This window comes from Lichenostomus cassidix, chromosome 1 (genome assembly GCF_008360975.1).
Source record: "Lichenostomus cassidix isolate B80296 chromosome 1, HeHo_3.0, whole genome shotgun sequence".
Taxonomy (NCBI): Eukaryota; Metazoa; Chordata; class Aves; order Passeriformes; family Meliphagidae; genus Lichenostomus; species Lichenostomus cassidix.
This window is the reverse complement of record NC_139479.1, coordinates 107,147,929-107,208,023: the sequence shown is the minus strand read 5'-3', so window position 1 is coordinate 107,208,023 and position 60,095 is coordinate 107,147,929. Positions and strand designations below refer to the sequence as shown.

Genomic DNA, 60,095 nt, shown 5'->3' with positions numbered 1-60,095 from the left:
CAAGGAAATGGCTTCTCCCTCTACTGAAATCCCAAAGGAAGGTGGGCACAGAAGAGTAAAAGCTGAGCTTTAGGGAATTAGAGGTCAAACACAGTATTTCTTACTGCTTTTCCACATTCACTTTAATCATTATTTTCCAGTCTGTGGAACGTGCTAAAATCCCAGGATTTTGTTCATTTTAATACAGAGAAGGATTTTTTTTTTTTTTTTTTACACTCCAGGGTGATCCATTAGGTTAAGCTGTATTTTAATGATCTGATTTACTCAGAGAATTTGAAACACCACGAAGACTTGCCATCCATCCTATTAAGCCCAGTATCCACCATTAGCAGCAGAAGCACATGGATAAGCAAATCAAATGAAAGCTGTGAAGGAAGTTGCACAGAATACCTGCATAAATGAGATCTGAGTATCTGAAAGGCTTGTGGGAAGGATAAATTATTTCAAGATTGATTTAATGCAAAGACACAAGCTGAACAAGCTGAAAGATTTTTCTCATTTATGTGTTCTCTAGAACTGGTATGATGTTGACTCATTAATTTTCCTCAAGTGATAGACACACAGAGAAAAGTAAAAAAAAAAATCAGCTAGGATGAATAAAAAACCTGGCCTTTAATTCAATGCACAGGAAGGGTAGATGGATGATGTTCCTCCTGCCAGTAGTAATCAAAGTTAACAGCCTAGTCATAATATTTAAACTAAATAAGAATGTTTTAGCCCTTTGTGTTTCTTTTCCTTTTACAAAAAGCGAGATATAAATTTTATGGAAAGTAAGGGAGAGAAAATTAACTGTAGTAGCTCTGGATCTGAAAACAATAAAAAAATTATACCATGGGACACATTGAACAAATACATCTATCAGCAAGTTTCTCTTACAGATCTGAGTGAGATTTGCAGTGTAGGGAGCTTGTAGGATCCTTCAGAAGGCAGATTTGGGATCTCTCATTGACATAACAGAAAGACCCAAATGCTGTGGCAAACAATTAAAGCTTTGGACTTACTCAGAAACAAAGCCTGAACCTCTATGAATTACTATAAATCTGTTTCTAGTTTAATTTTCACAAAGCTCACAAAAAAGCCTCACATCTCAAATAATGTACAACAATTCAATGATAAAACCATTAACTTTTTCAATTATTTTCCAATACATCTTTAAGTTCACAACACAGGGCTGGAAAAAAAAGAAATACCAACCTCTTGCAGATTCTGTGAGAAGCAACAGAACTTTATGGCAAGAATTTCAAAATCTAACACAGGTACAAATAAAAAGAAACATACTTCCAAGGCAGATTGATTTAGTAATGGTCAATATTTCAGATACTCAATGTTACATAGAGATGTCTTTAGGTTTTTTTTAGTACTTGGTGTCAATAATTTGAGCATTAGCATTCACTTCAAATACCCAGAAAATAGTCCCTAAAGCTAAACATATACATTTCATATGGATTTTTGTATGCTTTTACAATACAATTACTGGTTATTTCTTCACGAGATTTTCTGTGTTATCTTTTGACTTTTTTGGTTTTTTGGAGATACAGTCTTTCCTGACCTTAATTTATCTCAATCTGGGAAAGCATCAGCAAGCAACCACCAAGTAATTTCTTCCGTGAAAATCCATTTTTTGTGTCTACATTTATGCTTCTTCCCACTGATAGACATATAACTTTACTGTGAGTCACCCAGCTTCATTTACTCAACTGAAGGTAAGTTATTGGTACAAATTTACAGTGTTGATTTATGGATTGTAAACTAGCATTTTAGGAATACTAGGAATTTTTGGAAAATATTTGTAGACATAAACTTGAAATTTCCACCAACTGTTTTTTCTTTACTGAATTATAGTCTGTTGCAATTTTATGCCTATTGAACTAAGCAAATTCTGTTTTAAAATTAGGGTGTGTACCATTTTTAAGAAATCAAATGGTTTAAAATATTTTCTTTAAAATTAAAACCATTATTTTCAGTAGCTGGAGAAACAACTAGTATTGCAAATTGTCCTCAGAAATGAAGATCAACAAATCCAAGCTACCAAAACAAGTCAAATCCTAGACCACCTCCCAAACTGGTGGCCAGAGCTCCAGGCTGGTCTGGAATTCCTCATACATGACCAAAGTTTTGAGAACTCTTGGGTGCCAACCCCACCATGGAGATTCCCAGGGGTTAGAAGATGAGCTTCTGAAACCAACCCCAAAATGTGCTTTACCCTGTAAATTATGGGCTGATGGGAGATGCAGTCTTTGTAGCAAGAGTTCTCTCAAAGGTCCTACTTGAAGCTATGGCCTGAAAACCACTAGGTTCCAAAATGGATTAAATAAAAAGCATAAAAGTTTTAAAAAACCTAAAGAAATTAGCACCTTTTTTTCACCCAGTGCCCTTAGGAACAACAGGTTTGTTTCTCCTTTTTAAGGTAAGTACTTAACAAACCACTATTTATCTTAATTGACCAGGCTGACCAGCTAAACCTGATCCAGTAAAACTGTTCAGGACAGAAAATGAAAAATTGTATAAAAATGTCTCGGGCAATGGAGTTTTCTTTCAAATGTTTACAATAACCAAATCAATTAAGTACTGAATATAAAGAGTTGGTCTTTAACTAGGTACTATATCAATGAAGCAAAATCCATTTTATTGGTAGCTTCATTATTTTTAATAAAACTAAAGGTAACAACAAAAAGTACAGCTTTAGGCTCACTTCAATTGATAGACAGTAAGAAAAAGAAAACATCATGAATTTTTTTTTTGGTTTCGGAGGTTTTTTTTGTTTTGGGTTTTTTTTTTTTGTTTGTTTTGTTTTGAGGGGAGAGAGAGTGCAGTCAGCCCATTCCCTATTTGATTTTTTTTTCTTGTTTATCTGGCAACAGATCAGTGCAAGGGCTGGTGGGACTTACTCTGTTACTGCCTAACCTGCCAAAGAAGGAAGCAATGTCACTTCACATCAATAGGTCAGTAACAATTTCTTTATGGAAAACCAGGTTTCCAATCCCACAAAATTAACCCAGGAGAATTCACCGACCAGATGTCATGTCAAGAGTTGCCAAAAATGCTGTGCAACAGTCCTTATTCCAAAGTACTTAGTCAATTTCAAAATCAGTATTGATTTATTAGATTTCTCTTTCCATAACATAGAAATTTTTCCTAAGGTCATTTATACTGCCTAAGTAACTAATGCTGTATTAGGATTTGTATTTTTGGTGACCTGTAGTGTTGTTTTGTTTTTGTTTTTTTTCTCAGGGTTTTATTTCTTTTTGCATTGTGAATGCAGACAAGTGGATACAGGCACAGACAGGCAATAATTATGAAGCATTTCACTGTGCTATTGATCTGTGCTCAAAACTCCTATTGATATGCAGGATCAGGCGCATCTGTGCCAGATAGGATTTCTCCAGACTATCCCCTCAATTTCAGTGTGCTGCCTGATGGCAATGCTTACCACCTTAATTGAAAAGGTAACAGTGAGATTTTATTGTAAGCTCAGAGTTGTTGATCAAATCCTCAACAAGACCAGGAAAGAATGTTGAAAGATTCCTGTGCACCTTTATAAACAATGCCCTCTCCCCATCCTAACTCAGAGAAATTACAGAGCACTGTCTACCCACCTGACATTGGCCTGAGACTCACCAAAACAAAGGAATATTTTATTTTCATGCCTGTTTACTTTGTCTGCCTGTCAGCCTGTCAAACAGCAACCATCTGTGACTGTAGGGAAAACCAATCCCCTGATCAAAGCACTGAAATACAGTGGGCAGAGAAGTAGAAACATCAAAATTATGATTATGAAGGTTCTCATAATCTGACATTAACCACCTGTGAATTTTCTGGATTGAAATGAGAGTGGGAATAGTTCAGCAGGTGCCTTTAGAGTGAGAGACCAGCATAACTGACAAAAAGTAATTGGTCCCTTTAAGTTCACATGACTCAAATCTTCTGTTTGAACAGAGCTGTCTTTTTCAGCATGTAGATACTGAGATGAGCATTTTTCTAGGTTGTTGTGATTCTGGTGTGTTGTGGTGACTGCAGTCCTGCCTCCTCCTCAATATTATTATCTACTAAATCCTAAAGATGCCAGGAAACAGGAACTTGTTCACCTTCCCATATGTTTCTGCTGCATCCAGAACACACTTTGTGCTGAAACAAAAGACATTTGTTCCTTTACCAATGTACCAAATTACCATTCATTGTGTACTGATATTTTTCACTAGTAACACCATGTGAGGTATTCTGTAGATCAGCCCTGTTTGCATTTCCTTCTGTAGCCTTCCTCTTTGTCTTTTGAAAGTGATATCCTCTGCATAATCCCACTAAGAGTCCTTTGCTTCCTATCACCCATGATTGGTAATGAAAAACCCAGTAACTTGTTTCACTGGATTAAGATAAATTTAAGTATGAGCAGTGGTAACAAAGGAAAATGAACATGCAGTAGAATTCTCCAGTCCAGCAAAGAGAGAAAGAGGAATTCCAGAGGCCTATATGAGGCACTATATGGCACCACTACATTAATGCCATTTGTTTATAGGAAAACAATTTCTGTGTCCATCTAAAATAATTGAAATAAAACCACCATCTGTTTAATCAACATTCCTCAGCAGAGGAACTGAGAATTCCTCTTCTATATGATGTTCATACCACTTTTGGCAGACCTAAAGGTATTTAGGATCAGTGCAATGGAGGGAGCACATATAAAGGAGTTATTCACATTGGAGGAGACCTGGGTATGTTAAAAACCCATTGTCCAGTGAAGGCTCAGAAGCACAAAGTTGGAAACACTGATGTATGAAAACATCATGCATGATCCCAGAATTGGCTACAAAACTCCCAGACTCAGACTGCCCCACACAGAAAGTCCTGCACATTCAGTTTGGAGGATCTCTGATTGGTATCTCTGCTTAGACACAAAGTCCCTTTCTCCAGAGTACCATAATTATTCAGTAACACTGCCTTGGTAATTGGGAATCAGCATTTCAAGTCCTATTATTTAGCCTTTTTCTCAGCCATAACCAACTGCTTTCAAGCTCACAGGACTAAGCACAACCTCACTGACTGCAGCACAGTGAGACCCTTTCACAGCCACTAATGATGGTTGGTTCAACAAATAAACAGGAATTGGCTCAATAGACACCATTTTGCCACTTTATACCTCATTTACTTGCAAGTGTAAGCCCAACAATAACACTTCTCTGGTAAAGTACAACCCAACTAATGCTTTTTTCCAGACAAAACAAACCAAACAAAGAAAACTTCTGCACACATTTGTGACCAACACTAAATGTTGGTCTGCAAAGGATAATATGTGGAGAATAAACATACATGGGGATTTCTTATTCCCTGAGGCAAAGAACCTGGAAAATCAACATTGGTATCTTTTTCCTGAATTCTCTAAACTGCAACTTTAGACTCTCCTGTTATAACCCTACTTGCTTTCTAATTTTCAACTGCACACAGTCAAAAACTTTTTCCTGTTTTTCCCTTTTATCCTTTAGCACTGAGAATCTGTGTTGCAGAAATCCCTGAGATCATGACTTTTCAGAGATTGAATTGTCTTCCATATTTTAAAAAGTGTTCATTCTGAAGCCAGGATTAAGGTCTCAGGCAGGATTCAAAGGATTCAGTGGTTGCATATCACTCTGGGGTGGTTTTGTGCTGGTGATCAATTTTTAGTTGCCATTAAGACAGTAGATTTTCGCAGATGGAACTCACAACTGGAAAAGCAGAAAAGTGAATGGGGAGATGGAACTTCTTAAATGGGATTGAGAGGTTAAAAAGAAAATTGGCTTGGCTACACCAAACATGGAATTACAGATAGGGAATTTATAATGAAAATACATTTATTATTCATAACACATTTAAAAAAATCTTTAAGATTTACAGTGAGTTGGATTTTTTTCTTAATTATCGTATAAAATCTCAAAGGCAAACGTACTCACAGATACAAGTAAGTGAGACACTATTTCCCCCTTGCCTAAAAGCCATTTTCTTTCATCTTTCTGAATACCTTTTCAACCAGCATGGATCACATCTGCACTCAGCAGTGACACAGAAACAGAGGCTAAAAGCTCTGGAATAAGAAATACCCTGGCTTAGCAAATGGCACTGAACTTCACATGACTGGAGAGTGCTCAAAAAACCTCCAGCTCTGACACGAAAATTGCGTGCTGTGCTATTAACAGCCCAGGTCACTGCCAGCTCAGCTCCGAGGTGTAAACCTCACACAGCAAGGCAAACAACACCCCAAAGACCCTGCAGCACTCAGGGGCCAACAGGGCAGGGCAGCCAAAAAGGACATCTACTAAGTTGGAAGCTCACTGCAGTGCTTTAGAAACAGCACTGTGCATCTTTTCTTCCAGCCTGTGTTTTAGTGCAGCATGACTGGTTATGGAAAGACAATTAAAGGCTAAAATAATCAAGAGATCACCCTAATACCCTTGAGATAATATCAGCTTCCAACTCCTCTCTTTGAGCAAACACAGGCAGAGGGAGGGGGGTTGCATGTCCAGGCTTTCTTTTCTGTCCATCACAGCCCTCTGGACTAGTACAGCTATGCCAGAAGAAGAGATCAGCACACAAAAACTACACACTGAAAAAGGACCAAGCTGACTTTCCTGATGAACTGTCCTGGATGCTCCTCAGCTGAAAGCTGCAATTACAGCCCTGCAGTCTAAATTCCAGTAGGTAGCAACACAATCTGTGCTGTACGCTACAAATTAAGTTTCTTCAATTTTTTTCTTACTTTTTTTCACTCCACTTTAAAAAAAAAAAACCACACTCAGCGTATTTACCTTTTCTGGGTTTTTGGATGGTTGTGAGACGTGAGCCTGTGTCTCACTGCAATTTCTGCAGCCTTACAAACCCTCAGATGTTCCAATTCTTAAACAGTATTATGCTTCTGTTGCCACATTCTTGCTATCGGGAACCTGCAAGTGCAACACTGTTCATCCTCATCTGCTTCTGCAGAACCTCTGAAAACTAAAAAATTAAAACACAGAAAATTTGCTTTTTAAACAAACAGTATTTAGTTAGTGGACAGCTAAAGTATGCAAGATACTACTAACTGTGTAAAAAAAAGTTTATCTTAATATTTAATGTGTGTCCTCACCCCATTCTAATTTCTAAATGACAAACCTGAAGACTTCTGCTGCTGGTAATTAATTCTTTACGTGTTATTAAGCCAAACACTGATGCCCCATTCCTTAGGTTACACAGGTGCAACTTCAGTAGCAGTTTGTCTGCATAAATAAATAAATTATATGTTTTGACATCACTGTGTGTTTGGCCTTGATACCCAGGGCTGAATGAAAGGCAGGAAAGGCCCTGATCTCTACCTGCCTGGAGAATACAAACAGATTGGGAAGTGCATCACCTGCACATGTTCCTGCAGCAGCCTTGCCTTTGTTGTCAAACTCACTCAGATTCATTTCAAAACATCCGAGCCCAAACCTAATTTCTGGCAGGACCTACAGGATCAAATATGTCTCCTTGGCATTCATTTGCTGCCAGAAAGATTCCAAAGGACAATGAATGACAGCCAAACGGCTGATGAGTTTCAGTGAGTGAAGGTCAGTGAGGGTAACATCTGCCTTGCCTACATATTCATGTGCAACACTCTGCTCAGCCAGAGGTCACCAAAACTCACCCAATGAACAAGATCCCACTGGAGCCCTCTGCTTCCACACACACAGGCACATCATTTTTTACTCATTCACTGAGATTTTCTTTAAAAAAAAAAAAAAAAAAAAAAGACTGACTGAAGGAGCTACATAGGTCAAAAATCACTCTGGCTTTGGTTTTTCTTTTTAGTTTTTCTTTTTCTTTATTTAAAAATGCAAAGATAAAGAAGTGGAGGATGCCAAGCATGGTATAGGAATATTTCTTCCATCTTTTTTAACCCATGCTGGTTCACTGAGACAAGAAAAATTACTATAATTTTTAAAGTGTCTTTCCAATGGGGGAAAAAAAAAAAGAAAGGCTACCTTAAGTTTTTGGATTGTCATGAAATATAAAGTAATGTAGCTCTGTCACAGATTAATGATGAATATACTTGTCCCCTACGTTTAAAAAAACTGAACTTAAAAATGCCAGCTGCAAGTAAAAAAATTAAATAAGTAATTTCCACCAAAAAAGATCTTAAATGCTGTAGGGAAGTGCACTGGTTCCTCTGCCATACTCTAAGAGAATTCCCTAGTCCCACGAGGAAGGAGTTAAAAAAAAAATCAAATTCCAAAAGGATATTGGTATTACACTTACTTGAATGAATCCATACTTAAATTTTACAACTTGAAAAGATATACTTTGAATTCACAGAGACCAAACACAAACAAGACGCGAAACACATTTTACAAAGATCAAACTGTTTGCTCTGGAAATTTGGAAACACAGTAGGCATAAAATCATTTATAACTAGAAGAAACATTAAAAAAACTGAGTATTTCTTCAGCTGACACCCATTATGGTTATGGTTTTGATTATTTTGGTTTCAAAACCAGTTCTCTTAATTTTGGAAAACATTCCTGATGTTATACTCCTATTATACTGTTATCCAGTATTACTATTAATATACATTGATATCACTGTATTAATATTCCTATACATTAATATCCTGAAAGTATATTCCTTCATCATATCCCTCCTTAATAAAAGATATGGAAGTCATTCAGCACATTCAACAGACCTCAAGTAATTTGAATTTCATGATTCAGCACCATGAAAGATGATGCTGTAATAAGACTCCAGAGTTCTTATTACAGGTATTTTTCCTCATAGATTTTCTCAAGTTACCACAACATCCTCATTCATGCTTTCCCAGTATACATCAAAATTAGGGAAAATTTTGTACATTAATAAAGGACATAAAATGCTTTAGGCTCTGAAGGAGGTAAGACAATATCATATGTTAGTTAAACCTGAGTACTTAGCTAGAAATTTCTCAAGCTCAAATTTGACACAGTGAAACAAACAGGAGGAGAACACCTAAGTGCAATTAGAGCATTACAAAAACAGGCTGTGAAAAAGACTAGCAAAAGGAGACAGGAGGAGTTGGGTAAGGTAATTCCAGCAGGTAGGCTGGAGAAATCAGTTTCACAGGGATGGCTGTCACTTAACTCAAGCTGTGCCTGAGGCAACAACAGAAATAGTTAAATTCCATTTCTCAGGCCATTTTATATTCTTGCAAGAAGTTATTTCTATTTTTGTCTTATATTAGCTAAACACAACAGAACCAAGGGACATCAACGTGAGACACAGAGATAAGGTCACAGCTCCATTTGCTGTAGACAAAGCAAAAAAACCATAGCAAGAAATATTCCTTCCATGCAGTCAGTGTGCAAAAGGGAATATATTTTCTTATTTGCCTAATGTAATTTCACACATACACCATACAGCTTCTGAGTGCTCTGACTGAGAATTAAATGAGGAAGTTTGCTCATTAAACAGCTGCAGCTTTCCACCTACAAGGTCCTTAATGCAATATGCAAAGTTTCATGAAAATTTTAATTCCAAGTCAAGATACTTGGTTTTCATTTACAGTAAATAACATGAATGGCTTGTTTCTTTACTCTTTATCCTTCAAATAAATTAACGAGCAGCTTTAATTAATTAGCAAATGCTAAATATTTGTTATTAATGATGATTCTCTTGTCATTGTCCTGGATTATATCAACAGTTTACTAGGGCAGGAAATAATGGAAGACATGATTAATAGTTGTGTTTATTATAGTAAATTCTAATTAGTCTGTAGATAGTGAGCTCCACTGTTGTAACTGCTTATATAAATATAGCATAAGAGAAGGATGTAGAACATAAATAAATTGAAGAAGGCAATTCCAGGAGTCATCCTGGCTCCACAATATTTCAGGAATGCTCTATTTAGCAAGGATTAGCCAGCCAGAAAAACTAAAAAAGGAGAAAGGGTGACTACATCAGGGAAACAGAGAGGTAGGAAGAGAGAAAAATGTTTTCAAGAAGAGTGAAGAACAGTCAGGTGAAGGACAGGAAGGAGAAAGAGCTGTAAGAAACTTTACACAACAGAAGTCCCTTACAACTGGTGATTGCTGACATCTACATCCCTACAGCTGATTAACTCCTCTTCCATCTGATGAATTCTGCTTGTCCTTATGCCAGATACTGTGGGGCTTGGGGCCTCAAAGTGAGTTTTCATTAAAAGTCCCCATGAGAGTTAAGCATGACCCATTTTGTTATTCATTTTTGAGGGAGGAACAATTGGCTTGATTCCCCTTTACCCACATCATCATGTGCAAAAAGCACATTTCAGCTTAGGTTGAGAGCTGACCTGCAAGAGCCTAAAAAAGGCTTCAGCTTAATCACAGGTACAGATAACCCAGCTAGTCAGAGAGGTGGCTGAACATTTTTTATCTAAAATTTATTATACAGATCATGCTTTCTCCACAAATTCTTACAGTGAAAAATATTGCTTTCTAGAAGCTTCTAAAAGGAAAATAATTTTATATCACTGATAATACACTGGAAAAAAGATATTTTTCTCTCTTTTCATATAAATCTCCATTTTTCAATATTGCTGAAAAAGTGTAACTTCTGAGTAACTGGAGTAGAGGTATGGAAGATGTGTTCTCAAGCAATGATCCATTGAAAAATGAAGGAGTAGGTGAGTTCACCACTCTGTTAAATAAGAAAGCCCTCTCCTTCTGCCTGAGAGAAATTTAGGAGTCACAGTCATTTGCCAGCTTTCAAAAAACAGTTCTCTTCCATTACTTGAAGTTACATTATTAAACATTTTTTTCCAGAATCATAACTTCAGGGACCACACTCTACATACTTCAGCTTCAAGACTTTGTGCAAGAGCTACTTTTACTTTAACACAGGCAAGCTAAAAATATGTGTTTGGTCACACATTTCTAGGACTGGAAACTGTATTTCAAAAGGCTTTTATAAAAAAAATTTATATACTTTTTTTTTGTTCCAGCCATTATTTTTTAGCCACTCAAATGCTTTGGGAACAAAACCTCTTGCCTGGTGTAGGCAGCCAGGGAGGAAATCTTTTTGGTCTCTCCCAAGACTTTGGGACTCTAGCTGCTTTTTGCCAAGCAAAACTCCAAGCCTTATTTGAGAGCAGTTTTTATTCCAAAACTCAAACTCTTGCTCACGTGCTTAACCTTAAATATTTCCCAGGAGCTGGGGAGATTACTGGCAGCATGTGCTTACCTGCTAGCTCATGACCAGCATAGGAATGAGGCCATGGATGAGATAAAGATATGCTGTGCACATTCAGGAAATGGGTTTGGATTTCAGTGAGGAACATTTTCAGACATATATGACATTATTCTTAAATTAGCATGTAGCAAAAAACCACACTTTGCTTAGCTTAGAGTAATTTTTCCTTATATATGATCTAGCAGAAAGTCATTCTGTTAAATCTAAAAGTCTTTAGTTGAGTCATTTCTATGCAGTGCATTAGGTCAAACAACTTATTTTTTTATGGTTAATTATAACTTTTGAAGGAAACTGTAAGGCCTTCATATTGTGTGTCTGCTAATAATTACCAGTAATGTGATTAAATTCATGTTTAATGCTTATCTAAATTAGCTCATTAGCTTTATGGATGTTTGAAAACCTCCAAAGACTGAAAAATATTCAGTTTTCATTATAGTCCTGATACTGATCTCACAGACCATGGCTACCATATTCATTACTCTCTGTATACATAGTACTGTATGGAATATCACTTGTTTCAAACCAATTATTATGCAAATCCCAAGACCTTGCTTGACACTCCCTGGTGACAATGAAACCTTGTTTGGCTTAAATAATCATTTGGGAGCCATTTATACTCTGAATGAATATTAGAGATTTTGTATAGCAAGGAACTCTATTTTCTTTCATCAGAGAGCAACAGGAAATAGCAAACATCAATCAGAAGCATAATTTCAGTTTCCTTGCAAATAAATTCTGGTGTCTCAATACCTTCTTCTGGATATACATTGACAGATGAAAATAACAGACTGCTCTAAGTTTGTCTTGTTTATGCTTCCTATTTTTCTTATTCTGAGAAACTTCTTATCATAGACTGATTTCAGAGCCATTAACTTACCTCAACTGTTGCATATTCCATCCTCCTAAAAAGACTGTGAGAAAACAGAGAGAAATATTTTCTGAATCAATAGTCAAAAAATAATTCATTCATAAAGCAACTTACATCTTGTAAAACCATAGAAGATACATCCTTACATAATTACATATTATAAAACTGTTTTTATAAGGATATGCTATTAAACACCCATATAACTAAAATTGTTAGTGACATGCAAAATGTATTGGTTTTGCCTGTTTCTTTTAACCCAAAACAATTTGGGTTTTATTCTGCCTGACTCTTTGAAGAAAGTATGAAATTTTTCTCAACTGATATGTGAACAAAGTTTAATCTGCCTATGAAGCCCAATCTTTAGACCACAAACTCCTCAGAGTTTCTGTGGAGCAGCTATTTAAAGCATAGATTTAGGATCATGCATTATTATTCAACATTCATTTCTTAAAAAAACATTTATTACCACACACATTGTAACTCAATCTTTTCAAAATGCACTGAGCACTGTCTTACAAACAGAAAAAAAAAAAAGGGCAACAACTTCATGACATTCTTTAAAGCTACAAATTAAGATATAATTAAGTAGATTCCTGCTGGCAAAGCTCTGCGACAAGTTGACAGAGGAAAGCTTTTTCCTCCAACTTCTCCCCAGTCAGGAGAACATTAGCTGTATTAATAGTGCTACATTAAAAAATCTAGCTGTGTAAAACTGTCATCATTCAGAACTGCTGACACATGAGTTTGTTATTAGATAAGCCTCTCAACTTTTATTTGCTCATTCTCTCCTCCAGCCAGTTCTACTCATTCAATGAACAAATTTAGTAACCAGTTCTAAAATCCTTATTGAAGTATAAAGAACTGCTAAACCTCTTCCCCTTTATTATCACTGGTTTCCACATTTCAGTATTTTTTCTTCAGAATAAATGCTGTAGGTTGCATTTATTTAATAGCCTGAATCATTTCAGAGCCAAACTACAAAACCAAAAAACGCTGCAGTTAAGCAGAACAGACTCTGTCGTCTAGTAACCATTGTACTTCCAGCCATTATAATTCAAATGTGATCCACATAACCATGGGAGGAGGAAAAAAAACTAATCAAAATTGATGACACTCCTATATCTGATGAAGGCAATTTGTCTTCAACATCTGTAAGTTTCAAATCCACTCCATGAGAACCCTCTTTGCCAAGTGATCATTAAACCCAAGGTTCCTACTGCTGCTGAGTAGGACACCAGCACTTGTAATTGGGGATGCCTCACCTCTGGCAACCAGGAGCAGCTTCTTAATCTTCTTTGAAGCACTTCAATTTACAGGCAGTGATTATTTCAAGAACTAGTGAAATTCACCTCAGTATCTACTTGCCCCTCCCTGAAATGTGGAGTTTTATAAAACGTAAAATATGAAATCTTGTGATGCTTCCCTGGCAAGGATAATTTCTATCTCTAGTAAAACATTCTCAAGCAGTAGAGCATTCATGGGACCCCAAACCTCTCCCCAAGGACAAGAGCCCATCTATTTTATTTCCAGGTTTAATTTTCACTGCAAGTAGCTTGGTTTTTGCTATTTGTACAATGTAATAATTTATAAATTAGAAATCGTGTATGTATGTTATCCTTCAAATAAATTATTCCAAGCCATTCCATTTGTATGGTTATGCAGCCAGGAAAACACATAAATAAAAATAATGTATTCTACACAGGATGTAAAGTATATCGCTCTCACTAAAGCCTGCATTTGTACTTGGATGGAATCAGAGAATCACAGAATAATTTGGGTTGGAAGGAACCTTTAAAGGTCATCTCATCCAACACCCTGCAATGAGCAGGGACATTTCCTCAGAGCTACATCCAGCCTGACCTTGAATTTTTCTGGGAACAGGACATCTATGATCTCCTTGGGTAACCTGTGCCACTTTTCTCACCCTCATGGTAAAAAAAAATTCTTCCTCATATTTAACCAAAATCAACTCTCTATTAGCTTGAAAATATTGTATCTTGTCCCATTGCAACAGGCCCCACTAAAACACCAATTGCCATCTTTAGTATTAAAGTCCGCTTGAAGCATATAAAGGCCACAATGTTTTGCAGGTTGAAGAAGAATTTCAGCCATAACCAGATACCTATTTTTTCACTAATCGACTACAGCATTTTTTCAAAAAGAATGTTTGGCTTCCTCTTGGCTGAAGTACATATATCATGAAAATTCCTTGATCTGTGTGAGGGGAAGAAGTTGGTTGTGACATACATTAGGAAGTCTACTTGGATTGAGCATAGCATATAGAGATGTTCAATATATGTTGTAAAATACCAGGAAAGTACATGGAGACACAAGTTCAATATTGTAATATAGAAAACCAAAGTCTCTCAATTCATTTTATGAAGCTGACATAAAAAAAAAAAATGTATACCTGTTTATTTTAAATGCTCTACCACAAGAACATTAATGAAATATTAATAGCTTTAATAAATCTTTAGATTTTTCTGAGAAATGTGGGTCTTAATTTCTTGTCTTCTCCAAAAACAACTCACTTTTTGAAAAATTAGTTTCTGAATAGATTAAAATTTCATTAGTCAAAAACCCCAACTTTTGCCTTTAAAGATAAATATTTCTTCCAGAAAGATCTTAATAGCATTTTCTGAAAATTATTCATTTTATACACCGGTAATATAAGATTGGATAGCCTGACTTATTTCCTTGTTTGTAAAATGCTATACTTCTATTGCCAAAACAGCATTGTAAGGAGATATGTTTGCAAGGCTGACTCCTCTGGTTAGTTTTCAATTCCATCAGCATTCATGATAGGCCCATTTGTACTGAGCTGCCAGGGAACACATCAAAGAGCATTTCCTGCTGTTACCAGCAAGAATATTTATCTTATCACTGCACTGAAGCCTTGAGTTTACCTAGTGAGTGGAATATCTTGTACTCACTTTTAAAGCTTGGTCACCTGCTACACATCTTCACTACAAAATGAGACCTCAGGGTTACATTTTAATAATGAATATGCAGTAATTAATAGAAATAATTGTTTTCTAGCCAGGTGCAGTAGATATATATACTTTAACAGCAGACAAAGGTTTACATTATTTTCAACTATGCCTGAAAGTAAGAATTTTCATTTACAATTAACTTAAAAAAAATCTGTCAGAACATCAATGTTAAACATCAAGTAACTTCTTATTTGTTTCCCAAGAGATCATTACATGTTCTATGCAAATAAGCAGATTTGGGAAGTAAACATGAATTTTTAATCTAAATCACAGACAAGTAAATGCCAAGAAAAGAGTTGAATCATATATGGGAGAAGATATAGAAGATATACAAACATAAACACCTAGATTTTGGCTCATTATATAGGTGTAATATATACATTTTTCTAAACTTCATGTCAAAATTAGGAAAATCATTTATGCCTAAAACAAAAAGGGTTTCAGTACAGATGATAAAACCGTTAAGAAAAATGAAAAAGCAGTTAACACAGCAAACTTCTGCAAATACGATTGTAGGAGAAAACAAGAGAGATCAGAAATGTCACACTACCTCTATAGCTATTTGGCTACTTGCCTCTGAGCTGCAGAGCAGCAACAGATCCCAAACGTGTGCAGCTATTCATTTGAAATTCAAAACTCCTGCATAACACTATCACTCTGCAAGAAATACAACCTGTTCTAATAAAATCTCATTCACCAATGATTTTGATAGTTTAGGGGTGTTGATTAACGAGTCTTCTGTATTCAAAAAAATCAAATTTTAATATATTATATTTAACAGAAATTACAAGAGACTGTGTGAGTACAATATTTATCCCTTCTTTAGCAGTAACAGGAACCACTGCTTTCATCTATTCATCATCAAGGTAGGGCAAGTACCAGAAATTCTGATACCTCAATATAATTTATTCATGTACTTACATGAATAACACCCTGCACAACAAGCATATCAACAATACATGTGGCAAGCAAAAAAGAATCCAGTCTGCTACAGTAACTTTAGAAGTAGTCATTTCATCTGCTTTGACTCTTAGGATCTCACTATTTCGCCAGTGTGTGTGCACATTTTCTTTTTGATTTTCAAAATAAGTCATGGGATCTTCAGCTGGGAAGGAGCACCTGCTGGATTGCACTGTACACTCGAAAATGTTCAAAATGTATGCATGGATAAAAGACAACAGGCAAGCCCTGTCTAGCTCTGGATGTGAAGTACAGACACAAGTATTTTCTTCTCCATCTGTGGAGGAGAAAATACCACCATCCTACGGTGCACTTTATGTGTTATCCTGCCACTGAGAGACAACCTGCTGGGATTAATTGGAAATGCACAGGAAAGCTGCCTCAGCCTCCTAGCACTGCTGAGCCTGTCATCCTAATGCCAGCAAATGTGGAGCTGCTGCTGGCAATCCTCCACATTTAGCAAAAGGAAAAAAAAAAAAAAATACCCTCTGGATGCTGACACACCATGATATGAAACACAGTAGCAGAAACAAGCCATACACTTACACCAGTTGCTTCAAACTTGTCAAGCTGTTACTTCCTTCACAAGCAATACCACTTTACCTCGCAGAAATAGAATAAATGGGATAGAAAGGAAACAAGGTTATACTTACTGGAGATTTTCTTAAATTATCTACATCTCCAAGGCATTTGAGAAATTACTATCCTAATGCAAGGGAGAGTAAGAGCCTCATTTAGAAAAGCTGAATTTTGCAAAATGTTCCACAGCCCTTTGGGCGATAAGAGGCAAAAGAGGCTGTTGTAAACAAATAAAAAGGGGTTTCAGATGGGAGCTATCACAAGAAAAGTAGGATTGGTGACCCGTGTGACAAAAAATGGGAGCTAACTCTGGAAATATACATGGATATGGTAAATACAGAAAACTGGGGGAAAAAAAAAAACCAAACAGCAATTGAGAAACCAGAAAGTTAGATTCATGTCTGGAGTTTCAAACAATACTTGAACAAGGCCATATGGCAGGGAAAGAAAGGGAAATAAAGAAATGCCTTTCAAGACAAGGAGGCTGGGAAAATCTTGAACAAGCACTGACACAAAGAACCTTAGAGAGAAGAATACAAACTAAAGAGCACAAAAAAGGACCTTCTGATTTGCTCCTTGTGAATACAGAGCTGCAGAAGCCATCAGGGAAGAAGTAGAAACAGAAGGAGGCTGGAATTAGCAGAGACAACTGATTTCATTTGGCATGGACAACAGAAATAGGTGGCACCACAGCACAGTCCATTCAAGTGCTTGGAATGAAACCCTGAACTTCCCACATGCACCAAACTGGGACAGCCAGGATTGGTTTCTAATTCCTGGGATCATGTGTGTGTCATCCAGATACACCCCAGACACTGGACCAAGGTGGCAGGCAGAAGAAAGAAGCATAATGACTGCCCTCAGCTTCTTGGCAAGCCAAGGAATACAGGATCCTGCACAGAATCAGGGCAGAGAACTCAGGAAAGCCAAATTACATAAAAAAGGAGTATAGAAGTTATGAACACACCAATTTTCTATGCAACACATTTTAGCTTTATTACAGGATTTGAGATGTGCAGCCACCAGAACATCCACTTAAAATGCTTCAAAGTGATGCCTACTGCAGCATTTGCCTAAAGCTATCAGCAAATATTTATGAAATGCACCAGCTGAGTAGGTCCAAGAACAGTTTGTACACAAAAAGGATAAGCTGCTACTCTTATTAGTTACCCTGATGGATCTGGGAGCAAACATCAATATGATGGCTAGAGAATGTTCCAGCCAGGCAGGTGACCTGTGAAATGTCACTTCTGGGTTTTCATTTACTTTTTTAATAGACCTGTGAAATTGAACCCTCTCCATAAAATTTAGTTAGGTTTTTGGTTTGTTTATTGTTTTTAAATAGGTGTTGTGGTTTGACCCAGCCAGCAGCCCAGCACCACCCAGATACTCACTCACTGCTTCCACACTGGGATGGGGATAAGGCTTGGAAGAATAAAAGTCACTCACAGGGTGAGGTAAACACAGTTTAACAAGTTAAGCAAAATCCAGGCATACAAGCAAAGCACAATAAAGAATTCATTCCCCACTTCCCATGGGCAGGAAGGTGTTCAGCCATCCACAGGAAAGCAGGGCTCCATCACACATAACTGTGACTTGGGAAGACAAACAACATCACTCCCAGCATCCTTTCCTTCCCCCTACTTTATATATTGAGCATGTCACAAGGTGTGGAACATCCCTTTGGAAAAATATCACCTCCCTTCTACTCACAAATCCTTGTTCACAAGAAGAATTCCAGGCATGTAATTCACTCTAAGCATAGCATTCCAGCAGGACAGGTCTCATGCAGGAATTTATTCCTGTTCATATTTTCAGGATCAGACACTAAAAACGAGGGTGCTTCTGAATAAATTCTCTGTAATAGCAGAGGAGTTAAAGGTGGCAAACTGAGCTGCTGGATGAACAACAGCTTTTCAGCTAAGAAACTTCCCTCCTCTTTTCTCACTACTGCTTGCAACCAAAGTGTTCCAGCCCTGATAATTTCACCAGTACACCTTCCTGTTTCAGCAGTTATTTAAAATATCCAATGTCTATTTTTTTAAAAAATTGTTACACTCTGGTTTGGGGAATTTTTTTACTGGATAGGTTATTCCAGGTAGTTATGATAAGTCATAGGGAAGGTACTTGGTGTCATGTAGACTCATGAAGAAACACATGAACCCACAGAAGCTATCAGAATTATTTAGTGGCAGAAATCTATAATCTGAAGAATTACCAAGTCTAATTTAAGCAAAGCGAATCCCAATAATATAAAGATACAACTGCATTAAACTCAGACAGAGCGATCTTCCTTACATCTATCAACAGGTACAGCCAGATGTAATAAATACCAAAATAACAGAATAAATTTTTTTCAACAATATCCAAGTATCACATTTTTGTTGTTCATCCATTTCTTTTAAATTCTAAAAACCAGGGTTTAAAGATTATTTACATTAGATTTAACATAGAATTATTATATCATAAGTAGCCCAAACATTTTTTCTCACAATAATATCAAGATCAAATAGCTTGATGTTATTGACAAAAGGTATGTCAATATAAAAATAACTTTTTTCCACTTCTCCACTGACACTCATGTTTTCACTCTGTTTTACCTGTTCTAATCCAGATTTAAATCATCCTTCCTCATTTATCACATGTCATGGACACCCAGGGGTAGAAACAAGTACCTGGAGCTCTCTCTGATTTCAAAATCAGAGAGTGACAAAAAATAGTATTTCACACATAAACACCTCAATTGGCTGTTTTTGGTAATTTTAAATTTCAGCTTTCTGACTCCTGCAAATGGCGTACATTAAACCAAAGACTGCATTTAATGTAGGAATGGTCACAGTTATTACTCACATTATAAGGTGGGTAGAATTGAAGGGTGACTATCTAAAAATTACTTTTATTCCAGTCTTGAATTTTAACACAAAATTTTAAAGGAAAATCATGTCAAAATATTCATTTTTTAGCTATTACTTTTTAAAGTAATTTTCCATAGGTTTCTATCCAGATAGCTCCATGCAAAAAAGGATGTGAAGTCTTTAAACTCACCTTTTCATGTGCTTAGTATCAGTGTTTTTAGGGTATAGGTTTCCGGGAACTGAGATTCAGGCAAATGGTATTTCAAAATTATTTCTGTCCTAGGGTACATAGATAAAAACCAAACTGTTTTCCAATGCTAATCAATCTGTCTGTAAATCTTCTCTTCAGTGTAAAATTTTTGGAGGAGAAAAAGTGAATTGTTTCCTGCGTAACAAAACTATTTTGCACAGAGGAGCACTCCAATTCCTTTATCTCCTATACAATACCTTTTTAATACTCAGGAGTACAATCATTTAGATCAGCAAAAGTTGTTTGTATATATAGTTCGCTTTATGTCATAAAAGTTCCTGTTCTTCATAATTTAATAACACGACAAAAAATAGGGAATATTTCACCACAAGCATAATCAAGAAGATTAACTATATTACCCTACTGTGAACACTTGTGACTGAAAGTATTCAGAACTGCTCATTTGAAAAAGAAAGGCCAATAGGTTTGAGGAGGAAATTGTCTAGTACAAGACAATATCACAAGTCTATAGAAACACCTCTGCCCCTGAAAATAGAGGAGATAAGGAAAAGAAAATAATTAAATCTCTTTTAACAATGCAGTTTAATGACTCAGGTTATCTATTCCAGTTTCCTCTGGGTATTCACTATTCAAACCAAGATTTTTTTTTCTACTCAGGAAGTGTTGAAGCATGACAACTTCTGCTTTTTCCTATCATTTCATTTTGATATAAGCAGTCAGAATGGACACTTAAAAATACACACTTCATCAAATTGTTAGTATATAAAAGAAAGAGCAATAAGATCTTAGATTTTGCTGATCAGCGAACTTTCATTGTACATTTTTCCATCTATTTTTATGAAACATTTTTAAAATAGATTTTTCATTAAATAATTCTAACCAAGTAATTTTCTATTATAATGCATTTACTTTAAAAATTATTAGTAAGATTTGAGGCTACTTTTCTCCAGAAACCATACATAAATTAAACAATTTCAGAAGAATATGAAAGTTGATTTTGAGTCTTAATGCCTTGAGTGTACATCTTCAAGAATGTTACTTGACCAAAATAAAAAGAAACCTACATTTAAAACAATTTTTTACACCATATCTCAAAAAAAAAAAAAAAGCAATCAGAACCAGCCTTATTTCTTACCAGTGACTGGCTTTGCTGCTGAATAGACTTCCCATTTCTCTGCTTCATTAAGAGAGAATATTCACTAGGGTAGAGAACTGTTTCTGTGCATAATCTTGTTTGATTCCTTATACAGGTTCTACCTTGTCTTCTAACCACAACATAAACTTTGGTCCATGATGTCCATAGGTATTAAAATTAACAAGCCAAAGACTTGACTTAATTTATCATTCATCTAGGGGAAAAAAAAAAACCCAAAAAAAACCCCAGTCAGTCAAGGACTTGCATATTAAAAAAAAAAAAGGAAACAAAAACACACACAAAAAACCAACAACCAAAAAAAAAAAACCAAAACACACCACCAAAACAAAAAAGAAGAGAAATGTTGGCAGTGATGACAGCTAGTAAAGACGACTATGTTGGAAAGGAGAAGAGACATGTGAAAATTTTAAAAATTATCATAAACCAAACAAATCCAGAAGGACTACCAGAATACATTGTTGGTCAAGTAAGACTAGGTAAAATACCTGTTTTCAGAGTACATAAGCTTTTTAAAAACTCATTTTAATGACAGCAGCAGGTGCATTGAAAGGCAGAGGTTTTTCACAAAGTCCTGCAAAAGTCAGTCTGTACTGGTCAAAAAAGTTTGGTCAGTGTACTTAAAAACAGGAAATCCTTTCAGCAGCCCAAAATATTTGCTTCCCATGTGTTTCCAAAAGTATCTTACCTTTACTGTGAGCAAAAAGTGAGTGCAGAAAGAGTGATACCAGTACAGCAAGAAGGTACAGCTCAGAACACGACACTCTATTAATCACTATTGTTTTCTGACCTAAAAACATTATCTTTAAATAATATCTTCATAAATATGAGTAATTTAAAAGCAGTTATCCAAACTTTTCTTTTTCAAAAGGCCTCTCACTAGCAAAGGTTTCATTCTCTGACATATATAATTATCAGTCTACTTCATTATCCCAAGACAGAGAGACCATATAATTAAATTAACTGTGACTTTGCAACTAATTTTCAGATTTAAAAAAAAACATATGGTACCTTTCATGGGACATTTAATCTACTCATTCATTAAAACTTTGACCCCACAAGTATTTTCCTCAGTTCAATTAAAAATGTATTAGAATATTAGTTCATGCATCACTGTCATGTAATCATCACTACTCAACACAAGACAAACATAATGAGTGAGAGCTGAATAAACCTTAATGTTGATTTCAACACCACAGTGTGGAGTCTGTGAAGTGAATGCTTTACACTTTGGTTTTTTTAAGATTTCAAAAAGTTATCAGTATTTCCATCTTTCTGAGGAGGCACCTGTTCCACACCCTCATTGCTTAGCACCAAAAATTCCCAAGCCTGGAGGACAACACAGGTAAATATCTGGAGTTTGACATTATTCTGGGCTACAGAGAAAACATGGAATACTCCTAGATGTGTTTCCATCACCACTTGGATTTGGTCCCTGTTTTGCTCTTATCTGCCGCTTTCAAGCGGTCCAGAGGCTGAATAAACCAAGTTTGATCTTGTCTCCCATCTCCCGGGGCTCACTCCATGGCCACCACACTAGAAAAACATGTATTTGGTCTCATGGTATAGTAAGAGACTAAGAATGTCAATCTAAAAAAAAAAAAAAAGAATTTTTGCCACTCAGGTGTGTTTTATACCTCACAGTGCCAGAGCTCTGCAAATGCAGCGCAAAGGAGGATGGAGACAGGAAGGATCTGCAGCTGGAGCCTCCAGAGCAGGACAAATAAAGGCTGCACTTCCCAAGGTACCTGCAAGGGACAGAGAAGAGACCAAGGCTTGCAGGAGATGCAGTGTGGGAGAATAGGAATCACTGACCTTTTCCTTCATTCCTCCTTCATCATCACACTTGGAGTTACCTCCTCTCTCTTGTTGGGGCACATCATTATCCATCTTCATTGCTAATTTATGATTAGTTTCTTAATAACCTTGTTTCCTCCTTTTTCTCTTCATTCCTCCTCACTCTTCATTACTATTTTCTGATACCTCCTTGCACAGAGGAGGGTTTTTAAGATCATTACCTCCCTGATTCCCTTCAAAAGAAATCCTATTGCTCTGCACCATGCAAGTTTCAGATTGTTTTTGCCTCTTATTTTCCCTTCAGGGGACAAAAAGGTCAAACAGCCTTGTAGCTTCTCTTTTTGTATGCATAACATCTCAAAACTCATCTAGGGAGTCGTGAATAAGATTTCAGATAATGACAGTTTAAAACTTCTATCTTTAATGTGGATCAGGTTTCATAACCTGCAAATAAAAAAAACTTTTAAATTTTTACAGTCTGTTGTAAAACTACTTCCCAGATTTACATTTAGAAAGTAAGCCATGCTATACCTGCTATCTGTAATTCTAATGTAGATAACATTTGGGGTATGTAACTTACTAGAGCACATGGAAAGGGATTTGAATGCTCTGTGCACTTAACAAAAAACAGTTTTTTTGCTTGTGTTTCAGAAATAATTAACTTACAGAAAAAAAATTAGCAATTTCCAGAACTAATACTTCATCAATTTTATTATTTCTAAGGAGTTATTATGAAAAAAAAAAATTTTTAGACTTCAGTTGTGCTACTGCTAGTTTGCATGAGGCAGTTCTCTACTGCCATTTTCTGTTTGGCTTTTTGTAATATATTTCAGGGTATTCCTCTGAAATAAGATGTTGCTACTGATTTAAAAGGTTACAACAAACATGCTTCAAAGACAAGGTTCAGCACAACACAGTACTTGTCAACTCCCCATAACATCTACAGAAAATGTATATTTTTGAGGGCACTATAACGCAAGAAAGCACAGTAAGTTTTTTTTTTTAGTAGAAAATACAGTGAGATTTTTCATAGTAGCTGTTTTCTATTTCTCTCTTACTTTCAACTGTACACATTTAAGAGTACATAGGAAAGGTAAAGTCCAGCCAAGGGGAAAAAAAAAAAAATCAAGTAAATGCAGGGAGTACCTGTAGAATACATAATTGTATATGAAGCAAATGGATGGCAACAGTTTTCTAGAGAGTCTCTTAATATTTCTTTTATTCCTGCTGTACATAAATATTTATGAAGAGACTGTTATGATAATTGGGCACCAGAGTGTAAAGAAAAATATTAAAATCTAGATTGATAAAAATACTATCAGGTGAAATGATATCCAATATGTGGAAAACTTTCACTCAAATTTTCTTTGTTAGCCCACTGCAAAAGTAAACAAAAAAACATGATTTGCCAAAATAACATGCATAATACATTGAATAATTTTGCTTTTGATATGTGTATGAAGTGCAACTGCATTTTTCTGCATTACAAATAATTCCTCTTTAGCACTGCAGTGCTATATAGTTTTTTAATTAAAATACTTGGGAAAAAAATGCCAAAACACATGAAGTTACCCTATGTCAGCATATGTTCATACTTATTGCCCTTCAAAAATTGTAAAGCTGTAGTTTCTACTAGCATCCAGGCTCCTATTTTTTTACCCTGGGGCAAAAAAAAAAAAACCCGCTTTGAATTGCCTACTAAAATCTTCAGTGTTTCTTTAATACAATTGGCAATGTTGAGCATCCTGAAAGATATAATGAATTCTGCAAATTGAATATATATTGTGTCCCAAAGAACTATCAATAGTTAATATTTTTAGAATATATTATTTAAGAGAAACAGAATGTTAGAGAAATAGTTGATAAAGATTTCACTTGAAGCTTCCTTACAAAACATACTATGAATTGAATAAAAAGCAAGTGCATCATGAAGTGTAAAATATTGATTTCTTGTCTTCCAATCTAGTTGGAGAATATTTGCTTGGCTCCAATAACACATATTAAAGAAAAGAGTGGGATGTCCTTACAACTGCTTTACAAAGGATCAGTCACTGAAGACAGGATGTCTAAAAAGTGTAAATCAAAATTAGATGGATAGGAAATTTTCTGGCATGAAAATCCTTATCAATGAATAGGTCACTGATAAATATCGAAAAGAAAAGCAACAAAAAGAAAACCTATGGAAAACAATTTGAGGCCACAGAGTAGATGATTCTGAGACATTCAAAACAAAGGAAATATTAAAATAGGGAGAAAAAAAAAATAGAAGGCAGGGAGGACAAAATCACATTTAGTTCTGGCAAGTATCTGCAGCCAGCAAGGAGCCATTGCCAGCTGGCCATCAGCTGTAGATGGAAATATGTTCTAGCAACTGTTCTGGGTGGTTTCATCCCAAAATGGTGTCTTCTCTCTCCTGAAAAGGTGCCTGTCTTGGGAAGAACCATATGCACACATCCACAAAAATCTAATCATTTAGGGAGAGTGACATTTTAGGGAACTGGATGAAATGAAGAGTCAGGAATTCAGGAATTAAAGGCAGCCAGTGAAAATGTGTGCTTGCTGCAAACTCACCAGCTCTCACTTGAAAGGTTTCCATGACAATCCCAAAGTTTCCTAGAGATTTTCACCAGAATGCTATTGAACATGACCAGCCACTCCAAAAGCTAAGCAAATAGGAATGATTCCACAGGTGAATGACTGAGGAAAACTACACTGTTTTCAGCAGGGTTTCCTGCTAGAACTGTGTTCAAGAAAAGAGAAGTTAACTTACCATTATCAAGTATGGCACACTCCTGGAAAAACACATAAGAAAAAAAGTTTGTAGCTACTGAAGAATACTCAATAGAAAGAAATATACATAATGATATAGATAATACATCAATAATTATTTGATAGATAACGCTCTAGAATTGTTCATGTAATTTACCTTAAAACTGCATGTGGTACATTGCATATAATTGATTTCCTTGCTTTATACATCTCTTTACAGTAGTATTCAAGAGCAGATTTTCAAAAGCACAGAAATACCTATAAACAACCCATTTTCTGGTGTCTTTTGAAATGGTGTTATGTAAATCCTCCAGTGACTTTGGTATTTGTCCTTCACTGAAGGATTTAGATATCACAAAAAACATCTGACTGGTTGATAAAGCGTCTTCAAACAATCAGCATTTAAAATCATTCAAAAATGCATATTCATTTTTGTAGCTGATAAGACTTTTAACATACAGAAAACACAAAACTGAAGATTTCAAAGGTAATAAATTTTTTCCACTTCTCAGTTATTCTCAGACCTATTCATGGGTAACATCTCTACAACTGTTCTTCATTTTAAGAAATGCTGAAAATCACCAGGCTGAAGACACCAAGCTCCAAACTTTTGTAGCATTTGAAATCATTGTTCTGCTAGTACATTTAAGATAAAGTTGTCCTTAGTTATTGCAAGAGTCTGGGCTTGACTTTAAAGAGGGCTCAACTGGTTTAGCTCCAGGGAAAGCAGCCATTTCTAAAAAGAATTTGTGCATTGAATACAGAGAAGTTAATAAATTCTGGCCAATTTGCAAAAGAGGAACACCTTCAAAGCTGCATGTGCAGATTAAAAAGAAAATCTGGTCTAGAAGGAAAAGCCCACCACTCCAGCTAAGGAAACCAGGTCTTTCTGAACTGATCAAGTGCTCCCTGGGTCACCTCTCTCTCCAATCACAGACTCTGAAGAAGTTCTATTTCTGTCTCCCCCTCAAATATCTCCACTTGTCATGTAATTTCAGACGCACCTTTGATATGAACCACAGGACAATCTTCAGCAATTGTTTTCTTTTCCATAACACCTGTTTAAGGCTGCACAAGCTTATTCAATTGAAAGGGGAAAACATAAGGGCATGGTGTGAATATTGCCTGCTTCCTTGTCCAGTTTTGGAATTCCCAACAAATGAAGTGAAAGTTCAATAATTTTTTTCACTGCACAGAGAAATGCTTGCTGCCCACTATACAAATGAGATTGTTCAAATAAAAAAATTTGCAAATAAATGGTCTAGTTACAATTTTGTTAAAATTTGCTGCAGACCTCGATTACCCAAAGGATTGACGTAACATACTTAATTTTACAACCATACCTGTGAAGCACAGAGAATGGGAAAAAGATATGTTTTTCTTCCATTTTGCAACTCAAGTGTTCTCCAGAGGCTCCACAAAATGGAGGTTTAAAGTCTTGGATTTAAGAACTGTAGAGGTACAAAGTCTTGGATTTAAGAGCTGGATAGTGTGTGGTTCCTCCCTACTGCAGGAAACTGCAAATGTTCTTTGCCTACTTAACATCCAGTTTTTAGAAAAGGTGGAGAGCAGAATATGATGGAGACATAAGAAAATTTGATCTACAGTGAAACAAGAGGAAAGATTTTGATATTTGTAAGACAGCACTCTCCTCTCACAGTGAGAGACTGAAGCAGCCTGGAGGCTGAGCTTCCATCACAGAAGATTTCAAAGCTTTGAAAAGTGATAAATGCTTAGAGACAAAACCAGCAGAAATGGCTTTCTTCTGAATTTATACTTTTAATAAGGGGGCACATGCTTGAAAAATCTACAAGACAAACTCCACTGCTAGAAATGCCTCTGCAGGACTAATGCTTACTGCATGACCTGTAGTTCTGATACCCCTCTGCACTGCAATAGTCTCTTTTAATTCCATTTTCCCCCAAAACACCCCTCAGCTGCTGACTCAGGAAGACATCACTACTGCAATTACATGCTGCAGATGTTCTCATCCTTTTTCCTTCAAAGTGGAGAGAATAGGGGAAAAAAAGTTAAAATTAAAGTTAAGGTTATACTATTTTACTGCAAGTCCAGGATGTTGGCCCAAGATGTATTTATGTTTTAAGCCTTAGTCTGGACATGCCCTTGCCTCCCTCCTCCCCTGAGATATGTATTAGTTTGCAATATGCTTCACTGGTGGGCAGGAAAGAAAATACCAATTCTGCCAATGTGATACTATCCAAGGCATGCACAATATTTATTTTTTTATATAGCAGTCATCCAACTTATCTCCACTTCACAGCCAGCCCAGGACGCTATCAGCAACCTTCACGAGCCTCTTGTCTTAAAACAAAAATGTCTTTTTCCAGCACTCTGTCTGGGTATTTTTTATACTTCTCCCTTGGCCCATTTCCCAGGCTCATGCATTCTCTCTGCATTGCCCCAGTTAATTACTTCTATTTGATGGCCACCTCGGCCAGCCCTGTAACTCACTGCCACTTGTGCAGGGCTGTAACGTGGGGTGTTTGTCACTTACACCAAGGTCACAGACAGCCCCTTATCATGTGCTTGCATTCCCTAGCTGCAATATTGATGATGCTGTGGTGTGAAGCATTTGCAGCTCATGCTGACCCCGGACAAGCAAGCGCTGTGTGCTCACCTTAGGTTGCTTCTGCTGAGTAAGCCTTTCACTCTCAGCAGCCACTGCTGCAAATGTTAACTGTAAGTCATTGTGGGGAGCTGGGAAGCAACATAAAAATTCAGTTCCTGCAGCTTTTGTGGCTTGAAAGGTGACATTGGTCATTTTCCCCCTCGAGCTTTTGCTGCTTACTGCTAATCTTTTCCATCCACTGGTCCTTGCAAGTGGGAGTAAAAATAATGTGTCTCATTCCTTAATGACAAATATGACACTTTTTAACATTTAGAAGGACATTTCTAACCTCTATATTCTAGACATTCACCTTCTCAAGTTTTCAGGATACTCATTACCAGTATTCCACTTTGATTTATCAACACTATTTACAGCTGTATTAACAGTTCATACAAAACAGTTCAGGAGATTTGATTCCAGATGGACTTACATTCTTCCACCTGCTTTCATCCTATCCTGCTGCTGTGTTTCAGCAAAGCCCTTATTCACCCTTTACATATCTTTTTTCCTGCATCCATCTGTAATTCACATTATCTCCCCATCCCTAAATTAGCATACTCCAGCTCTCTGCAAACCCTCTTGCTTTTATCATACATTGTCTCTTTCTTGAGGATGCTGAGTACATAAGGCTATGTATTTTTATTGTTTCTTGATACTAGCAAGCCAGCAGGCTGAATAAGATCATTAATTTCTCTGAACAAAGAATGAGAGGACTTCTTAACCTTCATTCAAGCTGCAAACACCTTTCAGCTCACAGGCATTCTGGCCAAGCAGACACCTCTATAACAGTGTTGTTACCAGGGGCTGGCATGGCTGGTGGCACTGGGACAGTCACCAGGCTTCCTCCAGACTCAGTCTTCCCATCTGAAAATGGAAAATCAACCCAGCTTTGAATTCCTGCTTTGAAATATTCCATCCCTGCTTAGGAAAAAAAATCAAAACACCCAACCAAGTCACTGCCACAGAGAATTTCCATAGAAAGTTGTTGCACACAACTTGTGACCTCAGACAACTTCCCAGAATTTTCTCTGTGAGATCATTTAATCAGGAAAACACCTGAATTGACTTCATGAACCAAAAAACAGAAAGGAAAAAAATACATATCCACACTCCTAAGAAAAACATTTCAGGATTATACAGGTAAAAAACCCACACCACTGTATCGTTAAACAAGGCTACCAGAAAAATTTCAAAAGAAAGACAAATAAGAGACCAGGTATTTCCAAACTGCAATCTTAGGCACAGGTCAGTGGTTTATAACTTTTATCTAAAAATTCATTCCTTTTGATTCACACTCCAGAAGAGATTATGGCACAAAATGTACAAAGAACTCAAATCGAGAGTACACTTTTTATTTAAAAAGCAATATTGAAAAGTTGACCAGCATAAACAGCCTAAAATGCCATTTAATATGTCTATGGTGATTCAGAAAATCCTAACAACACGTCTGAAGAATATTAGACAGGCCTTGGAAAGTGCTACCAGAAATACATTATTAAAAGCCAGTTGAAAATTTAGCTGGTGTAGTGCTTTCCCCAAAAGTCAATCGCTGTTTTAATTTAATACTCCACTTAGTTTGACTAGAAGCTCAAAAACAAGGTTACCGACATTAAAAATATAATTTGCTTAATATTCTAATCACTACAGACAGGTATTACTGGACAATTTAATCTGTAGTGGTAAAAAGTATCCATTTAATTACAAAAGAGAGGAAAAAAAAAAAAGACTAGAAAAGATAGATAGTAGTGATCAAAGTAGTTCCAGGAATGAATAAATACTCATAATTTAGACTTAGAGTGGTGGCAGGTAGAGAGGATTTGGGATCAACCTCTGAAGGACACTGCCTTGGACAGTGTGTACCTCTGCATCTATTCAGATAGAAAGATTAGCCACTGCAGCTGCAACACAAATTAACTTTATAATTAGCAAACAGACAGAGGATGTTGGCAGATACAGGATATAGCCACATCTGTGCCATAAGGAAAATGGCCTTGAAAGCCTTGCTCACTTTACTCGAACTCCAATCTTTCAAATAACTTAGAAAATGTATTTAATTCTCTACTATGTTATTTCCTGCATATATAATCAAGTAGGAAACAAAAGTTTAGAATAATTGAGGCTGATTTAGAGCAGCCTTGCCCACCCAAAGTTGCAGCTCTGGCAGCACAGTGAGCAGTGTACTAAAGAAATACAATTGCACATAAACCAGAATGTCACATCACTTTATAATCAAGAGGAAGTTCTGATTTACATCTACAAGGAAGAATACTAACTGCTAAATAGCAAGGTTTTATTTCTAAAAGTTAGCTAATTTGTGTTTTCCAATAACTGCTTCTAATTAAACATTCCTTTTTTATATAATTAACAATAATGTACTAAAATATTTTAGGACATTAGGCAGAGAGGAGAGGTAGAAATGGAGCTCAGTCCAAAACCAATAAAACACTGTACCCTTCTACAACATATTTACCTATATCAAGAGAACAGCTCAACCAAGTCTGATAACATGCCTGATTTTAAACTTCTAGTTAATCCTAGTCTTATTCACAAAAACATTTCAATTCAGCATCTCCAACACCTAAAATGATCACAAGTATGTGCTGATAAATCTCCAATACCACATTACCTTATCATCTGTGATTAAAAAAGGCACATTCCAGTCCACCTTCCTTTTATCAGATATTAAACAATCTATCAATATGGAAATATTGAGAGTGACAAGGGTAACCACATCACTAAAAAGGCATAGGAGTTGTTGTAAGTGTTTTTTTTAAGGTCCATTCATAAATATGAGGGTTTTTTCCCTTTGGTTTAGCTCTCTTACGGTAATCTATTTCCTCAAGTGAAATAAAAATGAAGGCTTCCCCCCCATAACTCCCAGCAGTGAGTTTGAATCCTAACACATTCTTGAGGTTATTCTGAACTTGCCCTCTTTGTAATTTGTTTTCCTACCTTGTCAATTATGCATGCATTCTATCTGTATCTCCAACCACAGACAAGCATGATTAAATAGAATTATTTAATGGACTTTATTATGGTTGCTCCTTTACCTAATGAGACACGAGGTTATGAGTTTAGTCCTTGTTATTCTCCTCTTACAAGGTGACATAAGCAGAATATAATTGGCCAGATCTTTTACCAGTATAAATCAACTCCATTAAATCAAAACCAGTTTACATGAGCTACAAGACTCTTAACATGAAAGGGATTTATCCATAGCAAGATGACACATTTAATTAGCCAAATTATAACTGTATGCATATTATCACATGAAATTAAAACTATTGTTCACTCAACAGAAGAAAATTCTTTAAACTGTTTTGCAGTGTTAGATTTCATCCTATTCCTGGTAAAGTATAACTCCTGTTGGGTAATTTGATGTATAGACTGCTTCCCAAAGACATGCATGAGTCACTGTCTGGAACTCGTCCTTTGAAAGAAAATCATCAGCACTTGCATAGAAAACCATCTCCATCAGTGTTTCCTTCCTCAAATTAAAGATAGCCAGCTTGGCAAATGCTTAGAGTTGGCTGTCAAAAGGTTTGACAGACTTAATAGAGCTACAAACTGAGTGCCAAAACAAAAATGGATTGGAAGATTACAGCAATCTCACTAACAAGAGTGGGACCAGACCAGTCATACATCCTAAAGATACATTACAGAAACCAAAAGTCATTTAAAACAGGTAATTGGATGCAAAGCTATGAACAATGTAAATCCCTTAAATTCTGCTAGTTTAGTCTATCATTACAAAAATAAAAGAACATATCTCACAGTTTTCAACTCAACCATAAAAAAGAAGACCCTGCAGGAGCAGTAGGCAAGCACAATCTATTTTCTCTACATCTTCCCTTCTCACACAGAGCTGTTCTGTCTCCTGGTCCTGATTAATGAAAAAAATAATTAAAAATTTCAAGATAACATACCCTTCTAGGAGTGTTGCTTGGGTGCTATTCAGGTAGCTGAACTCAGAACCCATGAAACATGCTGAGCTGCTCACTTCTGCCAAAACATCGGTTTCATGATGGACATAATAAAAATATTCATTTCTTAGGGATATTCACCTAAAAAATTCAAGGCTTTGGGCACAAAAAGATTAGGAAATCCAAAACTCACAGTACTGAAATTAAGCCCTACATTTTGCGTCTATGCATTTTCAGGCAACCGTGTCCTTTTTGTAGGATTGTTTGGGAAATTTGGATTTCCTAAATGTGGATATGCATTTCGTGTTTCACTGCCTTTATCTGACTAAGATTACTACATGATTATGTAAAGATTTTAGCTGCCTACATAGAGTTGCAAGTTTATTAAACAAACTATATTCCAGAACATGCTAACAAAATGGCTTCCTAAATACACTGTTTTTAAAGCAGAGCAATCTTAGCTGTACTGAATTTTTGCTATCTGATTTGGAGTGGGATGAGCTTAAAGGTGCAACAATAAATCTCCCCAAATAAATGTAGCAGACTGATGATACCCAGGCTATATCATAGAATCTGTTTCAATCACATTTTCATATCTTATTTAGGATAATCATCAGTGTTAGAAACTGATTCCCACTCAATCTAGGATTTACAGAAAAAGAGCCTTTATCAGGAGAAGAAAATGGCCTTTCAGGTATTCTTCATATTTGAAACAGGGGAAATTTCAACCTGCATACAAATGGCAAACAATTAAGTCTAACTGTACCTATTAGCTAGACCATCTGAAAGAAATATGTTTTCTAAGCAGAGAGCCAAAAGCACTGCAGAAGAGAAAAAGGTTATCTTTCAGAGGGAAAATCCATACTGTCCATAACCATCAAATAGCAATTAAAGTAGCAAACAAAAGACAGCAGATAGTAATCATGAAATGGGAAGAATATATCAATGAGGCTGACAAGCAGCTCTGAGATTATTCACTACAACATTTTGAAAAGTGTTATATCTCTATTTGTCCTGAGTACCAAAGGTCTATATTCAAACTGTCACTCTAAAGACATTAAAAAACCCCAAAAAACCTGAGGACACTGAAGAGTCTCGAGCCTCTTTTAGGACTCTTGTCCCCTCTACATGACAAGCTCTAACAGAAAATAATCAAGGGTTTCCCCAGACTAATTCCTATCTCCAACAATACAGCTGTCTTTCCAACCAGATGAGAAAGAACTCAACACCTGCATTATGAACCAAGAATTATTACTTGTTGATACTATTACTATGAAAGCAGCCACAGTAGTTCTAATTAGTCATTATAAATTAATTTTAACAATATAGATTAAAAAGGTAAATTATATGAGACATGCCATTAAATAAGAGCATATCATCTGAGGAGAGCTGTGTGATACTACTCAGCTACCTAAAGGGGGGTTTTATTTGACTAGGGCAGTGTTCTGGGGAAACACCTCCTATGGACAGCTGTTTTTCACAAAAAATACATTTGAAAAAATTTGCAACCTGTGCTACATAGAAGAAATTTCAGCCTTAAAAGATAGTTCCCAGAAATTCCTACCTTTCAAAACATCCCTGTTTATCATTAACCCCTCAAACGCATGATATGCTCAAACTGCAATTTCCCTCTCTTAACCAACAACATCCCACAGGTGATAGGGAGATGGTGATTTTTTCTTTGTAAGTCAGTAAAAAAGGCAAAGATGTGGGTTAACACCTCCTTGTAGATGCCAATTATCTATCCCATGGACTAAGCAACACAGCTAATTAAGTTAGAAAAATTGTTTTCAACTGGTATTTAGTTTTAAAGATTGCTGTTTCTCGTTCAGACAGGAAGAGCAGATATCCCTACAAGCTACAGATTTTCATCCAGACTACACTGGTTCATCTAAGATTCTACTTCCAGCCAAAATCTGGTAGAGCATAACAGCTACTGTGGTACTGCTGTTGCAACCAAGTGCTACATCAATTTCAGAAACCTAATTGACCTGAAGATGTTAAACCTCAAAACACACAGCAGTAAAAGAGGCAATTTTAAACCAAAAGGGAAATGAAAGTAAATATAAACTGTGAGTCATAGCTACCATGCTGGTGTGCTAACAGACTGGGAAGAGTCAGATGGAAATGGGTGAGAAGGAAAAAGAGAGCAAAAACAATTCCTTAAAATAGAAAAGATGCATCAGTTAAAAGCAAACTGTTCAAGTGAAAAGCTCTATCAGAATTTAGAGGGGAAGAATAGATAGGGAAGAAATAGGAGTGAATTAAAAGATAAAACTAGAGGCCACAAAAAAACCAAAAGCCCACATAACTAAGATTTATTTCACTGTGGTCCTCCATTTTGTAGTATCTCTGGTACAAAATTCAAATGAAAGCTAATACATTAACTAAGGAAAATTATTTATTAATTTTGTCTCTTTCAATTTTCTGTTGTTGAACCCCAGGACTTGAAATCTCTTTGGCCTATCTGGTTCCTGAAAATATGCAGGTTCTCTCAAACAAACCTCACCAGCAATGCTTACGTTTGCTAAAATTACTTTCCCTGCTACTGTCTTGGCCCCTTTTCAAGCCATGACATGCACTGGGAATTTTGTCAGCACCAGTTCTGCAGTATTATAAGAAAAATTCTCAGGACAGTCCATTTCTAGGCAGGACAGATTTCACCTAAATGAAGACAGTTCTACACTCCCCTCACTCAGACCACTACACCCATTAAGATCTCATTAGTCAGCCAATTGCCTCATCCTACTTAAGATATTAAAGGAATGAGTGGGTCATAAAATCCTCATCACCACACATTTGTATCAGTATATCTTGCAATAGTGTAGTTCACACCCTCAGATGAGTAACAGCTCCAACTTCATTGTGCTTGTTGAGGAGAACTCCATTAAATCAAGGTCATTTTGGTTCAAAATTATAATTTTGGTGTCCATCAAAGCAGGTTATATAATTTCTCTGGACCTTTCAGGTAAGTGTCTGTATCCATGGAAACAAAAACATGTAATAGAAGGGCAAGGGCAAAACGTCTCCAAACCCCAGCAATCTACCTTTATGCATAAATTATCATAGAGAAGGCTCAGGACAAATCCCTCTGCACTACTGACCATGAGAACTCTTTAACTCACCTAAAGCCCCAAAACTGAAAAATTCAGTATGTCTTTCTCCTCATTTCCTTCTTCTCTTGTTTCTTCCTTATTTCAGGAAAATTCTAAGCTTTAAAGCAAAAAATTTCAGTCTCAAACAAAGACCACACTAAATCTTGCACCTTGAGTTCTGATCTGCTTTTTATAAAGGTGCATATACCTAAAATCTTGCACACTAATAGAGTAATGACAGGCTGAAAAGGGCTGAGTTTTATCTACTTCAAATAGAATCACTGATGAAAATCAATTCTCTGCCTGTATTTTAGGCAGAGCACAAATTCACCCACTTTACCAGCCTGACCTTAGCATTAATCTATTCCAGATGCTTCAGAGGAAGGGACAAGGGAGTCCTAACACACACAGTGGATTAGCAGCACAGTGAAAGAGGCAAAGTAGAGGCAAGATGAAAAAAATAAACAGCAAGATGAATCACACTGAAAAAAATGAAAGAGAAAAAATAAAAATGGAGAGGCAGCTTTCAAAAGCAAAGATAAGTACACTGAAATTTCTACCTTTTTTAGAACTAAAAGGTCCCTCCTGGGAGCTTCTTTATACTTTTCTGCAAGTACTTCAGAAAGCAAATTTAGCATAAAAATAGACGCTGCAACCAAAACAATGAAATGTTATGATTGCAGTGAAACTGCACTATTATCAATGCTCTAAAATTATTGAAAGGCATTCAATTTTTATCTCAAAAAATCCCACGTAGATTAAAAAAGAAAGAGAAAGCCACAGTCACCATAATAGAAACATTCTAGCCATCAAAAAACAAACAATGTGGGGAAGTTTTTTTAGCCAAAAGATTTTAAGCAAATATAAGATCTTTTAAATCTATTGTAAGAGTGAGAGTTTTGTTTGTTACCCTTGATTTTTTTTTTTTTTTTTTTTTTTACACACAAGGAGGTCAACATCACAATAACCCTTCAGGACAGAAATATTTAAAGAAGTACTCTTTAACAGTCTGAAAGAGTCACTAACATGTGATGGCTCAGCAGCAAAGGGCATTAACACCTTCCCCAAGTGCCAGCAGTGGCTTCAGAACATTCCCATCACCTGCTGTTCTGCAGGGCAAGAGGGTCCAGGACAGAAATAAACCCAGTTATTCCACAGAATATCAACAGACTTTCACCTTCCAGGAAGATCATACACATCACAAAATTTTTCCAGGTTTTAGCCCTTTAAAAAAAGCCACAAAACAAAAGAGCAACCTACTCAACAGTATATTCCTAACTTCAGGAATAATTAGTTCAAATTTTAACTTTGAGGCTTGTTCTGTTTTCTGCTGGGATAGAGTAAATTTTCTTCTTAATAGCTGGTGTAGGGCTGAGTTTTGGATATACTGTGAGAAAAATATTGGTAACACACTGATGTTTTAGTTGCTGCTGGGCAGTGTTTGCCCTAAGTCAAGGACTGCTCAGTGTCTCATGCTCTGCCTGAGAGGAGGAGCACAAAAAACTGGGAGGGAGCATGGCTGGGACAGCTGACCTGAACTGACCAAAGGGATATTCCATGCCAGGGACCATCATGGTCCAGGATACAGGCTGGGGAGAATCAGCTGTGAGTGGTTAATCCCTGCTCAGGCATCAGCCAGAGGGTGCTGAGCAAGTGGGTTGTGCACCACTTGTATTTCTTGCATTTTGTCTCTCTCCCCCATCCTTTTTTTGCTATTATCATTAGTATTTTTATTAAATTGTTTTTATCTCAACCCACAAATGCTTTTTGCTTTGGGCTTTTTTGTTCATTTTCTCCCCAGTTCTCCTATTGATCTCAGCAACAGGAGGGAGAAAGTGGTTGTGTGGTATTTTGTTGCAGGCTGGGGTTAAATCACAGCAAGGCCTTATTTCCCCTCTTCTACAATTCTAACTTTCAATTAGATAGGATTCAAAATTATAATTTAACAAGACATTTAAAAAGTTGACAGCGGTACAAAGTTAACAAAACCCAATGGCTTTCAGCAAACATAGATTTTTCTGTTAAGAGTCTGTTATAGATCTAAATTGTTTACAAAGCCTCAGCAAATACATTTGAGTTTATCCTTATTTTTTCTTTCTTTTCTTGATCAATAGCAATGCAAATGTCATCCTTCCAAGAATAAAAATGCCAAGCTTGGTTCTCTATTTATGCCATGAGATAACCAATTTTCAGTTTTAATCTGCAAAGCAATCTTGCTTATTTTTTCAGATTTTAGAATCACCCAAAGAAGAGAGAAAAACGGTGTGCAAGAGCAAGTAAAAAGAAAAGCCCTGAATTTAAACTGTAAATCCTCTCAAACAGATCAAGTCAAGTCTGACCTGTTTAAAGACATGATTTACAGTTCAAAGGCATTACAAAATTAATTTTTTTTAAAAAAGATTATACCAACCAGACAGATACAGCTCACTACATTAAGCATTCCCCTGGAAAAAATGTTTTAACTAGTAGTAAAACTGTGCTAAGACAAAGGAAGGACTACAGCACTTGCTGGATATCTGTTAGAGAATACCATATGATCCTTACTAATATCCTTTTCCTAGTGCACCTGTAAAGAAGGAAGTTCATACAAATATTTGAATTAACATTGGAATGGGAACTGTATCTCAGAATTTAACCATATTCCTGATAATTCTGTGATCTAGTTAATAAAGGCCAAGGTCTCAAACACAAGCTTTCTCACTGATTCTGCATTTGATGAACTAAAGCAATCATTGATTCACTCCTCCATTCAGATTTCCAGTGGAATAAAATACCATTTCTATAAATTTTTCTGAGGCTGGTAAAAGCTAGCTAAAAGTTGCTAATTAATACTGCACACACAGGAATGAGAGGTTGTCTTTAACCAATTGAACCAGTAAAAATTTCCCTATTTTCACCTTCTTTACACTTACAAGAGCTTATTCTTTCCAGCTCAATCTATGGGGTGATATTTATTCCTGAACTTCTTGAAGCACACAGGTCACAGCCAGAAAGCCACTCAGAGAGAAGATTCTCAGAAATGCCCTAAACCACTGATGATTCCAAAGCAAGGACAGGTCATGAAAGCTTTATCAAGTTTTTTCAAGGGCAGGGACACCTTCCCCAGACCAGGTTTCTCAGAGACTCATCTAATGTGGATTTCTCAGACTCATCTCACCTAGCCTTGAGCACTTCCAGCAATGGGACGTCCACCAACCACTCAGGGAAATCAGTTCCAGTATCCAACCATGCTCACAGAAAATGAAGATCTTGTTTGCCTTCTAAGCCATCAACCAGTTTTTCACCTTACTCATGACCTTTTTGTGTAAGTTCTGCATTTCTCTGCCTTGGAGCAACAAGAACAGCTCTGGACCTCACACCTTTCTCCTTCCTGCCCTCGCTGTCACCTCTCAACTCCTCGCAGCATCTGATTAAAAAAGGACAGAGAAACCCATCAGCAGCCCCAACACGCTGGTCTGGGTGGCTGCTGCGCTCTCAGACTGCTGCCACAAAGGTGATGCTCGGCACTTCTGCTCTGTGTTTTACATCTTCCTCCCCAACACTTCCCAGCGTAACAGAAACGTGAGAGAACTTGCCGCAGGGTTGGATGGATGGAGGATTTTCAGGAGTAACACAGATGCACGTTGACAACTGAGCTAGCACAACAGGCAGGCAGAAAGCTTGCTTAGAAGTGTAATATGCTCTTGTCCCGTTCTGCTGTGAAAAGAGGGAGGCGGGAAGAATTCTTTTAATGGATTTCTAGGACAAAAATTGAGCGCGAGCACGGCAGTATTATATCTGAGAACTATTAATTGATAAAGGGTAAGTGTTCCCACCAAAGGGGGACAGGAAAAGGAACAAAGAGTGGAAAAGAGAGGCGGAGAGAGAAATACCGGACACATCGCTCCCGCTGTACCCCGGGCGAGGATTTGGCAGATGGAGCTGGGCGCTGCGAGAGTCTGCGCGGCTCCCGTGGCGGCTGGGCGCGATTTCCGAACAGCAGCAGCTGCGTGTCCCTGCCGTGGGCGAAGAGCAGGAACAGGACTCGAGGCGGTCAGGGTCGGAGCACGGTGGCTGCAGGCAGGGTGCAGGCAGCTCCGGGCTGGGTGCAGGCAGGGTGCAGGCAGTGATGGCTCCGTCGGGGAAGCAGCGAGCACGAGGTTGTCGCGGTGACGGAGCTGCCTCGGGCACGCAGCGAAGCGGAGCAGGGCACGGGCAGACAGGACAGACAGGGAAGGAGCGAACTGCAGGGAGGAGAACGCGAAGCGAGGAGAGGGCAGAGCTGACCCGGGCAAGTCTCTACTCCCTCCGAGAAACCCAAAGAGAATGGCCCGGGGTTGTTTGGCAGTTCACTGCTTTTATGTGCTGGGTCCTCCTATCGCATGCCTTCCCGCGCACTTTCCCCGGCCATCCGGGGCTCTGTCCCACCAGCAAGGGTGTCACTTGCAGATCAGCAGCGGAAGGTTCCTCTCTCCTGATCGCTGCCAGGCGAAGCCTCTCAGGGGACAGAGCTCCCAGCACCTCCACAGACCCTACGGTAATTTTTTCACCTCATGTATAACGTATGTTGAAGCATAAATAAAAATCAGATCCATCTCTCACACATCCCCTATTTGCCTTGAACAAATAGGGGAGCAGAGCCACCAAGAGATAATTGCCATCATCCATACCTCACAGGGTAAAAAATGCAAGTTGTGAAGATCAAGTCTGCTGGTTCTGCAGGTGTTTTATGGAGTTTTGTCACATGGTGCTATAGTTTGTTCTGCTTCAGTCTTGTGAGCCACATTAAAATAACTTATACTCATTAGTTAGAGAAATCTGAAGTTATTACTGCAGCTGGAACAGAAAAAGATAATTTCAATGGCCCATCCGATATTCCATTAAAATTTGTAAGTCCTAAATTCTAAAGTAGCCCAAGTACTCTTACATTGAAATATTCTTTCCTCTTTTCAGCCCAAATACTTTTATACTTATTTTGCCTTAAAAAAATGTAAAATTAATGTGAAAAAACCATTATATTCAAAGTGCAAGAAAATAATAATTGATATTCAGCTATGACAAAATGCATCTTGAAATTTTCATATTAAATACAATTTAATATCCACTATTAGTTAGTTAACCACTAATAAATACCCACTATTTTTACTCAAGTTTCTAAACTAGTCTTCTTGCAAAAAGCAATTTTATATTACTGAAATCCAATTTTCTTTTATGTATTTATAACATATATTAAGACTATCATAACACAATAGCACAGTGAAAACATTTCAAATCAATAACTGCAGTCACTGTCTTGCTGATTTGTCTCTTTTTCCAAGTAGGAAACGATTCACTTCAGTACATTTTGGCTCCTACTAAGCCAACACATGATGTACATGGAAAACAATATTTCCTGAAATATTTTTAACAGGTCTCACCAAGAATAGGAACATTTACAGACTTGCAGAGAGATGTCTGGATATCAAGAACAGATGTTACCAACTGGGTTTCAGTTCTATGCAACATAAAAAAATCTTGCATGAGCTGGTAAAACATTTTTCTCCAGCAGAAAACCCTAAAACCAAGTAAAAACCCTACAAAATGGCATGTTGGACATATTCAAATGTCACCTTTAAAAATAAAAATGTATATAGCATCCAGGATTACGCAGTGATTTATTGATAATTTTTAGATTTAAATGTTATTTTTAAGTAGAAGAGACAAATGAACATTTAAAAGATTTGCACGTAGGTCAAAAGGTTATGCAGAAACTTCTGATAAATTTCTAAAATGATCAAATGGTCTTTGTAAGAATTTCCCAATATGTTATGCACATTCAAAACTCTGGCTCACAAAAGATGTGTTAAGAATGATTTCTGAAGGGAATTTATTGAAGTAATTCAATTCAAAGGCTCTCCTGACACAGATGCAACCTAAAAATAGGCTTTGCTGAGGAAGAACGTTGGTCCACTATCCCTGAATTTAAACATTAGGAAATGGAGTTCTAGGTGTTTTTATAACTTCTCCCAAAATACCAGACAAACCAAATGCCAGATTTTTGACAAGAAGGGTTTAAAACTGAGTGGTGGAACGCATCTTTCTCAGGAACTAATAGCCTGTACTAGAATTGGTCAAAAGGTTAGCACAGAATTAAAACATGCAGCCCATTTTCGACTTAGAAACCACAGTAGTCTTTACTAATACCATTTGTTGATAATTTTCTTTTTCTTTATAAGAAAAGAATCCTAGCCAGGGTAAGAGTAGCCCAAGTATGGACCTCACTGTTCGTTTCATATATGAGTTCACACATATCTGGTGAAACCCAGAAACAAGCTGCCCAAGGAGGCTGCAGACACCTCATTCCTGGAGACATTCAAGGTCAGGCTGGATGAGTGTCTGAGCAACTTGACCCAGTTGAAGAAGTCCCTGCTCATTGCAATGGCAGTTAGACTAAGTAACCTTTAAAGCTCCCTTCCAACCCAAACTATTCCACACTTCTATATTCCATTTCCCTGAAAGTATAATTTTACAGTCAGTTTTGACTGAGAGGGCAAGGCATCTTTCAAATGGAATTGATAACATTTGGTATTTCTTAACTCTGGAAACTTTGCAGTTGCTAAAACTGCATTTCAGTTATTCTTCAACATTCTTCTGCCTAAACATATATTAGTATTCCAGGATATATGGAAACAAAACACAGATTTTAACAAGATAGAGACCCTAACAAGAAAAGCCAACACGTTCTGTACACACCTACCTTCCTTTACTTCCTCAAAAGTAATATCCTAGTTGATTTACTGCATTTATTTTCCTCTGTCCAATGAGTTCAATGGATATTTGTAGTACAATATACAGAAATAAAGAGATATATAGAAAAATGAGAGATCCCTGCTAAGCTTGTTACACACTTGTGAAAAAAAAATTTGGAGACACAATATGTTGTATGCTTAAAATAAAGGCAGCATGAAACCCTTGGGATTTGTTCCAGCTGACTGAGCCCAAGATCACACTTAGTGACTCACTGGAGTGGCAGTTTCCATGAACTCGCTGATAGTAAAACATCTGCTGCCCCAACACCTGGAATTTGTTCTACATCACAAACAGAAAACTGATGCAGTCAATACCATGACAGCTTTGAAAAGAATTAATTGCACAGTGAGACAAATTCCATGCATTTCACAGAAGTTACTAGTTCTTCCCAAGCATGTGATCAACACATAGTGAAAATACACTTACACACACATATTTAGACAGTTGTCGTGAAATTCTGCACTCCAAAACATTGCAAAACAGTTTCCTTCTGATTATGATAGCTAAAGAATTACCCATTATTTCTTGTGAACAGCTTGTTTTAGTCTCCCCTCTGTCCAAGTTTTCATAGGCACATTATGATGAGTGAAAAATATTTCATACTAGTGGAATGGATGCCACCTTCCATTGGTCTTATTTTTCTTTCTCTTATTTCTTTGAAACAGATGTTGTTTGCCTTAATTTAACTTCTAAGATTGAAAAAAATACTCTAATAAATCTAGAAGGGGTTTTCAAAGTATAATTTAAATATCTGTCTCAAACTAGACAGTATGCAATTCATTCCTTTAAATAAGCTTATGTTGGCAATAAAAATCAAGAAAGAAAAGTAAATGGTGGTGTAATGCCTGAGGGAATATTGAGTTCAGTTGTGAAACAATAAAATTTCTTTCCCTTGTGAGTCTGAGATTAAAGGCTTGTGGGTTTTGTACAATAGCCATGAGTAATATATAGAAGTGACTTTTTCTTCTGCATGAGATTCTCCTCATGCACATCTCTCATTTCTTCAAGATAATTCAGACAATCAGCAAGTCAAAGACAACAGATCTCACTGTTCTTAGTGTTAAACAGATAATCAATACTCCAAGGCTATAAAAATAAATGTTTGAGCTTTATTAAACTTAGGAGACTGCTGGTGAGTAGCTGGAAAATAAAACATTAGAAGTCAATTAGCATAATCATTATAGCAAAATATTTGCTTTTTGCTCCACTGCAATACTGAACTATAAAATAAGTGAGCCTGTAAGCTCATTGTCACAGCCATGTGAGTATTATATATCTATTTAGCACCAATAAGAATAAAAATTTGTAATGCAAATGCAGACTGAGGCAATCTACATGAAAATCCAATAGAAGTTTGGTCATAACAATGAACTGAATCAAACAAAGCCCAGCTCATTATGATGCTTTGTTTCAGTTGTTCTCTCATGTTGCAGAAATTCTTGGGTGATATGGGGGTTGGTATGAGCCATGCACTCCTGAGCCACCCAAGTTATTAAGGGATGCAATAGTCCATTAATGTGTATTAATTGAAACTACTTAGTGTTCACAAATAAACTGCGTGATTAAGCATTTTAATGGATCTGAGCAAAGCACTTAACACTACAGGCTTGAGTCTCAGAGCCTGCAGATCTCAGATAACTCCCAGATACACTGCTTATGTTTCTTTTTATAGATGTTTATTGAAAAATGTTAAAATTGCTGAAGTAAGCAAGTCCTACTAGGTTTAAGATCCAAATTCAGTTTAAATTCAATCAGCTGATGCAAAATTTTACAAAAAAAGAATAAAAGCAGCCAAAAAAGGCTTCTCTGTACATATTTAAAGTATACCAAAGTACATATTAAATCTTTAATAAGCTTCAGTCTTCTCAAGTTTATTTCTGGTGTCTGTGAACTCAACAACTGAAGCTTGAGTGTGACAAAGATTAATCTGTTCTAGGCAAGATTAGATGTGAAGTTCTTGTACCAAATATGCTTCTGCATCTTGTTTACAAATTTAGCTTTTGAAAATGTCTGGCTCGCCAAGGGATACTTTTATCCACATCCAGCTATTGTGCAATGCCACATAAAGAATAATCCACATCAAAAATAGCTGTAGAGGCCTCCAATGAGCTCCCACGAAATGGTGGGTACAGAGGGTGTTATACCCCAGCTGGGATTCAGCTGACTTGGCAGCAGCTCTGTTGCAGCATTTTCAGCATGGAGAACAAACCACAGAATCCCAGATTGAGTCAGGTTGGAAGGAACCTCACTGGGTCACCTGGGCCAACCTCCCTGCTCAAGGAGGGTCAGGATGCTGCTTTCTCATTCTGGATGCTATTGCTGACACGTGGTACAAGATAGTAACCTCACCACTCAAAAATGAAGTCTTTTTTCCCCCCCTTTTCATCCATTAAAATTTTATTTGATATTCTACAAAACTAAGTTTTAGGTTTCAACTAGCACAAAGGAAATGTGTGTTCCAAGAACTGACATAAAACGAGCAAAATAGATTTTTGTGTTGTTTCACCAAGTAATGGAAGTACCAGCATTGATAAGAGTAATCTCCAGTTATACATCAAAATAGGACAGCTCTTCTTGTAAAATTCATTGTAAAACTGTGAAAACCCAACTTTGCAGAAAAATTTTCCCTCTTCTGCCAAAATTTCTGTTCAAATTGAGATTTCATGTTCTATTGTAGACCTTAGTTTAACAGTTACTTCAAGGATTTCCCAGATGCTTTATTCATCAATCATTTCATCACCTCCAGCAACTTGACTCTACCTAATCTGTCTATCTAAAGCTTTTAAAATAGGCAGATATGGTTTTCATTAAAATACTTTTACCTAAGTGCTGAAAGCACCAGTAAAATTCAAATTAGAAAAGTTCTGAAAAAAGGTTTGCTAATTAAGGTTAGAATTTGCAGTACTCCTACTATTCCTCTTTTGTTCGAGTGCCTATGCCCCAGTTGTTACATCTCTAATTTCTTTCTCTGCCATTTAAAGTATTTTAGTTGAGCTGCCAAAATCCCTGCATACATGTATAACTTCAGGCACAGGTGCCATAATATCAAGAGCAGTATTAGTTATATATACCTGCCTCATTTTAACTCACCTAAGTTCACTGCATTTGTGCAGGTGAAGGCAGGAAGTGAGCCAATACCAAGTTTTCCCAGACTATTCTCTGAGTAGATAGTAAAAATCTTATTTTTACATGTTTATACAGACAGAAGATTTAAATTCAGCATGTATGTAGGAACTATATTACATAAAGAATAAATATAAACCTTATTGAACAAAGTATTTCTATTAACATTTTTCTCTGAGGAGACTCTACTAATTCAAGTTCTCAGTCATGGTCTTCCTACACACAGCACAGTCCTAGAACATAACCTGCTCCTCAGGCACTGCAGTTCTGTGCTTATTCCTCATTTACTAACTTCAAGATCCATCTCAAGACAGAGAATTGTTACTTTTCCCCTCATATACAAAATACTCACTGCAGAAGCCATCATTAGGATTACTGTTTTCATCATTTGTTGTGTCTGTGGTTTTAAAGAGGAAACTTATTTGTATCTCAAGTATCACCATGGGCTTCACATCATGCTCCATTTCCTTCCTCAGTCTGGACATCATCATTTCTTACCTCCTCAGACACTGGAATTCAGCTTGTCAGTGCTCCTCGCTGTTCAGTTTTCCTGCTGAAGCCCTGAGAGATCATGTTTGGCTCTCAGTAGTCATCATTCATCTCCTCAGCCTGTGCTCTCTCTCTGCTCAGTGTGACCTCTGTGAGCAGGCAGTCCAGCAGGCTCACTGCCCATCACAGCTCTTTCTCTCTCTCTCCAGACTGATGTTGGAATTTTTTTTTTTTCTCCTTTCTCTCTTTGTTCTTTACCCCCACCTATCACTCACTGCTCGGGATGCCTCCATTTCCTTCCTAAAAAATCATGGGCTGCTTTTAGTCACTTTCAAAACCCACTTGAAAATCACCTCTCCTGCAAGCTGGAGTTTCAGTTCTTGATGTCCCAGGAGCTTCCCTCACCTCCCCAAGCTGTCAAGTCTCTCATCATCACTACAACTACAAGCTGCCAGTGGGAAAAGCACACATCAGGTTTTTTTAGTAGTGTCAGGGCTTAGTTCTCCTCTAAATCTTCACTGAAGGAAGAGTTGTGTATTTGACTCATGAGCAGATGAGCACATCCTTACTGCTGAAAGGTGTGCATGGGTAACAAGCATTTTACAGAAGCAGAGAATAAGTAGTACTTCCATAGTTACAAAATCTCCTTGGTTTTAACTTTCAGACAAGTTTACATGATAACAGTTTTCCAGCAGCCTTGCAGGCCGTGTATCTCTCTGCCTTCAGATCTCTGTACTACTCTGCATCATTGTTTTCAAATCCTAAAAAGACTAAAAGTGGCAGTAAATGAAAGACAACAGAAAATTAATCATTGATTTTTTGCTCAGATGGAGTTGTGTCTCATTTTCATGCTATTTGCCTTCTATTCCCACAAGAAAAAACCAAAAAAACCCAAAACCATAAGGTTCAACATGAGCAAAAGAGAGCAAAGAGAAATTTATCTTCATTTTCTAGATACTACCATGAGAGGGAAGAAGAAAAGCAGACATCAGAATAAGCGATTATATAGTTATAACATGTGGAAATAGGAACTTCATCTTTAAAATATCACTTGTTATTCGTGTTCTGCCCATCCTCAAAATCACCCCAAACAACCCTAATTATGAAGAAAACTTAGCAAAACCAATTATCAGTCTCCTACCAAAAAGCACCTGGTAACAATAGCTTCAAATTTTGGCAAGCTGATAAAATATCTCCTGGACTCAACAACCTCATGTTTTCACATAACTGGAACCCAGGGAGCCTTAAACAGCTTTTAATTGAAGAAGGAAGAGAAAACAGCAGGGGGACAATTAACAGCATAATGTAGACAAACACATGCATATTTTTAAAAGTCATCTTAAGTCATAATTGCACACAGAATATTGGGGTTTGGTACTACTTGGAATATCACTGAAATTAATATCTTGGCTCCATGTCACTACCCCCCCCCCCCCCAAAATCAAAACCTAGTGAAAACAAGAAGCCTTTCTTCTTTTAGACTCATCCCTAAAAATTAGACAAAATTTTGAGAACATACAAACCCCTTACAAACATGGGCTTCTCCATGTAGCCCAAATACAGTCTGGGCTGTCTTTCCAGAAGCATTAATTATTATCTAATGCACCAAATACAACACTCAGTAACAATATCTAATGATTCAGCAACCCTTGAGCACCAAGCACCGTCCAAGCATTCATACATATTTGTGAGGATGAATATCAAAAGAGCAGGGAAACAGATGTGGAAAGCAGAACATGATCTAATCCAATCACCTGACAGAGATATAGAGACTGCTTACTGATTTCTGGTGAGTTTCTGATATATCAAACTTAATCAAGTTTATCAAGGGCTCTTTATCAAACACTTGTTAAAAGATTTGTGCAGAATAATAACAAATATGTCAAATTAAGAAACCTTTTTGAGGTGTTTGGGATTTTTTTAGTTATTATTTCATCACCTAACAAGCCTAGTTCCTGGGAGCCCTTCCAGATACTGTGTTGTTCATTTTCATCCTTTAAAAAACATATTCATAGTCCAGGTAAACATCTTGATTCGTTTCCTTGTCCTTTCTGTTTCCAGTTTTTGTCCTTGCCTCCCACTGTTTATTCTGTGTTTTCATGTCACAGAAGTACCTCAGACAATGAAATCCATTTGCCAGTTTAATAGAACTCTTAATATAAGCTAGATTGAACTAGTTTAGCTAAGGTAACTTCATCTTGACCAGAAGGAGCTATTCCCTTCCTCCACAAAGTAGCAAAGGATTCTCTCCTCAAAGCTTCCAGATTCAACAAAGACTTTTATATTACAGCAACATAAATAAAAAAACCACAGAACCAGCCTATATTAGCCACATTCTTACCTGTGCATGCTCTCAGCTACAACACTCCTCCAACAAGCACTTTCAACCCTTCTCAGCCCCTCCATCCTACCCCTTCCCTCCCATGGGTCTCCCTTAAATTTTCCCAAACTAAAAGGAAACACCTGCACACATCAGCTGTGACTTAATCAGTATTTTCCCATCACTGATTCATTTCAGGAGGTTGGTTAAGAACAGGAAGACCTTTTACTATCTTCTAGCTCTGGATTCATTCTTCTTATATGTCATATGGAGCAGTTAAAAATAAATTCTAGGTTTTGAAAGAAAGATAATGTCACTCAAAGGTAGCTACAACACCTTCCCATTCATGCCTGTCTTCCTGTTGACTAGGATAATGTCCTCCTACTTGTTAAAGCTCTTAAAAACCCCCCAAACTACCAAAATCTTTCTCCTGTCTCATGTGTACAGACCCTGCAGCTAATAAAAATTTACTTTCCATTTCAAACATTTTTTCTGTATATAAAGAATGTACAAGCCATGATTGAGCAGTGGCTGAGAAACCAAGAACAAAATGATGCAGAAGCATTAATGCTCTACTAGGGAGATACAAAGGAAATGCAATGTAAGCATTCAGTGAACTTTTTTGGCTCTTCTAGAGTTTGTGTGTTCAATAGGAAATTGGTGTTTCCCTAAAAAATACCTACCTTTTTGTTAGTTAGATACTCAATTCCCTGCCTAGAATATTGCCTTACCAAAATATTGTTGACCAACAGCTGAATGCATAAATTGGTGGGGAAAGAACTGCCCTCTACATTTATCAGTTTTAATAAAAATCTTCCCATTCTTTCTCTATTTCTGATCAACAAGAATGTGAAAAAAAGATAGGACTTCATTTTATATCCAGCAGTAAACTTGCTGACATAATTATTTTGTATGCCAGCGCCTTGATACATCCACACACAAACAAAAACCAAAGCACTTCACTAACTTTTTAAGTGTTGCATTGAGTTCCTGACAAAATCTCTCCTGCCATACACATTTAGGGGCCTTTCAAATAGGATCAAGTGTGGCTGGGGTGAGTCATCCTTTACAAATCATTGATTCACAGGATACACAAGTTCAGATGTCTGCAGTAGCTCAAAATCTTATGTACACCTGAAGCCTTTTGCTATTTTAGTGGATAATGTATGTGCTTTTTACACTGTTGTTTCAGTTTATACTGAAACCAGCATTATCTACATCACATAAAAAAGAACTGCACTGTTTGAGTTTTGTATATCAACTTACCTTGATGTACTTTAAATTGGAGGAAAATTGTCAAGGTTTCCTCAAGTGTTGAAAGGAAGACTTGATGACCAAGGAAGCACTTTACCAAGTTGGTTTCAAAGTTCCAAGTTTTCCAAGTTGGTGTTTCAAACAAAAGTCCAAGTTTTCAAGTTACTGCATCTGTCAAGGTCTATGGATGTGAATGAGACAAAAAGCCAGCTGCATCAGTGGGTCTAGTTTAAGATATTGTATCTTTTTATGTTTACTCTCTTAAAATCCAATGTGATATAATCTAGAACTGATATCTTCCATAGGTCTAATTTTTTAGGCATGCTTTTTTAAATTTAAGTAGAAGCTCCTTCAAAACTATTTTTAGAATAACCCTTTGAATTTCTTTATCAGAAGGGAAAAAATATAGAAAATTAAAGACACCAGTGTCTGAATCAATTTTCTTCAATCTTTATTCTCCTCTTCATTTGGCAATAGGAGCAGTTGCTCCCTGACACTTCACTTTCCTCTGATAAACACTTCTGAAGTTTTTTTCCTCTCCTATAGTTTTTGGAGTGCACTAACTCATTTAGCTTTTTCCTGACATTATCTTTTCCCTGCAGCCCTCACTAAGTGAATATATGTAGCTTTCCTATTTTTCACGTTTACTTCAAGCTCGCTTTAACCTTCAGTCTTTATTCACCACTACAGCTCATGGCTTTTTCTTTGCTTTTTATATGTTTTTGGGTTTGGTTTTTTTTTTAAGTCCTGAAAAAACACTAAGCATGTAGCTTATAGAATGACCTTCCAATGATCAGGTCTCCAATTTCACAATACATGTCAATGGATAATACTACAAAACTACAGCAGAAAATTTCCAAACACTTGGAAAACATCCAAACATCCTCCTACACATTCCAAAAAAAATGAGGAACAGAAAGCCTTCATTCTCCCAAAATGTAGGAGGCACATAGAGTTGTGATCTGCAGCCATTCCTTCCTGCTAATAACAGATGTCAATGAGACTGAAAGTGTATTGGGCTTTGGAATAAAAGGATTGTATGGGGGGGCTACATATGTGACCCTCTAAGGGGATGAGGTGCTGAATGACTGCTCCTCTTCAATTACAGCCTTCATGCACTGCATCAAAGACAGCTTGAGTTCATGAAATCAGTCCTTAGTCCTACTCCTGTCTTTCCTACACCTTTATTGTAAGAAAGCTTGTTGTTTTGGTTTTTTTTTTATATTATTGCCTGCTCTTAGCTACAGAGCAATGTTTCTGTTCAATACAATTTTTGTGTGTATGTAGGTTTGTGCATGTAGTTGTATGACAAGGGGGAATGTCTTTAAGCTAAGACTAGGCTTTGATTTGGTATCAGGAAGAAATTCTTTACTGTGAGGGTGGTGAGGCACTGTCACAGGTTTCCCAGAGAAGCTGTGGCTGCCCCATCCCTGGAAGTGCTCAAGGCCAGGCTGGATGAGGCTCTGAGCAGCCTAGAATAGGGCAAGGTGTCCCTTTCCAGACAGGGGTTGGAAAGAGGTGGTTTTTATCATTCCTTCCAAGCCACACCATTCTCTGATTCCCTGATTCTATTCAATTCCTTTTTGAAATCTCATCTTAGTCCTTCTAAATTTTCCTTTCTCCATTCCCTTTCTTTCCTTCCTACATTTTCTGACAACTCATCACTAAATGTACAGGATGTTGTAATACAGCATACTTGAGGAAAGTCCAGCCCAAAATTCTAGAACTTCAAAACCCAGTTTCTCCTCAAATGTTCTTTAGAGACCATTCTACTGTTTTCCTTGCAAAATTTCCCTACATTGAATTCCTGCTTTCATCAGTAGATTCCTTGTGATAGTTGGGAGGCATCTCTTGCTTTTATGAATGGGAAAATTGAAAGGAGGAAGTCCCCATTTTTCAAATTGCTTCATCCAGAAGTGATGAGATGGCAGTCATCTCTCAGACTTTTCTCCAAATAGACTACTGAATAAGAATAAAAACAAGAAAAAAATTAACTGCAAGAACAGAAGTGAAATGTGGATGCCACCACCCATTTAATGTGGATGCCACCTATATTTGGGGCAAAAACAGGACACAAGGATCTGGTGAGGTCTCTTATGGCTTTTGAGTGAGAATAAATTCTAGTCTTTCTCTAGTACACTCAAGCAATTCCTGCCTATTTACACTTTAAATATGTCCATGTGCTTTGTATGATTTCTGATTATTCTTGCTCTGGGAAAGGCAAAACAAGTTTGCCAAACATGTGTAATCCTTTTGCACAAGACAAAGCATTAAAATGTCAAAAAGAAATCTCAGACATAACTCTCTACAACTGGATCTAGGAATTATTTGCCATTTACTTGCATTTTTATACCTGAGGAACTCAGTGAAGTATCTTCCCAAATATTACTCAACTTTTGACAGAATTTGTGTTGTTATTAGACAATAGATACATATAATTTTTTTCCATGCTGAATAATCATTACAAAATGTTCCCTGTGTATTCAAGCTATATGAATACTTCTACAGAGAAAATAAATATTATATTTGACCAGGACTTTGGGTCAAGGGGACAAATCTGCTCATTGCCATTGACTTTGGATCAGGTTAGCACAGGGTGCTCATTCTGTACAAGTTATTTACCTTTATGCCCTGGGTTTTATGTCATACAAACATAGGTGTTACCACTTACCTTCCTGTACAGGAATGCACGCTTTGCTGATTACCAGATATAAAAATGTAATGCTGATATATGACAGCCACAGTTTGCTTTACTACCTCCCCATGTCCACATAAACTGCAGGCATTTTCCAAGGGCAAGCTGGAAGCCAACATGTGTCATCACACATACTGACCTTGGGAACTATTCCAAAAGGAAACTCTTCCAAATCACCTTTGGCTGGTACATCTGTAAAAGAAGATTCTTAGAGATCCAAAAAATACTGAAATGTACTGTATCAGTTCTCTAAACATGTGTTGCATATTTTCCCACTGCATTCATTTTCATGATTATTTATCATTGACTTTTACTCTTAAACTACAAAGGAATTTCTAAACACATTATACACAGCCTTGTTTATGTCATGTAAAGCACTATACATATATTAGACATAAATTCATGCAAACAAGGAATGTATAAGTGTACAGACATTACTATTATTATATTTCAAAGAACTTTGGTTAGCATAATGTTTTATTTATTTGCTTGTCTTCCATCAAGCTATTAGCTGGAGTGATAATTGATCAAGCAATTGCATTTTAATTGTGGTAATAGAGCAGCTTTGTGATTTATTCCTCTTTGTTTTGTTTCACTACAAAGTAATCATCTTTGCTCAGATGTTTAACCACCCACCCAATTTATCTATTAAAACAGTTTCACAGCCATATTCCATTAATCTCTGTGGGCTCTACAATGGGCACAGTAATTTCTCTCCTTCACAGGGCAATTTCTTAATTGTGATAGTGTTGGTTATTGTCTCCTTCATCTGCACTTACACTAATCCGCTCTTTCTGTTAAATTTGCCAATGATTTCACAATACTTTGTTCATACAATAGCCCAGAGCCTGTTATCTTTTAAACTGATGTTAATCAGAAATCTCCTTAAGGTGATGATGACAAGTGTAAAGAAGTAATGAACTATGAGAGGCATATCCTGAATTCCCAGGTAAACACAATTTGTCCCAAGTAGACCTAAAGAGAAACAAAAGCAAAGCAGTGAAAGAGTATTTGGTCAAAACTGCAAACAACTACAACATCTTTCTTTACAACTTGTATTTACTAGTGTGATAGTCAGCTGTTTTCAAAGTAACATAAGTGAAACTTAAATTTCTTCTATTTAATAAGGCAAAAAAATGTATGGGTAATTACAGTGACAACTGAAGATGTGTATTCATAGAAGAAATTTATTAATTGTTGTAATATACATCCTCTGACAACAGAAATGCTACTTGTTTGTAGCATTTATCTAAAAGATTAAATACTCAAACCAAAGCAGCAACAGATTTCAAAGAACAGAGACTTAGAGACTTCTTGCAACAAGATACAAGTTCTTACAGATGCAAGGTGTGAGGTAAATCTGAAATGCAGCATTGAAGACCAGATTTTCATCCCATACTCATCAGCATTTCTCATCAGAGTCTACTGATGCACAAAATGCTGATTTCCTCCTGCCCTCTCTGCTGCTCTGCTCCAAGGCACAGAGCACTTCATTCAAAGAGTGATCCTGAGAGTCCAAGAGTTGTTTAAACACTCAATTTTCCTCTATGTTTTATTTTGTCTCGTCTCTTTCTTTGCATATACCTGGTGAAATAATGGGGTAGTGGCAAATAACCTTTTGCTGTATGTATGACTTGTCAATATTATCTATATTATATATCTGTATCTTGTAATATCTGTATTAACTAGACTGTAAGGACTCTGCCATATAAAAGACACCTTACAGGGGACCTTTTGTCACCTTGTCACTGATTTCCAGTCTTCTGTGTAGGACAAATGGCATGTTTAGACTTTCAACTGCATCATGTTATTGCAGGCTTTATTCCCAGACAATCTTCATACACTATTTAAAAGACTTCACTACATACATAGTTTTAAGCTTATTAATGGTTATTATCTAAATGAATGCTTACTATAAAATATATATTATCTACAGGCAGTAATAGAAGTTTGCCTACATGTGATACTCTTCTGTATATGAATGCTTACGTTGTTTTCATTTCACAATTATGTTGACCTATGTTGTCATTATCTCACATTTACTCTCCATGTAGCAGTCAATACTAAATGCTGCATCTGTTTTTTGTTCTGCTCACTGCCTAGATTTTCAAATGGGGTATTTTCTCTAGTCTAATGTTTCTTTGCATCCAAAAATGGACCATAATTTAAATATCATTAATTGTCTGTCTTTGTGTTCTATAATGGAGAAAACTTACCCTGATAACTGTTTTTTTTTTACTTTTATTCTCTTTCAATTGGGAATAAGTTGCTTAATTTTAAAGAATGTTTGTTTACTGTCTTTGCAGATGAGGAGCAGATGTGCCCTTGGAAAAGCCATAACTTGAGAAAGAAAAAAAGCATAGGTAAGTGGAATTCAATGAATAATTGATTACTGAAGTAACTACATAATTATCAGGGAACGTGACGGATAATTTTGACAGCGCAGGAGAAGGGGGAAGGAAAAAAAAAAAAGGGAAAAAGGGTGTAGACAAATAAAGCCTGTTTTCAAAAATCAGCCCCCTTTCTCACCCCCCAGCGCACAATAGCCCTGCGAGAGCAGTTGGGGCAGGGAGATGGCATGCCATCCGCCCAGAACGCGCCTGTCCCCCGCTCGGGCGCCGCGCCATGTGTAGCGATGGGCGAGGTGACGAATCAATGGAGCGGGCAGGACTCGCCCCCGCCGTCCCCCAGCCCGTGCCCGCCCCGCAGCCGCCGCTGCTCGGCTTTGTGGCTGCCGCCCGGCGCCGGGGCTGTAGGACCCGGGGGGCTCCGCCGCCGCCAATCGCCGCCGCTGCCGGGCTCTATTTGTGTGCAATGCCTCCCGCTCCTCGCCCGGAGAGTAACGCGGAGAACGGGGCCGAAAGAATCCCTTGCCGGAGGAGGATTTGATTTTTCCAGGGTCCTGATAACTGGGAAGAATCGGGTTTCATCCCCCTTTTATTCAAAAGTCTGCTGAACAGCTTGTCGACTTCAGCGCGCTTCCTCTCTCTCTCTCTCTCTCACCCTCGCTCTCCCTCTCCATATAAATACACGGAGCTCTGTCCTCGCCCTATGCAAGGAAAGTTGGGAAGGACTGCCTGGATGATGGAACCGCTAGTTTTCTGAGAGCCGCCTGATCCCGCAGGGTGAGTGCCCCAACTCCCGGAGTGTCTCCCGGTGCCGGGCTCGGGGCGGCAGCCGCAGCATCGGGATGGCCTCTCCCCTTTCCCGGGCACCGGCACCGAGCGAGGGAGGCAACAGTTTCCCGGAGGCGCCGGGAGAGGTCACCGCGGGAGCGGGGATGCCAAAGTGGCCAGCGCGCAGGGCTGGCGGTCCAACAAGTTTCCGTGCGGGTACCGCCGGCGTGCGCCGAGCCGGGAAAAGTTGCCGCGGGCTCTGCGGGATGCTCGCCCCGCTCTCTCGCCGCCCTCGGGCTCGGGTGTGTCACAAAGAAGTTTGACCGGCATCCCTCGCCGTGCCCGGGAGATGCCGGGGTGTCTCTCCGGCTGTCCCGCCGCCGCGGGCGGAGGCGGAGAGGGGCGGAGGATCCGCGCCGCAACTTCTGGCGGGTCGGGGCTCGCAGCCGGGGCGAGGAGCGCCGGCTTTGTTTTCGCCGGGCTTGCAGTAACCTTTTCCCTTCTGGTGGGGATGCCGCCGCGGAGCAGCGCTGAGCGGGAAGCGCCCTCATCTACCGCGCCGATTCCCCGCGGGGAGTTCAGCGGGAGGGGGGAAATGTGTCTATGTATTTGTTCGCGTGTGTTCATGTGGATATGTAGGTGCATGAGTGTCTTTAGGGATGGGAAGCGCGGCACCGGAGGGGGATGTGACAGCTCGCCGCCAGCCGTGGGCGGGGGAGAGCCTCTCTCTGTACGCAGGGGCGCTGCGGCGCTCGGAGGGATGCGCATCCCGCGGGTGTGCGGCCGCCTCCCCGCACAATGGAGAGCCCCCGGCGCGGGGAGGGGGAGCAGGAGGAGGAGGAGAAGGAGGAGGAGGGAGGTAGTCTCCCGCTCCGCTGCAGCAGCTGCTCCTGCTGCTGCAGTGCCGCAGACCCGCGTCGCCCCCGCCCCGCGGCTCATCGCCCCCGCGGAGGATGCTCGGCGCCGTGCCCGGCCCGGAGCTCCGGGTGGTGCCCAGCCGAGGGTACCGCGCCCTCGTCGCCGCTGGAGGGGAGCCGGACCCCGGCCCGATGCGGGGAGAGGCTCCCGGCAGGCTCCCCTCAGTCCCTGCCCGGTTCTGCCATGCAGGAGGGTGGACCAAGAGCCGCTCCTTAGGTGCAGGGCTGGCAGCAGGAGTGTTGCCGCACCTGAGTGTGAAGGCATTAAAAAAAAAAGACATACGGAGAGAGAAGTGCAAAACACACATGCCAAATTCAGGATGCAATTAACTTTACCTATAACACGATCAGAATCCAAATATTTTTCTTTTTTCCTTCACGTTCATGGGGATGTATTAGGATTAATTAAGGATCGATGACTGAAAAATGGATTTAAATGGAATTAAAATGTTTTTTTAATTTCACTTTCACATTTTAGATATATTCCTTTTTTGAAGTTGCTGGTTGTGCTGAGTACATTGAAAATCTTTAGAAGCTTTTTTATTTTCTTTTGAGGAAAGAATGTTTTGTGTCATACCCAGGCTTCACAGATGTGTAGGTAGAAGGGACAGTTCTCTAATCATGCACCATTGTGTGTAGATACACGTTGAGGTTCAATTGATAGGCAAGAACTGGCATTTGTGAAGGTTTCTTATTAAGTTCACCCTCTTCACTTAAGGAAAAAGAAGGCTTTGTTGTATGCAGTTTGTAGCCAAAAGAGGTTAAGAATGTCCTGTGGCATTATGGAGTAGTAAGGCTAATCTCCAGGTATCATATCTGACTTTTACTATGTGCTGCTTTTCTTCATTCATTTTTCATTTGTCTGCATGTGTGTTTTCTACTTAGATCTTGCACTGCTGTACATTCCAGGGGCATTACAGTGCCATAAAGATACTATAAGAGTGTGGACAGAGACCCAGCTTTTGGTCATTGGGGGCAAGGAAAGAAGGCAGAAAGCAAGTAAAATTATTCTAGTGCTTCTCAGATTAATTTATTGCTTTTCAGCCTCCCAGCAAACACAGCCAAACTTCTGCACATTGTATAGCAATTGAGTCCCAACCCTCTACACTAACAGATTTCTGCAAGCAGTTTTGGTACCATGACTGACACTTGCCTAGGAGCTGCACTGATTTCCATAAGAATCCTGATAAAAACAAAGGATGCCATTGTGGAAACGTGAAAGAGCTTAGCTTGGTGATTGTTGATTGACTTTTTAGTCAGTGAAAGGAAATTTCAATCCTTTCCTCTTGCTGTCCTTAGTAATACAGAATCCTCAGTATTGAGTATTGACCAGTTGAATATTGGAGAAATGAGGAGGACAACCAATTTCACAATGAGGCATCTGCAAGTGTCTTCATCAAGGCATAAACAAAAGGTTTATTAGTGGTAGTCTCCCAATACTTTTTTAAAAAGGGGGAAAGCTATTTGAGTTTTGTTGCTTTTCTTTATTTCTTTTTTTGGGGGCTTTTTCCCCCCACTTTGTGGACTTCTCATATCGTCTCTGCTGCAATTGGGTTTGGATCACAACCCATATGGACCTTGTACACTCAAAGTATTTCCTCCAAGTAACCTTCCAAGGCATATGTGCACATCCCAACTTCAATCTAAGCAACAGAGGAAAATATGCTATTCACAGGAGGTTCAGATTTTTTTAAATTTTTTTTAGGAAACCAAAGGAAATTTCAATGTAAACAGGTGAACAGGTGCAATATACTTATGTGTAAAGGATTAAGTAGAACTGAGAGCTGAGAAGTCTGTCTTCTGTCTGGGATTCCCTGTCTTGTTTGCTGTGGCATAATTTTGCAAACTTGTAAAGGTCAACAGGTGAGTGTGTAAAAAAGCTGCAAAAAAAAACAAAAGAAGGAAGACTGGAGAAAGGAAGGGATTTATATTTTCCAGACCTTTTATGTGAGGGGAATTCCATGGGCTGTGATTCTTCTGTGGTGGAATAAGCTGTCAAGCAAAAAAGTCTTTAGGTAAAAACATGAAAATTGTTAGGAAACTGTGTTTTTTGTTTGCCCAAATTTTGCACCTGCCCTTTTGAGTGGATTCTCTGTCCTCAGAGACATGCAGCAATCTCATGTTTCTCTGCTTTAGAGCCAGACCTGGATTCCCAGGTAGCAGGTGACAGAAGTGCTGTGTGTCATGTGTGAATCCATCTGAGGCTACAAACCAGTGCTTGTGCAATGAAGAGATGGAGGTTTAGATAGTGGGCTTAAACTGGACTTTTTGCACCTGTATAGCTTTTCCAGATGCCCTTTTCTGTGTCTTGAAATGCAGATTATATTCTTTTAATGCATATAGTGTATGTCCTTGTACTAATATACTTCTGGATGTCCTTGTTACTTTCTTAGCTACATCTTTGTTAACATACAAGATCAGGAACTTCACATATTTTCATTTCAAAGTTTCTGGGTAACATTACTTGTCAGCACTTTAAGTTGAATTAAGCCCTGTGGAAACAGAAGTTCAGCCCTTGGTTCTAGGTTAAGGAGAAGCTTTATGGTCTAATATTCCTTCCACATCTTTCCATATTTCAAAACACGACAACTCAAGCAATTTGAGTGGATTTGTGCAGATATTTGCCTGTATTGTAGGGAAAATGGTCTCTTCAAGGAAAGTTTAGACAAAGTCAGATTTCTATGTTCATCAAAGTGATCCATCACATAACAGAAATACAGTGAGAATCATTGTGTGTCCTCCTCAGAAATTACATGATAACCTTAAAAGAAAAAATAAAGTAGCTGTGGAAAGGACCAAGGAAATGAATAACCGTAAAGCCCTCGAAAGAATTGTAAAGCAAGGGTCAAGCATGTAGGTTAAACAGCACCATAAGTTTTCAGAAGACTCAAGTAATCCTTCCCCAGCATACTGGGAGATACAATGAAATGCTTCTTGCAATCTACAAGAGACTTCATAGATGTTATTAAGGTTCACATGTAATACTCTATCTGTCTAAACTGCTGAGTCCATAAATCTTTCATTCCCTATCCCTCTTCTAATCATCAACCCCATCAGTTCTCTCTCACCATTGCCAATTTATAGTCTGCCAAACACATTAATCCTTTGCTCCAATTAACTCACTCTCTCCTCCAAACTTCTCCACTCATTAATCTGTCTTTGTCCATAGGGAGGTCCAAGTGTGGACCATCCTCCTTCCTCCTCTGGCCATCTCTGTGTGACTTCCACAAGGGCATTTTTGTTTGTTTCCAATCCTGTATCATCCATCTTTCCTTAGCCATTGCCAGATCTGTGCTCCAGGTCTGCCAAGTCATGTTCTCATACAGTAAATTTGTTTCCCCAGGTGTCCTCTAGCTTTCTCCTTTGTCAGTAGTGAACACATTGAGAGTATTTGTTCTCTGTCCATACTCATCTCTTGCTCCTCAGAGTAAGTTGGTGTGATCCTTTTACCAACAATATGAATGTGGCAGGAGGAAATGAGTTGGCAGGCAACAGCAGTGTGAATTGGTAACCTCCTGGTTGTCCCCAGCTGAGGAGGGGTATTGCTAATTTTGGTCTGATTCTCTATAACACAACTGTCTTCAGAGAAGTACTGTGTGGTTACAATGTGAAAAATTCATCTAAGGAGTAGGAGCCAGAGCCCAGAAAGTCTTGTCTTGAGCCAAGAGCTTCAGTTCCTGCACCACCTTTTTTATGTGCTGTTTCAGCCCCAGGTGTCATCCTTTTCTCCTGGCAACCTGGCACAACAGAGATGGGAGATGTTACTTTTTCATCTTCCTTTAACAATACTACTTGAACAATAACACTGAATAGTTTGTTTGGGCTGAGGAGGTATCAGAGTGATGAGATCTGGCAAGAGCTGGAATTGAGGTCCCTTACTTCCACATGAAGCAATTCCTGCACAATAGATCCTTCCTTCTTTTTATCCTCAGTCTTTTGAAGTCAAGTAGCTGCCGTGGTTTGTATTTCAGTTCATGCTGCCTGAATCTTCACCTGGCTCAGAGCACAAGGCTTCCTTCAACCCAGGAGTGGTGCTGAATTCTAAAGTCCTTTTATCCTGACTCTGTATTTCTGTGGGGTTGATCTAAGTTCCTGACCTGAGGAAGTTCTGCATCATCCCAATCCCCCCAGAGAAATTTTCAGGCTGAAGAAAGAAACTCCTTGAGTAGCAATTAGAATGTGCCTTTTTCTATATCACTTCCTTCAGTTTGGGGCAAATTATTTGCATAAATTCTGGTGCATGCTCTGGATTCCCCCCTCAGAGCCTCTGTGTGAGAGAAGAAATGGGGAGGCATGAAAAATGAACTTAAATGTTCATTTCCCATAACAATAAGTCCGTTCTGCTCCTAAAAGTGCCATAAGAACTAATTTGACTCCTCTGTTAAAATAAAATTCACTTGCCA

The 60,095-nt window shown here is 37.9% G+C and overlaps 2 long non-coding RNA genes across 2 annotated transcripts; one reads left to right on the top strand and one right to left on the bottom strand.

Moving 5' to 3' along the window:
* Nucleotides 1-28,534: 28,534 nt before the first annotated feature.
* Nucleotides 28,535-47,808, bottom strand: LOC146445496 (uncharacterized). Its single transcript, XR_014855192.1, has 5 exons — nt 47,732-47,808; nt 39,660-39,825; nt 38,300-38,706; nt 35,571-35,659; nt 28,535-28,856 (listed from the first exon to the last, which is right to left on the bottom strand). It is a non-coding gene; the product is annotated as an uncharacterized LOC146445496 (long non-coding RNA).
* Nucleotides 39,317-56,682, top strand: LOC146445495 (uncharacterized). The gene is made up of 3 exons (XR_014855193.1): nt 39,317-39,526; nt 53,966-54,022; nt 56,602-56,682. It is a non-coding gene; the product is annotated as an uncharacterized LOC146445495 (long non-coding RNA).
* Nucleotides 56,683-60,095: the final 3,413 nt, after the last annotated feature.